The sequence below is a fragment of the Saimiri boliviensis genome, chromosome 6 (genome assembly GCF_048565385.1).
Source record: "Saimiri boliviensis isolate mSaiBol1 chromosome 6, mSaiBol1.pri, whole genome shotgun sequence".
NCBI classification, from domain to species: domain Eukaryota; kingdom Metazoa; phylum Chordata; class Mammalia; order Primates; family Cebidae; genus Saimiri; species Saimiri boliviensis.
The window spans coordinates 119933447-120002985 of record NC_133454.1 but is presented as its reverse complement, the minus strand read 5'-3'; the positions used below and the strand labels follow the sequence as shown (position 1 = coordinate 120002985).

General features: G+C 50.7%; 3 protein-coding genes across 4 annotated transcripts in view; all 3 read right to left on the bottom strand.

Annotated features, from left to right (window-relative positions):
- CCDC86 (coiled-coil domain containing 86) overlaps positions 1–824 on the bottom strand; it is a 9216-nt gene extending 8392 nt beyond the window's left edge. The window contains exon 1 of the mRNA XM_003920187.4: positions 1–824. This exon is cut by the window's left edge and continues 69 nt beyond it. Within this exon, the coding sequence (XP_003920236.1) occupies positions 1–686 (686 nt within the window). The 5' untranslated portion in view covers positions 687–824.
- Positions 825–24614: 23790 nt separating this feature from the next.
- MS4A10 (membrane spanning 4-domains A10) lies at positions 24615–42409 on the bottom strand. The gene is made up of 8 exons (XM_010335248.3): positions 42324–42409; positions 37791–37995; positions 37214–37333; positions 35989–36045; positions 34264–34395; positions 32708–32818; positions 28037–28161; positions 24615–26750 (listed from the first exon to the last, which is right to left on the bottom strand). Exons 2-8 carry the CDS (start codon positions 37971–37973, stop codon positions 26669–26671), a joined length of 810 nt encoding a protein of 269 aa, XP_010333550.2. The 5' UTR covers positions 37974–37995; positions 42324–42409; the 3' UTR covers positions 24615–26668.
- A 9195-nt stretch (positions 42410–51604) lies between these two features.
- On the bottom strand, positions 51605–65808 carry MS4A15 (membrane spanning 4-domains A15). Of its 2 annotated transcripts, XM_039471149.2 has the most exons (6): positions 65549–65788; positions 60442–60564; positions 56761–56817; positions 54694–54786; positions 54046–54159; positions 51605–52728 (listed from the first exon to the last, which is right to left on the bottom strand). In XM_039471149.2, the coding sequence occupies exons 1-6, from the start codon at positions 65771–65773 to the stop codon at positions 52612–52614; spliced, it is 729 nt and encodes a 242-aa protein (XP_039327083.1). In that variant the 5' UTR covers positions 65774–65788; the 3' UTR covers positions 51605–52611. The 2 variants fall into 2 exon arrangements, with proteins under 2 accessions (XP_039327083.1, XP_039327084.1); XM_039471150.2 differs by lacking the exon at positions 60442–60564 and having other exon boundaries at positions 65549–65808.
- Between the last annotated feature and the right edge of the window lie 3731 nt (positions 65809–69539).

Sequence of the window (69539 nt, the reverse complement as noted above, 5' to 3'; positions counted from 1 at the left end):
TCCTCCTTCAGCTTTTTGGACGCTGGGGCTTGGGATGAAGAACCTTTTCGCTTCTTTGCCCCGAAGACGCTTGTCACCGTCTCTACAGCTGGAGGTGGCTTGCTCGGCTCGTGCTGACCCCGAGGGGAGCCAGGTGTCTCGGGTGTCAGCTCCAGTAGTGGCTGCGAGGGCTCCGGACCTGGAGCTTGCTCACCAGGGTAAGGCTCTGGTGACCCTGGGCCCGGCGGTAGCTGATGCTGGGGGAACCCTGGGGTCAGCTCCTCCTTATTCTGGGCCAACTCCGAGGCCAGTACTCCCTGGCCTTGAGAACACTTCGGCGCTTCCTCACTTGGCTTCGGCTGACATCGTGGGGATTCAGGACTGGACTCCGGCTGTCTTTGAGGCGACTCTGGGTGTAGGTCTTGCTGACGCTGGGGGGAGCTTGGGTCTGGCTCTTGGTGCCCTTGGGGGGACTCCAAGCCTGCACCCTGCAGACTGGGTGATCTTGGGCTTGTCTCCGGCGGCCTTTCGGGGGAGCGCAGGCCAGCTTGCTGCACACTTGGAGGAGACCCGGGCTCCCTCGTTTCTTCTGGGTTCGACTCGAACTCCACAATGGCCCGTCTCGCCCGCGAAACTAAGGTGAGGCTCTCGGGGCATTCGGGCCGTAGGCCTTCCAGCCGTCGACTGCGCCTTAGCGGTGTGTCCATGGCTCAGACGGTAAGTTTCCAAACCCCTGTACACATGTAGCCCCCGCCGACAACCGGCGCCTTCCTATGACGTCACGAGTCGCTAAGTCCGTAACGCGCAGGTGGGGCTGTTACTGAGGCAGCCATGTTGGTGAAGGGTGGACGGGGCTGGGGGTGGGGTTTAGCATGCGCATGCGCAATGCGCACCAGTGCCATTAACACGTGATTGATGAGCCAGTCTTTTTCCTGAATTAGCGTTTGCTTTTCTTGCACAGTTTCCTGGGAAAGAAGAGCGAGCAAATAGAAAACGGAAAGTGGGAAGACCTATTTCCGGTAAAGAACGGGGTTGAAAAATGATCCGAAGAGCCCATAGGCAAGGCTCATGGAAGTTTCGTGGTGAACTTCCTGCAGTTGGTCAGGGTCCTGCCTTCCTTGGGCCTGTTTTCTCATCTGCAGTATGGGTCATTTTGCACTAGCTTCAGGCATCCAAAATGATCGGAGTGCTCCATCCAGCTGCCTGAAAGAATGCTATCTGGGGGTTCTGGAGGTGGAAGATGGGTCTTTTTTGTGTTAAACATTCACTCTTGCCTTTTCTGGGCCTGTGCTTCCGTATATAATCTATGGCTCAACCTTTTCAGCGTTTTCAATGTTTGTGAGTGAAGTTGAGGTACCAATAAGATGCACCCCCTTTGTCCTGTGGCTCACCTGGGCCCTCAGCGAGCTGCGTTCCCTCACGTGTCCCTCTTCTGCCCCAGTTCTAGAAACAGGTTGGGTCACCTCTGATCTTCCTTTCAGCTCAGACGGTGCTTTTTGCCCCTATGCGAACCTGCCTCCCATCCCTTCCCTTCCTATTCACCTGTAAATGTACTTTACTTACAAAGCACTTTGGGACCTCACCAGTGAGCAGGCTTTGCCTTCTGGACCTCCCAGGAGCTAGAGAAGACTCTGGGGACTGTGGGGTTGGGGAGTGCGGGGCTGTGGGGACCTTCGTGTGAGACCCAGGAGTGGAGTTTTGATTTACTTACAGAATGCTTCTTAGGAAGAACATCTTGGAAGTGGTCCAGTTGGGTTATTCTTGGAACTGCCTGGTATTGGCCCTTGAATATCCCAGGGCCCCTGTCCAACATTCTAGTAGTTTCTTTTAGAAACCATTATTTCTCCAGCTGGGGGCTTGTGGGAGGGCCTGGGAAATTATCCAATAATACAGGGGTCAGAGTGCCCTCATCTTCCTTATGTTCATGAGCCAAGGAGACCCCTGCAGAGGGGCTTTGCCTGCCTCACTGCCCCTCCCCTGCTGTGTAGCTGTCCAGAGCAGAAGCAGCTGGGATACTTCCTCGCCCAGTTCTTCACCTCCCAACTCTCAGAGGAGTGAGTTCCATTCACTTCTTTAAATTCCTTGCCCCTGCCGGGAGACCCCAATGATCCAACACTCAGAACCATGCCTGGCAGGCATTGCCAGGGTGCTGGAGGAGACTGTACGTCCCTCTGCCCTGCTCCAGCCTCCCTAGGCTTGCCCTGCCTCCTAAGCTCTTATCCCAGCTGGAGGGATCACTCTCCAATGCAGATTGCATTACATCCTAGCCTTGCCTGAAATACTTCAGAGGGTGATCTCAGGTTTTTACCAGAGGGGAGGGAGATGTTTTTCAGAGGAGGCCTTTGGGTTGCCCCCAAACATTTGGAGACACTTCGTCAACCTCAGCATCAGGTGGGTTCTGGCCCAGAACCCCCTACTCCCACCTGAGCCCAGTTTGTCGTTGTCTTTATACATCGTGTCCTGAATCCCCGAGGACACTCCTGAAATTTTCAGAAGAGCCTGGTGTGGGGGTCATTGTTGGGATCCTAACTCTTTACACTCCTTTGCTTTCTTTAAAATATTACTATACTTGAGACAGGGTCTTGCTCTGTTGCCCAGGCTGGAGTGCAGTGGCACAATCACTGTTTGCTGCAGCTTTGACCTCCCAGGCCCCAGGGATCCTCCCACCTCAGCCTCCTGAGTAGCTGGCACCACAGGCTCATGCCACCATGCCCGGCTATTTTTATTTTTTGTAGAGACAGGGTCTCCCTGTGTTGCTCAGGCTGGTCTTGAACTCCTGGGCTTAAGTGATCCTCCTGACTCAGCCTCCTGAGGTGTTGGGATTACAGGCGTGAGCCACTGTGCCTGGCTGCTCCATTGCTTTCTATTGCAGCTGTCTACATCCCAGTTTTCTTGCCTGCAGGTGGTAGGATACTAAGGGGCTTCTCTGCAGCCCCCAGAGGCCCCCAGCAGGATTGAACCCACATTGCCCACACAGGGAACCTGGTCATGCACCCTCTTTTGGCTTTATCCCTCTCTTACTTTCCCACTTTGTTATAGATGCTTGCTGGGGTCATTTTCAGAGCAGACAAATACTGTACTTAAATCCTCATTCAGAGTTGGCTTCTGGAGAAACCCAGCCTGAAACACTGGGGCAAGCAGTGATTGATCCAGGTGGTGTTTCAAGCACTCTGCAAGTACAATTCCATTTACTAATGCTGCTCCCAACAGTCCTGTGAGGCAGCTGCAGTTGTTACTACTGGGAGCACATGAGCACCCAGAAGAGGCCTGGCACATGGTAAGTGCTCAGTTAGCGCAGCCGGTGACCACCAGGGACCATTTCCCTGCCCTTCTCTGATCTTGGTGTTGAACAGAGGGCCATGGGGCCGCAGGTCCTTGACATCTGGGGGTTGTCAGACCCTCTCAACCGCAGCACCCCTTGGCTGACAGGGTCAGTGACTCAGAGGAGAACACCTGGCCCCTATCTTCCATCCATCTGCCAGTGCTTGGTTTCCGTCAGTCAGCAGATCTCAGGTTACATAAATAAGCTGGTATTGCTCATTCAGCACATTCTGCACGATGGTGCGTGCCAGGTGGTACCCAGCACACAGACCAGGATCAGTGTGAGGAACAGGCGAGCAAGGCCCACGTGGGGGCAGCTGCAGGACAGCTAAGTGTGCCAGCTCTGGAACCACAATCCTGGATTCCTGAACGTGTCGCCGTCTGATTTTGGGCAAGCACCTTAGCCTTTCCATGCTTGTTTCCTTGCCTGGGTAACAGGCAGATTTACTGTTAAGGGTTGTGGCTCTGGGGTCAGACAGTCTAGGTGTGGATCTTGCCTCCACCACTAACTTGCTCTGTGACCTTTACAAGTGTCTCAGCCTCTCTGTGCCTTAGTTTCTTGTCTTCTTTGCTTTTCTTCTTTCGGCAGAGTCTTGCTCTGTCACCCAGGCTGGAGTACAGTGGCATGATCTTGGGCTCACTGCAACCTGGACCTCCTGGGTTCAAGTAATTCTGCCTCAGTCTCCTGAGTAGCTGGGACTACAGGCGCCTGCTACAACGCCCAGCTAATTTTTGTATTTTTAGTAGAGATGGGATTTTACCATGTTGGCCAGACTGGTCTAGAATTCCTGGCCCCCAGCAATCTGCCTGTGTCAGCTTCTCAAAGTACTGGGATTACAGGTGTGAGCCATTGTGCCTGGCCAGGAGGTGATTTTCAGCAGGAGCATGGTGCTCAGTATGTGTTTCTTGAGTGACTGGATCCTTATTAGGACCTTACAGGGCTGGGGTGGTCATCCCCATTTTACTGATCAGGAAATCCCAGTCCCAGAGAGGCTGCGATTTGGGACCAGGGTGACAGAAGGAGAGGGCACAGGGTGAGGTCTAGAGCTCAGGGCTTCTTGACTCTAAGCCCTTAACCTCCACCTGCACCAGGCCTGGGACTGGGACATGGGACTGCCTCAGTCTGGGAATGTCATTGGCAACCAGGATGTTGCTGAGCATGGCAGGAGTGAAGGCAGAACCCAGATGGCAGAGGTGTGACTGGGCCTCAGCGAATCTTCACTGTGCAGCACGGATCCAGTGGCTCCGTCTTCTGCTTAAGAGCTCTATGGAGAATTTGAAGTCAGTTTTCTTGTACCTTTTCCAGAATTGTCTTTTATTCAGGTTAATCATGTCCTGTTCCTCCAGCTGTTCCTCCCATGGCATGATAACTCTTTGGGAAAGACACTAGTTCTCTACAGTGCTTCCAGAATGTGGGGTCCAAGGTTGACCGTCCCCATGGATGGCTGAGTAGATTGTCACCTTCCTACGTCATGATCCATATCAGTGTGGCCAAGATTGCATTCAAGCCATTCCATGGAATCTGATGGAAACCCTCAGTCCACTTCCCGTGGCTGTCATGCTTCCCTGCTCCCTGCACCCCCTTGCTCTGATCTTGGACATGAACTGTTGGCTTTTTTGGATGGTGCAGGACTTTTTCATGTGTCCCTGTTGCATTTTGTTTTTACCTTTCTGGGAGCCCAGCTCTCCTCCTTTGGTGTCTGCCCCCACTTTCTCTTTTGCACGTGTGAGGAGCTACTTCTGGGTACCTTGAATCAGGTGCCACTGAGAACATGGAAGAGGACCAGGGTAATCGTGTGAGTTCTTGTCATGCGTGCTTATCTCAGAGGCTCATCTTTGCTGTGTGCTCCCAGCAGCTCACTGTCAGTTTCAGATCCTTGAGAGGAGGGGTGAAGAGACCTCAGTAGAGGGGCCAAGGGCTGGGGGAGGATGGAATGGTACTTGGGACCCCGGCTTGAGACCTCCCAGCTGCCCCCACAGGGCATTGCCAGGGTGCAGAGAATCTCCTGCCCTGGGAAGGGTCCACTTTGCAGAGGTCTTGGGTGTTTTCCCCTGCTTAGGTCTGAGGAGGGCAGAGCTTATCTCCCGATCCTCTTACAGCATCTGCAGGTTCTGCTGAAACAGGAAGGGGCCAGACCTGCTACCCCAGGTCACTGTGGAGAAGGGGAGGAGGAGACAAGACCTCCTTTCCCTCCTCAGGCCCCTGCCAGCCTCCACAGCATTTCTCCTGGTCTACGGGAGGCCAAGGAAGGGGTGGGGTGGGGTGGGGTGGGTAATGAACACCTGAACAGGTGGGAAGTAGCTAACTCAGGAAGGGAGCATGGCATCTTATACCCCATCCCAGCCTCACCCAGTGTGTCGTGTCCAGCAGCAATGCTTTTCAAACTTCAGTGAGTGTCGGGATCATGGAGCGTGTTGTGTAAAAACACAGATTCCTGGGCTCTGACCCACTCCCCCCAACCAAATTAAGATTCATGAATTTGCATCTCTCTCTTTTTTTTTTTTTTGTTGAGATGGAGTCTTGCTCTGTCACCCAGGCTGGACTGCAGTGGTGTGATCTTGGCTCACTGCAGCCTTTGCCTCTCACATTCAATTCTCCTGCCTCAGCCTCCCAAGTAGCTGGAACTACAGGTGCATACCACCAGGCCTAGCTAATTTTTATATTTTTGGTAGAGACACGGTTTTACCCTGTTGGTCAGGCTGGGCTCAAATTCCTGACCCCAGGTGATCCACCCTCCTCGGCCTTCCAAAGTGCTGGGATTACAGCCATGAGCCAGCACACCTGGCCTGAATTTGCATTTCTTTTCTTTTTTTTTTTTTCTTTTTTTTTTTTTTGAGATGGAGTCTCACTCTGTTGCCCAGGCCGGAGTGCAGTGGCACAATCTTGGCTCACAGTAACCTCCACCTCCTGGGTTCAAGTGATTCTCCTGCCTCAGCCTCCCAAGTAGCTGGGACTACAGGCACTCACCACCACAACCAGTTAATTTTTTTTTTTTTTTTTTGTATTTTTAGTAGAGACTGGATTTTACCATGTTGGCCAGGTTGGTCTGGAACTCCTGACCTCAGGTGATCCTCCCACCTTGGGAGGATTTTGGGTCTCCCAAAATGCTGGGATTACAGGCATGAGCCACCGTGCCTGGCCTGCATTTCTAACAAGCAGGTGATGCTGCTGCTACTGGTGCACAGACCACACTTTACGGAGCAGCAGCTGGTGGGAAGGAATGAGCAGTGCAAGAAGAGCGTTCCTTCTTTGCCTTCTGTCTAGGGCAGGGGCTGAGTTCGTCATACCATTTTGTTTATTCACCAAGTCTTTTTTTTTTTTTTTTTTTTTTTTTTTGACGGAGTTTCGCTCTTGTTACCCAGGCTGGAGTGCAATGGCGCGATCTTGGCTCACCGCAACCTCCGCCTCCTGGGTTCGGGCAATTCTCCTGCCTCAGCCTCCTGAGAGGCTGGGATTACAGGCACGCGCCACCATGCCCAGCTAATTTTTTGTATTTTGAGTAGAGACGGGGTTTCACCATGTTGACCAGGATGGTCTCGATCTCTTGACCTCGTGATCCACCCGCCTCGGCCTCCCAAAGTGCTGGGATTACAGGCGTGAGCCACCGTGCCCGGCCTTCACCAAGTCTTTTTTGAATGTTTACTTCATGGCAGGCATCATGAAGAGATACAACAGGGAAGAGGGCGATCGTGGTCCCTGCCTTACTGGAACTTACAGCATCTTGGGGGCACAGATCATAAACACCTGAATCTGAAAATTTTCCTTTGGGGAAGGCTGAGCAAGAATTAATTCCCTATTTTACAGGTGAGGAGATGGCATCTCAGAGGGGCTACATGACTTGCTGAATGTTGCCCAAATGTTAAGTCACAGGACTTGAACTCAGGACTTCTCAACTCAGAATCTGGCCCCCATTCCCTGGCTATAATTCATCCCAGCTTCATGGAGCTGCATTGAGATGGGACAGCTACAGGCCTGGTGCCTGTGTTGCCCGTGGGTGAAAGCTGCGGGCTTCATCCCTGTGTATGGAAGAAGAGCTTAGACAGACGGACAGATGGGTAGGCACACATCCTTACGCCCCCGCACGTGGACTCTCAGTTCCTAAGACCTGGATAGGCATAGAGTTTCATAGTGAGTCACTTCCCCTCCTTTCTTCTCTGTTCACTTATTCCTATTCTCTCATTTCCGCTAATATTTGGCTTCCTCTCTGTTCACTTCTCCCTATTCTCTCATTTCCTCTAAAGCTTTGGCCCTTACACAGTGCGAGATCTGCTTAAGTGATGGTCATCCCTTCCAATCAATATGGTGGCTTCATCTCAATGGCAACCCCTGGAGACCTTGGTGACCAAGGAGGAGCGTACCAGGAGCAAGTTATGAGAGACCTTCGCTGAAGGATGATCAGCTTGGTTTCTGGCTTCTTGGTTCCTCTTGACCATGTGGTAGGGAAAATCTCTGCTTTCTCTGCCACTGAGTTTCTCTGACACTCTAGTGGTGACCAAAACCGTCCGCAAATCTGACTCAGCGGGTTCATACAATGCTAGGTTGGTGAGATAAGCCCTCCCCTGAGTCAGCAGTCTCTCTTCTCTGTTCTCATGGAGGAGACAGAACGTGAGCCTCCCCAGGAACGGAGCAGCTCCCGGACCCCACTGGATCAATAAGGCTCATTCTTCTGGATCTTAAACGCCATGGCGTGTTCTCCCAAAGGGCAATTGTAGAAACAAGCAGATCACTCCCCCAGAAAGGTCCATTCCCATGTTTACCAATTGAAAAGTACGTTACTTATGGTAAGTTTTCAGGACATGAGAATGGTCAGCAGTCTTGATTTTATTGCAGTGGATTAAACATCATAAAAATGGATCAGTTCCACTGGTGGTTTAAAAGATCGAGATTCTTTCCAGTGTAGCTACAAAAGTTTTGGCAGATATTACCCCCATTTAATTCTCACAGCAATAGTATTGCTGCTCTGTTTTTCAGAGGTGGAGAAATTTGCCCAGGGATAGGCAGCTGGTAAGTGCACAGTGAGGGTTTAAATCTAGCACTCTGCTTCCAAAGTGTGGACAGTTTCACCCACGCTGCTCTGCCTCTGTGTTTTAGGCACTTGATCTAAATCAAGAATGAGCCTCCTCTCTAGCCTAGGCCTAGTTTTTTACTCTTTGAAAATAAGCCAGAGGGCCGGGCGCGGTGGCTCACGCCTGTAATCCCAGCACTTTGGGAGGCTGAGGTGGGTGGATCACGAGGTCAAGAGATCGAGACCATCCTGGTCAACACGGTGAAACCCTGTCTCTACTAAAAATACAAAAAATTAGCTGGGCATGGTGGTGCATGCCTGTAATCCCAGCTACTCAGGAGGCTGAGGCAGGAGAATTGCCTGAACCCAGGAGGCGGAGGTTGTGGTGAGCTGAGATGTGCCATTGCTTTCCAGCCTGGGTAACAAGAGCGAAACTCCATCTCAAAAAAAAAAAAAAAAAAAAAGAAGCCAGAAATTTTCAGATCATTACAAATACCTTCCCTACAGGGCAGGGCTGATCAACTGAAGTGTTACTCCGCTGCTCTTTTATTCTCTGCTTTAAACCAAAGATTATACAACACCCAGATAATATCTTCTGCTTGAGTGGCTTTTGCTCTCTACTTTCAAGATGATGTGGGGTAGATCTAGATATCTCGCTTGTTTGGAAATTAGACACAGGTGGGGTAGGATGCTGCGCCTTCCCAAGTTGGCCTCAACTGTACCTCCTATCCATGTGCTCTTCTTACCATGTGACCTAGCTGCCCCCTTCCCTCCAGTAGAGGGGTCTACATCCCCCTCAACTTCAAACCTGCATGGATCTTTGTAATTGCCCTGGCCAAGTATGGCTGGACTGTTGCCATGTGACTTCTTCATTTTATTTTCAGAGACAGAGTCTTACTCTGTTGCTCAGCCCGGTGTTACCATAGCTCACTGTAGCCTCAAAGTCCTGGGCTCAAGCAATCCTCCTGCCTTAGCCTCCTGAGTAATTGGGACTACAGGAGTACACCACCAAATCTGGATAATTACAATTTTTTTATTTTTATTTTTACTTTTTGTTTTTTAAGACGAGGTTTCACCATGTTGGTCAGGCCGGTCTTGAACTCCTGACCTCAGGTGATCTGCCCGCCTTGGCCTCCAAAGTGCTTGGATTACAGGCATGAGCCACCACACCCAGCATTTTTTTTTTTTTTTTTTTTTTTTTTGCATAGCAGTCCTGCTATATTACCCAAGCTGGTCTTGAGCTCCTGGTCTCAAGCCATCCTCCTGCCTCAGCCTCCCAAAATGCCAAGATTGGCATGAGCCACTGCACACCCAGCCTGCCATGTGACATCTGAGGCTAGATCATAGAATGCTGTGAGCTTCCATCTGGCTTTCACAGGCAGGATGCTAGCTCTTGGAACTCAGCCGCCATGTTGTGAGGAAGTCCAAATCATCCCACATGGAGAGGCCTGTGAAGGTGCTGTAGCTCACAGCCCAGCTGAGGTCCTGGCTGAGAGCCTGTATCATCTGCCAGGCATGAGTGAAGATACTTCCAGATGATTCTAGCTCCCACTCATCAGATCACTCCCAACTTGGATTCTTCCCAGCAGAGGTTCCAGACCACAGGGCAGAGATTACCTTTCCCTGCTCTGCTTTGTCCAAGTTCTGGGCTATACAATCTCTGAGCATGATAATACTATTGTTTTACACCAGAAAGTTTTGGGGTGGTTTGTGACATAGCAACTGGTACAGAAATTATTTACTAACAAGCAGCTGTCTGTCTCAAGGGGGAAAGTCTTATGGTCATGTTGCACCCTTTTCTGGGGCAAATATGATTGGTAAGGACAGTGCCCATCATAGCACGATTGCTTCGTCAGAGGCAGTTTGGATGGATGAGCTTTTCCTTGTTCTTTAGTCACAATATGTTAATATAGCTTACTTGTCCATTTCCCGCTGACTAGAATGTCAGTTCCCCCATTTTGATAGGTTCCCCCTCATTTTGTTTGTTCCTGTATTTCCCAAACCCAAACCAGGATAGGTGTTCCTCAGCTTATGACGGGGTTACATCCCGATAAGGTTGAAAAGTCGCAAGCTGAACCAGCTCAAGTTGCGGACCATCTGTGCGTGGTAGTTGTTCAATAAATAATTGTCAGATGAATGGTCATGAAACAAACATCAAGTGGGCAAAAGTTTTGACAGAGATTCCTGGAGAGAATTCTGCTAACATTACCATATTCTAGTTGTTATGATAATGTAAAATTACTTTCTGGATGAGGACAAGTTCACATTGTGGTGGGAATTTCTGGAGAATCATAGTTAAGAGCCCCCCACTTTTTCTTGAAATAAAGAATGCAAAAGAATCAGTGGGCAAGGTATGATGAGTGTTAGGGGGACGTCAGGTCCATACTCAGGAGTTTGTTCAAGGAATGGCTTCCTGAGTACTCTCTAAGAGGATTTGGTATCAGTCAACAAGAATTGATTCAAGTAGACTTTCCTTTGTTGCCTGGTGTATGCTGGGTATAGGGACCACAAAAAAGTGTAAGATGCAGATGCTGTCCTCCAACTGTGTTGAGTCCCGCTGGAGAGGTAAGATTGAGTCTATATACAGATAGCCCAGTAAGGCAAGCTAGGTGCAGTGGTGAATCTGATAGGGGTTTGCCAGCTGAAACCCTATCAGCCCCATCTGCTCCCAAGGGTGAGAGAATGTCAAGGAGGACTTCCTGGAGGAGGTCAGTTAAAGGGGATTGATGAGTTGGCCAGGTGGGCAGTTTTCTGATACACTAATCAGAGGAACAACGAAACACCACATAAATTCATCAGAAATCTGCTGCATGTTAACTCAGGCTTCTACCTGCAGGTTCTCACATAGCTGGTGGAAATGAAATTGGTGTCCCTTTTGCCAAAATAGACAATACCCCTAAGTAGAAAGAAAAACTATTCCTCCTCCCCAGCACAAGCCTACCTCTGTGGGGGTATTTCTGCAATGTGCATTGCAAGTTGCTGCATCCACTGGCCAGCATGTGTCTGAGACCAGCCTGCTGGCAGCCCCTGCAGTGAGCATGGCTGGGCAGCCTGAATTCTGAAACCAATTAATGCACTGCAAAGGACTGTTTACCAAGAAGGCATTTGCAAGCCTTAAAAAATAGCTCCTAAAAAGTTGTCCACCTGTAGTCCCAGCTACTTGGGAGGCTGAGACTGGAGGATTACTTGAGTCCGGGAGTTTGGGGCTGTGGTGAGCTATGATCTCATCACTGCACACCAGCCTCAGCAGCCAAGTGAGACTCTGTCGCTGCAACCACAAACACCTGAAAACAAGTGATAGATAAGTCTAGAATGAGACTTGTTATTGCTTCTGTGGCAACTTCTGCTATTTACAAATGAGGGAGAGGGTGAGCAATGCTCCTCAGTTATGAGTGGGGGAAGAATCAGGAAAGACAATTCCAAATCGATTAAAGTCCTGTTGGTGTGTGTAATACATCTCCACTTTGAACACGAAGAAAGGGGGTTATGGCTGGGCCCGGTGGCTCATGCCTGTAATCCCAGCACTTTGGGAGGCCGAGGTGGGTGGATCACCTGAGGTTGGGAGTTCAAGACCAGCCTGACCAACATGGAGAAATCTCGTCTCTAGTAAAAATACAAAATTAGCCAGATGCGGTGGTGCATGCCTGTAATCCCAGCTACTCAGGAGGATGAGACAGAAGAATGGCCTGAATCCGAAAGGCAGAGGTTGTGGTGAGCTGAGACTGCTCCATTGCACTCCAGCCTGGGCAACAAGAGTGAAACTCCGTCTCCAAAAGGAAAAAAAAAAAAAAAAAAAAAAGGAAGAAGAAAGGGGGCTATGACTTTTATTAATGAGAAAATGGCGTCTTGCTATCCTCACTCAGTTGAAATTAGACATATTTGATTATCAATTTGGAAGGGGGCCAAATTTTCAGCCCTGCCCAGGCTCCCAACTGTTTCTGATCTGTCCTCCAAGCAGCACAGGCCACACAATCTTGTTGGTGATATAAGACTAAGCACTCGTGGAATAATCTCGAAATGCCCCAAAGGCCATGATTAGTGCCTGGAGTGAGGAGAGCTCAGGGTAACCACAAATGGAGGGGCAGATGTTGAGGGAAGCCCAAAGGTCCCAGCTTAGTGTCTCCAAACCCTGACGTTCCCGGCTGTTCCCTCCTTGACCAATTCTGTACCATGCTGCAAATAAATATCTTTCTGGATTTGGAGCTGACCCCAGTGGTACCAGCAGCCTCAGCAGGTGCCCGTAAATATCTGAGACTGGTATCTGCCTGGCCGGGCACTCCTGATTTCTTCGCCCAGAGCAGGTGCTCAAGTTCAGTGCTCGATGCCATGCCGCCACCTGGTGGCCTTGTGTCGCAAGTCTCTGGAGTTGCCTGTGTGTAGAGAGCGACTATCCCAGGGATTACAGGGATGTAATTTATCCTCCAAACAGGAACATCTGTCTAGATGGGACACTGGGTGTAAACCACGTCTATGCCACAGGGACATATGGTAACTCTTTTGGAGCCTCCCAGTTACTGAATCAGTGATATACTATCTGCTAATGTGAGACCTTGGGCAAGGGATTCAATAAGCTAGCTTTCTTGCTTTCTGTCCTACCCCCCCCCCCCCCCCCCCCCGTCTCGCCGGAATCTTGCTCTGTTGCCAGGCTGGAGTGCAGTGGGGTGATCTTGGCTTACTGCAACCTGATTCCCTAGTTCAAGCAATTCTCCTGTCCCAGCCTCCCGAGTAGCTGGGATTACAGGCACGTGCCACCACGCCTGGCTAATTTTTGTATTTTTAGTAGAGATGGGGTTTCACCATGTTGGCCAGGTTGGTCTCAATCTTCTGACCTTGTGATCCATCTGCCTCAGTCTCCCAAAGTGCTGAGATTGCAGGTATGAGCCACTGCGCCTGGCAAGAAGGGAAGCTTTCTAGAAGGGGAGTGACCTGCCATCTATTGGGGACCTGTTATGTGCTGATTAGCCCCATTTCCCAGAAAATGAAACCGAGTTTCAGAAAAATAGGTACTTGTCCAAAGCCACACACTTGGTAAGTTAAAGCTGGGATTCAGACCCGTCCAATTCTAAGCCCCATGTGGTCAACCATTCAGACAGACATACAGCAGCAAAAAAGTACAGAAGGGTCAAGTAAGAAAATACATGGAAAAGCGTGTAGTGTATTTGGCAGTAAGCTACTGGCGGCTGCCCTGAGAGGGCTTGAGGTCTGTGGAGATGGGAGGGGAGGAGATAGAGTCCATATAGAAGATTTGTCGCTGTGCAAGGTAAGAGAGGGGAGCCCACAGTCAGAAAGGGACACGGGGTCTCTGGGACTTGAGTTTCTGGATCCAGAGGAGAGGGAGAGGTGTGGATGGAGAAGGTGAACACAGTGGAGGAGGGTCACGGCAGTCTGAGAGGAATGATTTGTCCTCTACCCATAAGGAAATCTTGGAGAGGCGCTGTGTGAAGGTCAGTTATAGGTGAGGTCATGGGCAGGAAGTTGAGTCTTGGGGCCGTTCAGGGACCCCAGGCTACAGGGACAGGTTGGGGATTCTGGGCAGCCAGGTCACTGAAGTGGTCAAGGTGGGGGCAGCCATGGGCAGTGTGTCTCTTGCCCCTGCATGGTGGGTCGGACCCAACTGAAGGCAGTGTTTCTCCTTTCCTCTCTTTCCCTAGGATATGAGCAGAGGAAACTCCTCCCTCAGTATTCCCAGTCCCATTTTTGCCACAACCGGGTCCCTGGTAGCAACCTCATGACATAATCACATGTCTTTGAAAAGATCTGACCTCAATGGCCCCAGCCAGAAGGCAAGATTCACTGATAAGTCTTAGGTATCTTCATGTTGGCTGTCTTCCTAATGTCCCCTTGACCTATATTCTCTTGGAGAGGAACATCCTTGGTAGGAGGCAAGCAGCTGGAATATCTTACTCCATACAAATTATAATTTTTTTTTTTAGAGACAGAGGCTCACTCTGTTGCCCAGGCTGGAGTGCAGTGGTGTGATCATAGCGCACTTCAGCCTTGAACTCATGGGCTCAAGCCATCCTCCCACTTCAGCCTCTCAAGTAGCTGGGACTACAGGCGTGCACCACCAGGCCCAGCTAATTTTTTTAAAAACATTTTTTCGTTGAGATTGGGCCTCATCAGGTTTCCTGGGCTGGTCTCAAACTCCTGGGTTCAAGTGATCCTCCTATCTTGGCGTCCTAAAGAGTCCCCACATCAGAATGAATACGGGAAAAGCTAGTCGAGTGGCAAGTACTTGGGGCCGTTAGATCCTGGTGGGGTTCTGCCTTGGGCTTCTGGAGCTAATTGCTAAAGCACTTAAACCCTGCTCCCCAAATCTGGGTGTCATGGCACCTGCCTGGAGTCCCAGTCACTCAGGAGGCTGAGGCAGGAGGATTGCTGGAGCCCAGGAGTTTGAGGACAGCATGAGCAACTTAGTGAGGCTCTATCTGTTAAAAAGAAAAAAAAAAATTGGCCAAGTGCGGTGGCTCATGCCTGTAATTCCAACACTTTGGGAGGCCAAATCAGATGGATCACAAAGTCAGGAGATGGAGACCAGCCTGACTAACATGGTGAAACCCCGTTTCTACTAAAAGTACAAAAAATTAGCTGAGTGTGGTGGCATGCGTTTGTACTCTCAGCTACTCAGGAAGCTGAGGCAGAAGAATCACTTAAACTGGGAGGTGGAGGTTGCAGTGAGCAGAGGTCATGCCACTGCACTCCAGCCTGGGTGACAGAGCGAGACTCCATCTAAAAAACAAAATCCCACTCCCCATTTTCACTTTGGTAATAGAGAATAAGAAGACATCTCTTGGTGGTGGTTTCTTGGATCAAATGGTGCCCAGAGTGGATGCTGGTTCTCTGGGTCTGAGACACTCACTTGGGAATAGGTGCTGCTGGCAGCAGCTCAGCCATGAAGGCACACACCCCGAGGCTAGCCCACAGCGAGGTGACCAGGTTCAGCCCTATGCCGACCTTCATCTGCCAAGGAGACCAGAGCCCGTGTTACTACCCAGCTGGAAGAGGAGGGTGCCGGCTCACATGCCCTCTGTGTCTCCGGCTTCCTTCGCAGGCTTTTGATCCCAGAGGAACCAGGGACCTACCCTAGGAGCCAGGAACCAGTGGCCAAGGTGAGAGCATCTCTGCTCCACCTGCGGGAGCCCATGGGCCACGGAGGCTATGACGTCAGCCTTAATAGCCAGAAGATGAATTTGTTGCAGGGCATAGCCAGAAACACATGTGACCACTTCTTCCTGCCGAGCCCATGGCAAACAACATCCGTCAGTCCTCAGAACCCACCAGGGTCACATCATAAAAACTACTTGCCATCTTTTGTGGATTGAATTGTATCTCCCTAAAAGATATGTTGAAGTTTTAACCCTGGTACCTGTGAATGGGATCTATTTGGAAATACGGCCTTTGCAGATGTGATCGAGTTAAGGTGAGGTCATCTTATGGATTATGACTGGCGTCTTTAGACGAAGGGAAGGGAGACAGGGAGAACAGCCCCTGATGACAGAGGCGGACACTGGCAGGATGTGTCTATGAGCCAAGGAACACCAAGAGTTGCGGCAACCCCTGGAAGCTGGGAAGAGGCTGGAAAGGATTCTCCCCTAGAGCCTTCAGGGAGAACTCCATCCTGCCAGCACCTTGACCTTGGGCTTCCAGCCTCCAGAATATGATTCCGTTTTTTTTTTTTTTTTTCTTTTTTCTTTTCTTGATATGGAGTCTCACTCTGTTGCCCAGGCTGGAGTGCAGTGGCACCATCTAAGCTCACTGCAACCTCTGCCTCCTGGGGTCAAGTGATTCTCCTGCCTCAGTCTCCCAAGTACCTGGGATTACAGGCACCCCCCACCATGCCCCGCCAATTTTTGTATTTTTAGTAAAGATGCGGTTTCACCATGTTGGCCAGGCTGGTCTTGAACTCCTGACCTCAAGTGATCCACCAGCCTCGGCCTCCCAAAGTGCTGGGATTACAGGCATGATCTACCAGGCTCGCACGTTTCTGTTGTTTTAAGCTACCTGGTATGTGGTAATTTGTTACAGCAGCGCTAGGATTCTAGTTCCCCAAGTTTAAAACAGAAGGCTGTAGTGGGGATGGGGCCCCCTTTCTGGAGGTCTAACCAGAAGGTCTGGCAAGTTTAACGCTATTTGGGTCTGTAACCCAGGAGGCAGAGGTTGCGGTGAGCCGAGATCGCACCATTGCACTCCAGCCTGGGTAACAAGAGCGAAACTCCGTCTCAAAAAAAGAAAAAAAAAATTTTTTTTCTTTTTTTTTTTTTGAGTTGGAGTCCCCCTCTGTCACCCAGGTTGGAGTACGATGGCATGATCTCGGCTCACTCCAACCTCTGCCTCTTAGGTTCAAACAATTCTTCTGCCTCAGCCTCCCAAGTAGCTGGGATTACAGATGCCCACTACCATACCTGGCTACTTTCTCTATTTTTAGTAGAGATGGGGTTTCACCATGTTGGCCAGGCTGGTCTCGAACTCCTGACCTTGTGATCCACCTGCCTCGGCTTCCCAAAGTGCTGGGATTGCAGGCATGAGTCACCGTGCCTGGCCTTTTCTCTTCTTTTTAAGATCTTGTTGCATATCAACATTTTTTATTTTTAGTATTGATAAGGTTGTGCTATGCTGCCCGGGTGGTCTCGAACTCCTGGCTTCAAAAGATCCTCCCCTCAGCCTCCTAAAAAGCTCTGGAATTGCAGGCATGAGCCACTGGACTTGGCCTGCCAGGTGGTGCCAAAGATGCTGGTCCCTGGCCCATGCTTGGAGGTGGGAGGGACCAGTCTCTGACTTTGAAGATAGAGAAACTAAGGCTGAGAGGAGATGGAAGCAACTGCCTAAGTCACAGGGCTGCTGAGTGATAGACCTGGGTCTAGAAATCAAGTCCTGGGGGCTTTTGTTTCATTGTAGTGGCTGAGCGCCTTGACTGGAGTGTTACCCTCTGGGGAAGCCCCCAGGGACACCACCTTTCTCCTTCCTCAGCTGCATAGATTGGGGCGGGGGCCCTTTGCCAAAACTTCCCCCACCAGATGCTGTGGAGCAGCTTCCGCTCTTCAGCTGGCTGCCTCAACAGCCCAGTGCCTCCCTTGGGCCATCCAACCCTGTGTGGGCACGGGTAGAGGGTGGGCCTGGAGCCTCCCCTCGAGCTCAGAACAGTCCCACAGCCTGCAGCTTCACTCCCACTTTGCAGACTCAAACTCCCTCCCCAAGGGTGCAGGGAGGATTTGCAGTCCTGGTCTTTGTAGCCCTCCTTGTCCCTGGGCCACCCAGGTGGGACCTCCAGGGTCCTCAGGAACACTTCTCCTGCCAGCAGGTACAAGTAAGTGGTGGGGAACTCGGTGGAGCTCCAGGAATCGGCCAGGATGTCCCCGCAGCTGAGATGAAGCAAGCTGATAATGGTCTGCAGGGCCTGGGGGTGGAGGTGGGAGGGGGCAGAGCTAAAGCCTTGGCCTTCAGGGGTGGGGCTGTGTCTCCCAGGGACCTCAGTGGCTGGGCAGACCTCTGTGCAGGGGTCTCTGCTGAAAAGGATCTTAGACAAACTCCCCATCCACCTCCTTCTTTGGCAGCCAAGAAAACAGAGGCCTGGAGAGAATGAACCTTGCCAGCTTCCCCCGCCGGTGAGGGGCCATCCCCTACTTGATTTTTATCTTATCCACCGGCTTGGGATGCTAACCTCTGTGTAATGGGGGTTTCCTGTGTTTGGAGGCCACACTTGCCCCCTGCTTCTCTCATCCCATGCCTTTGCCCAAGCTTGCCCTGTGCCTGGAATATCATTCTTCCCCTTGGGACTCAGCTCAGGCATCTCATCCTCCTATAGCATGGCCCTGGCTGCACCAGCCCAGGCTGAATGTGGCTTGCCCCTCTATTCCTATGTGCCTGTTCCTATGACACCTGGTCCCCGGGCCTCCTCATTTCGCTGCATTGTTTTGTGTTGATTTTTTTTCACTCCCTGGAGCCACCCAGCAGAAGGGGTTTTTCACTTCTATTTTAGAGACAGAAGAGCCTGGACGTTGTCGTCCATCAGATGAAGGCTTGAGTCCTGTTTCTGCCACCGTGAGAAGCTGCATTAAGCAGCCTCTCTAGGCCTCCATGTCTTTACCTGGAAAATAGAGACAATCACAGCCCATTCCTCAGAAGATCCCTGAGGATGGCCGGGCGCGGTGGCTCATGCCTATAATCCCAGCACTTTGGGAAGCTGAGGTGGGTGGATCACTTGAGGTCAGGAGTTCGAGACTAGTCTGGCCAGCATGGTGAAACCCTGTTTCTACTAAAAATACATAAATTAGCTGGGAGTGGTGGTGTGTGCCTGTAATCTCAGCTACTGGGATGCTGAGGCAGGAGAATTGCTTGAACCTGGGAGCGGAGGTTGTAGTGAGCTGAGATCACACCACTGCCCTCTAGCCTTGGCAACAGAGCAAGACTTTTTTCAAAAACAAAAACAAAAAAGATCCCTGAGGATGAAGAGGTGCTGACAAACTGCTCAGCCTCTTCCGGCACAAATAAGGTGACAAATGGAGACAGCACTGCCGAGCAGTCACGAGTCACGGGTTCAGGCTCTGACATCCAATGGAGTGTGATTCCTGGTTCTACCATTTTCTTGCTATGTGACTTTCAGGAAACCACTTAACCACTCTGTGCCTGAGTCTCCTAATCCATAAACTGCTTTTTATGAGGACTTCTTGCAAAGGTGTTTAGAATGGTGTCTAGCATGGAGTAAGCATTCAATAAATGTTAGCTACTGGAGTGGAATAAAATTTAACGTGGGGATGTTTGACAATCACCAGCCTCCAGCCTGCCCAAGATAATTCTGTGATTGCCAGTCCTGTCCACCCTGTTCTCCAACTTTTCTTGCCTCTGTGTGTCTGTGATGATCTTTGGATGTGTCAATTTGTCTCAGCTACAGTCCCCAGTGATTCAATCAAGCATTAATCTAGGTGTTAATACCTGTGAAAGTAGGCCGGGAATGGTGGCTCATGCCTGTAATCCCAGAACTTTGGGAGGTTGAGGCAGGTAGATCACAAGGTTAGGAGTTCAAGACCAGCCTGACCAACATGGTGAAACCCTGTCTGTACTAAAAATACAAAAAATTAGCCAGGTGTGATGGTGAGTGCCTGTAATCTCAGCTATTCAGGAGGCTGAGGCAGAATTGCTTGAACCCAGAAGGCAGAGATTGCCGGCAGCCGAGATCTTGCCATGGCACTCGTTTGGGTGACATAGCAAGACTCCGTCTCAAACAAAACAAAACAAAAAAACAAAACCTGGAAAGTATCTTGTAGGTGTGATTGAATCTATAATCTGTTGACAGTAAGGGAGATTTTCCTAGATAATCTGGGTGGGCCTGATTCTGCTGAAAAGCTTACAGAATAGCACTGAGGTTTCCCTGATGAAGTCATTCCTCTGTGGGCAGCAGCTGCAGCCCTGCCTTCCCGAGCACCTCCTCTGCTGATTGTACACTTGCTCCTGCAGCCCCCGCAATCGTATACACCAATTCCTTTCCATGAATCTTAGTCTCTGTCTCCCACTGATTCTGTTTCTCTGGGGGAACCCTAACTGATAAGAGTGTCCAGCACCTGGCAGGGGCCTGACACATGGAGGGGACGATCTGCTACCAAACGGATGCAAGGCAATAGGACTGTCTGGAAGGACGTGGGGAGGCGGGGAGGAAGTGACCACAGCCATCAGGGGTGGTGAGGGGTGGGCTAAGGGTTTTGGCCTGGGAAGAGCGAAGTCTCTGTGCAGAAGAAATAGCAGGGCCAGGACAGCTTAGACACCTGCAGGCCATCTCTCACACAACGTCTCCTTCTGGGCATACCCCGTATTCTAGATTAGGTCACCATCACGCTCTTTCTTTCTTTTTTTTTTTTTTTTTGAGACAGAGTCTCACTCTGTTGCCAGGCGCCAGGCTGTAGTGCAATGGCACAATCTTGGCTCACTGCAACCTCCGCCTCCTGGGTTCAAGCAATTCTGCTGCCTCAGCCTCCCAAGTAGCTGGGACTACGGGCGCACACCACCATGCCCAGCTAATTTTTGTATTTTTAGTAGAGACGGGGTTTCACCATGTTGGCCAGGATGGTCTCGATCTCTTGACTTCATGATCCGCCCGCCTCAGCCTCCCAAAGTGCTGGGATTACAGGCTTGAGCCACCGCGCCAGGCCCGTCACATTCTTTCATAATGCCTCTCAGTTCCCATTTATAGTAGTTATATGTTCACAGTTGTGATCGTTGGGTTAGTGCCTGTCTCCCCTGCCGGATTCTGAGCTCTGAGAGGCTGGAGTTTGTTCATGGCGGTTTGCCCCTAGACATAGCACTGTAGGGCCTCAGTCTTTACTTGTGGAATGAATGAAGGAATAAACGAGTGCGATGCCATCCTGCCTCTGTGAGAGGCAGGAGACAGAAGGTCATGGAGACAGAAGGAAGAGGGAGTGTGGCTTTGAGGTTTCTTTAAGGCTTCAGGGGTGGGGTTGGGGCTAGAGTTTGCAGAATTATCTCATAGCCTAGGGGAGATGATACATTTAGGAGCCAGGAACTCAAGGTGCTAGACGCAGATAGGAGTTGTCCTTTTTCCTGCTTTCAGGCTCCTAGGAAAGCAGGTGAGGCAGGCTGGGTAAGAATGTCATGGGCAGTGCAGTGATAGCTCAAGACCTGGGTCCTAGCCCCATCTCCCATCAGAGGTCTGCTGGGTAACTTCAGTAAGCGCCATCTGGGCTCAGTTTCTCCAACTGTCTCATGACAGGCTAGGCTAGATGATCCACAAAGATTCTTCCAACCCGGGAGTTTAATGAGATTAGGATGTAGAATTCTAGGTTCAAGGGTCACAGTAAACTTTTAATCTCAACTGCAGAGTGCAAACCCTTGCACTTCCCTTATGCAAACAGAGTGGAGTGAAGAGGTCTGCTTTGCTTGTTTTTCAGACTTCAGTCCTTCAAAGCTCTAACTTCATGAGCCTTTTTCTGCTTTCTTTTTTTTTTTTTTTTTTTTTAATTGAGATGGAGTTTTGCTCTTGTTGCCCAGGCTGGAGTACAATATCCAAGATCTCAGCTCACTGCAACCTCCGCCTCCTGGGTTAAATTGGTTCTCCTGCCTAAGCCTCCTGAGTAGCTGGGATTACAGGTGACCGCCACCACACCTAGCTAATTATTTTGTATTTTTAGTAGAGACAGGGCTTCATCATGTTGGCCAGGCTGATCTCGAACTCCTAACCTCAGATGATCCACCTGCCTTGGTCTCCCGAAGTGCTGGGATTACAGGTGTAAGCCACTGCGCCTGGCCTAATTTCATGACTCTTAAATGTTTGTGTTTTGTGTCATTATTTGTTTATTATGTTTCCTTAAATGGCCTCTTTTTAAAATCGATGATTTTTATTAGTATAGGCAGACTTATGTAAGACTTGTTGCAAAATTCTGCAAGATAACTGGTCTCAAGAGTCCATTATAATTAATATTAGAACATTTTCATCACTCCTTCAGAAAACCCCATATCCACAATCACTGTTTTAACTTATATATGTGGATTATAAAAGAGCCCTTGATACCACTACCATAAACAGAAGTTCAGTTTCACTTGCCATAAATGGAAGATACTTATGAAAGTAAACCCAATGGGAACAGAACAGTCTTGTGGGATTCTGGCTCTATACCATTGCCCTCTGCACCCTGGGCTTGCTGTCTTGGCCAAAAGAAGAAGTGTTAGGTGTTAAAGATACAGCTGTCCTAAACCAAGACTTTCTCCTTAAAGAAATCTAAGAGATTGAAAATGAAGTAATCCCTAAGAGGCTTCCCCTCAGCGTCTCACCATTTGGGGAGCTGTGTGTGGGAGACCCCGCAAGAGCTGAGGCAAGGGTCTGAAGCCTCAGCCTGTTCCCATGTAAATACAGAAGTAGAAAAGAATGAGAGAGATAGTTACATAGTTCTTCCCACACATAATCCTAAATAATCACATAGCTATTCATATGTAATCATAGATATATATAATAAGATCTTTAATTTTACTAATAAGTCTCAGGTCATGAAGTATGGGACTGAAGTGGCATTGGGGAAGAGGTGACCCTAAGGCAAGATGCTCTAAGTCGTCTGTCACGCCCGCACAAGGGCTGCTGGAGGGCGCCTTGGCTGTGTGACAGTGTCAGCGCTCTGAAAGTGCCTGCTGTTTAGCCAGCTAGGGAAGGAAATGTCTAAGATGGCCGAGACGTCTCCTTCCTCGGGGGAGTGAGGAGAAAACGCCACTCTCGCAAGTGGAGTAAGCCTGACGGCTCTTGTGGTAAGCTTGACGGCCGTCAGGGAAACCCACAGACATCTGGGGACTTAATAGTCTCTGTGCGGTGCTGTGCTTCAGCGGTCACGTTCCATGTCTGCTTTCAAGTTCTGCTTCTGCACCTGGTTCCTCTTTTTCTTAGAAGATAAGAATTAGTAACATAAATCTTAGTGACCTTATTCTTTCTTGACAAGTATGAGAAAAGTGCTGACGCCTTAGGTTTTCTCCTTGCCTTGGCTTCTTCAGAGTCTTGGGCCCCTGTCTCCAAGACATGTGATTTCCTTGACCCTGTCACTGGCCACCATTACCTTATCCTACCTAGCATGCCCCCTGCTTTGTACTCAATAAAAGTCAGGGCGTCCAGGCACTCGGGGCCACTGCTGGTCTCTGTGATTTGGTAGCAGTAGACCCCTGGGCCCAAACTCTCTTTTCTCTATCTCTGTGTCTTGTGTCTTTTATTTCCACAGTTTCTCATCTCCAAACCTGCAGAGAGGGACTCACGGGACCCTGCAGGGCTGGACCCTACAGGGAGCACCAAGGTGGGGTTTTCATCTCCATAGTCTCTTCTGAGCCTCACTGTAACTCTGTGAGGGAGGGATTATCATTCCCATTTTACAGATGAGAAAACTGAGGATTGGGGGTGTCAGCTGTCTTACCTGCATCCTGCAGTATGTGGTTGAGGAAGTTCTTAGTCCCAGGTGCTCTTTCTACTCCCTGAGAGCTGCTGCCCCCGACTCCTGTCCTAGGCAGGGTACACACAGCCTATCCCTCCCCAGGCTTAGGGATACTGTGGCAGTTTTGACTAGGGAATGAAAGGATCTGCCTATGGGGACCCAAGACCCTGAGCCTTCTGGTTTATTTGCCTCAAGGACATTGAACTGACATCTCTAAGCTAGAGTACCCTGAGGCCAGGTGTTGGCAGTGACAGTGTCCTTTTGTCTCATGGTAGAAACTTCCAGTGCTAGAGCTGGCCAGGAACAACACCATCATCGGGTCCAGCATCCCCTAAACTTTATCCAGACTCATGAAGTCCCTGGACATTGTGAGGGGCTTCATAATTGTGTGACTCCTTCAGAAACATTTCCAATGACTGCATTTTGCATGGCCTAGGTGAAAAAAAGACGCTAAGTAAAAAGAAAAAAAAAATTGAGCTCAAGTCATTGGTTTTAATATAGTACCATAAAGCTAGGGTTTAATACATGTGAAAGTTTTCTGTAGTATATGTTCAGGTATTACAGCAAGACACATATCCACATTTTCCTATTTGACAAGTGATGCGATCTAGTTCGTTTTCTGTGAAGAAACCGTGTAGGAGAAGGAAGAAATAAATGAAGCTAGCGGTGGAGAGACCATGACAGTTCCCTGGTCCAGCCGCCAATCGAAGGGTGAGCTGGCCCCTAGTACCCGGGGGTGGGGGGTGCAGGGTGAAGGCCACAGTACCACCTCTGGAGTATTCTCCCCACTTGCGCTTACCCTGCATGGAACCAAGCTTTGAGGGTCTTCTAGGTGTGACTGGTAGGCTACAGGAAAGAGGGAGGGTGGAGGAGCAGGGAAAGACACCATGAAGAAACCATCAACGTTCTGCAAGACAACTGGTCTCAAAAGTCTGTGTCACGAGAAAGGTGAGAGGGCTTTTCTAGATTAAAAGAAAATAAAGTGATGGAACAATCAAATCGAATGTGGGAACGTGGCTAGATCCAGGTTAAAAAAGTCGTGATAAAGACATTTTCGGCCCAGCGGGGAGACATTTGAATATGGACAGGGTATTAGTTAGGATTATAGAATTATTCTTAATTTTCCTAGCGTGATAATAGCATTATGATTACATAGGAGCATGTACTTATTCTTAGGACATAGTGCAGGTAGAAGAATTTAGAGAGGGAAGGTCATGATGCCTGCAACTTTTGGACGGTATATATACAAATGTATATGTATATCTATGCATACCAAATACCTGCTATATATGCACACACGTACATACACATGTAAAGAGACAGATATATGTGGAGAAGGAGGGAAAGAAATACCTGCTATATATGCACACACGTACATACACATGTAAAGAGACAGATATATGTGGAGAAGGAGGGAAAGAAAATATGCAAAATGTTAACACTCTAATCTCAGTGGAGCTATAAGGGTGTTAATTGGACTATTAACTTTTCTGTGTGTTTGAATGTTTTCATAATGAGTAAAAACGGTATTAGACTTAGTTTAGGGCTGAATCCATTTCAGAATCAGCTGTGTGTGGCGGCTCACACTTGTAATTGCAGCACTTTGGGAGGCCGAAGCTAGAGGATTGCTTGAGACCAGGAGTTTGAGGGACCAGCCTGGGCAATGTATCAAGAGCTCTGCTGAAAGTAAAGAAAATTAGCTGGCTGTGGTGACGCAGACCTGTGGTCTCAGCTGCTCAGGAGGCTGAGATGGGAGGATTGCTTGGGCCCAGGAGTTCAAGCTGGCGCAGCATACGACTGTGCCTGTGCACTCCAGCCTGGGTGACAGAGCAAAACCCTGTCTCAAAAAATTGAAAAAAAAAAATCAAAATACAGACTAAAATTTAATCACAGCGCTAACTAGCCAAAGATTGCTCTCTGTTTCTAGCCTGGTGTTAGAAATTCTGCATACCGTGTAGAAGACACCATTCATTCTAGAGGTCTCGGTATTGATGAGCCTCGGGAACAGGGCTGTGGCCATGCTCCCCCAGGACCTACTAACTGCCTCAGCTTCCCCCAGCCGGGCTTCCACCACGCACCTGCAGAGGCAGTGCCCTTTCAAAGGGAATATTGGCAAGTCTTCCATTTACTGACTTAAAAAAAATATGTAAGTCTAGGCTGGGCATGGCAGCTCACGCCTGTAATCCCAGCTACTCGGGATAGGTAGGCAGGCCAAGGTGGGCAGATCGCGAGGTCAGGAGTTCGAAACCAACCTGACCAACATGGTGAAACCCCATCTCTACTAAAAATACAAAAATTAGCCGGGCATGGTGGCAGGTGCCTGTAACCCCCAGCTACTCAGGAGGCTGAGGCAGGAGAATTGCTTGAACCTGGGAGGCAGAGGTTGCAGTGAGCCGAGATCACACCACTCCAGCCTGGGTGACAGAGAGAGACTCTGACTCCAAAAAAAGTCGAACCAGAAGCCATTTCTTCCTTTATGGACGCAAACGACCAGTCTAGCACAATTGCCTGTTTTACAAGTGGAGAAAAGTGACTGGCAGAGCTAGCGTTGGCACGCAGGTCTTCAGACATCCAAGCTGAGGTTTCCTCTGTCACTTCCTTTCATCTTTGGAAAGATTGGGTTTGTCCTAAACCTTTGCATGGCTCTCTCTGCCACTCTCTCAGAACCTAATGACTCACACTTTACAATCTATTTTAAAGCCAGCTGGAATCTATAGAAGATTAGAAGCAGCGAGTGAAGAGAAGAGGTGTTAGGGCTGAGCTAGTGATCACAGCCAGAAAGGCCATGAAGGAGCTGGAAAAGCAGGAGAATTCAAAGAACCTCAAACCCCGGGGACATTCTGTGCAAGGGCAAATGATACTGGCAGCATCCCTCCACGCAGGGATTTTGTAAGACAGTGGAGTGCAGACTGCTATCTCAGACAGCTTAAAAACCTGGGCCGGGAGTGGTGGCTCATGCCTGTAGTCCCAACACTTTGGGAGGCCGAGGTGGGTGGACCACCTGAGGTCAGGAGTTTGAGACCAGCCTGACCAATATGGTGAAACCCCGTCTCTACTAAAAATATAAACGTTAGCTGGGTGTGCTGGCATGTGCCTGTAGTCCCAGCTAGTCGGGAGGCTGAGACAGGAGAATTGCTTGAAACTGGGAGGCAGAGGTTGCAGTGAGCCCAGATCGCACCATTGCACTCCAGCCGGGGCAATAGAGCAAGACCCTGTCTCAAAAAAACAAAATGAAACAACCTGGGCTACCACGTGTGTCGAGCGCTCAACTGTGTAAGAAATGGTTTATCCAAGAGGACAGGGTTCCCAGGAGCTGTGAGGGCTGACTTTGCTGTGTAGACCATCAAGCTAGGCTTTTGTGTGTTCAAATCTTATCTTCCCAGTGAAAGTGCAACTTCAGGAGAGCAGGGCGTGTGCCCCAACCACGTTTGAGCGTTGTCAGGCGGTGGCTCTTCAATTTGCAGTCTGGATCCAGGTCCGAGCTCCGTCACTGAATATCCACGTGCCTTGGGCAACTTGATTAACTTCTCTGAGCCTGCATGAAATGGAGATAGTAACAGCTGCTAGGTCACGGATTGATTGATGGGAGGATTAAATGACACTGAGATTAAATGACATTTACTTGGGTCGGAGTCAGTGGCCCAGTAAAGATTCAAAGAGTGGGCTTTGCAAATACTTAGGGGAAAACAGTCCAGGTGGAGGGAGGGCAAGGCGATGACTCAGAGGCAGGGCTATCCCTGGGGGTGTCTGCGGAACCTCAAGGAAGCCATGGTGGCTGGGGAAGAGCTAGCAGGAGGAAGGGAAGCAGTGAGTGAGGCCACGGGTTGCAGGGCGGAGTCGTGTTTTATTGCACATGTTTATTTTTGGGGTTTGCTTCTATTTACGGAAAGATACTGATTTCCCATTTTTTGCTGCTACAAAGTGCCCTTTAAAATAATACAGAAAAAGGAATTAGTGTGGAAGCAGAATACACTGCAGCCCACAAACAAGCAAAATGCGTGAAGACTATCCTCAGATGACCGCAATTTGCAAAATGAGGAAGGCAGGTCCCTCTCTCTTAAATTATTTGCTTAGCAAAAGTAGGTTTGGAATTTCAATGCTGAAGTTTCGCTGGCAACCTCGATGTCACCACTAGAACCTTGAATTCCAAGCCTGATCTCAGAGCTTTCCAGCTGGGAGACTCCTGGATCATGTCATCCTCCCACTCCCGCTTTACAGATGGAGAAACTGAGACCCAGGGAGGCAAACACATTCAGAGGGTCTGGTTCAGAGGGAAGAACTGTACACAGTTTCTATGGGACTCAACTCCCCAGCTGGCCCCCACCCCAAATCCAAGGATTCAGACACACAGGCTCCCCCAGAGACCCTTTAGTAGGTTGAGGCAAGGGAAGCCTCTGGCTGTGTTGCTTTGGAGACTTTCCTTTCTGCGGTCCCCTTTATATCCTCCTGTGCACCCACCATGGATCAGAGAAGGCAGGCAAGGGAGGGCAGAAGGCATGGGGCCACCTGGGGGCTGCTGGCCCAGGAGTTTGCTCTGGAGGGTGGTGAATCCTGGTTGCACCCAGGTTCAACCAAGGCAGGTCCGGTCAACCAAGTCAGGTGTTGAGATGTTCCCAGGGGGCCCTGGGAGTTCCTTTAGTGCCTGAGGGGACAGGACCATCGTTGCCCCGGCTACCACTCCCAGGCCAGGCAGTTCTGAGTGCGGCACTGTCAGCCGCTTTCCGGTCACAGCTCCTTCAGGAACTGGTTCCTATCCATGCCAGGGAGAAGGGGCCGCAGTGGGTTCTGAAGGTCTGGGGATCTGGGGCCAAACCTCTTTACCTCTGATGTTGCTTGTACTGGGCAGGCGTGACCTTGAACACACTCTGGTAGGATGGTGGGGGCTCCACCGGCAGGCCTTTGAGATGCAGTGGTGGGTTTGGAACAAGGCATGCATCATCATTGTTCTGCAAAAGAAAACCCACCGCCCCGCTGCTCACATCTGTGGAGCGACTGGCTGTTTCTGAAGCATTTCCCTACTAGTTCACTTCTGAAGACTCAAGTTCTCCATGACTACGGGGAAATTGAGGTGAGGCTTGAGAGATGAAGTGATTTCCATAGACCAGCGTGTGACTCCCTCCACCCTCCCTGTTCTTGGAAAGAGAGTAGGGGGAGGCCCACGTGGGACTCAGTGGATGGGGTCCTGGTTCCCATCCTGCTACCAGTGCTCTGGTGACCAGGGGCAAGTCACCCTTCAAGACACTCTAGGGCAGGTCTAATGCCAACAATGTCCCCCAGTGATTGCTACCACACCTCCATTCCTGATTATGATGAGGGTGGCACCAACTCAGGGCTGCAGAGCCCGTCCCTGGCATCATCCTTTCTGATGGGAGGGCACAGGGCCCACTGGGAGACCCAGCACAGCCGCTTACTGGCCGTGAGATCATGGGAAGTCACTCTTTTAAGCCTCATCTTTTCCTCTTTAAACGAAAAAGCAGAACCTGTCTCCCAGAATGGCTGTGAGATTCAAAGAGGTCTCAGCTAGTGCACTAGGCAGAAGCCCAGCCCTCAGAAGACTTCCATGTGCTAATCTCTGGTCACGTGGCAGAGAGGAATAAAGGTTGAAGATGGAATTAAGATTTCCAATCACCCTTGAGATGGGGAGATTCTCCTGGATTATCTGTCTGGTCCCAGTGTGATGACAAGGGTCTTTAAAGGTAGAAGAGGGAGACTGGGTTATTGGAAGATGTCGTGATGCTGGCTTTGAAGGTGGAAGAAGGGGCCACAAGCCAAGGAATGCAGGCAGCCTCTAGAATCTGGGAAAGGCAGGGAAAGAGATGCTTTTCAATGCCCCCTGAAGGGATGCCGTCCCGGTGACACAGCTTGATTTGAGCCCTTGAGACTCACTTCAAACTGCCGACCTCCAGAACTGTAGAATAATACAGGTGTCATTTTAAGCCACCAAATTTGTGATAATTTATTACAATAGCAATAGAAAATGAATTCAGCCATGTGCAGCACTAGCACAGTGCCTGGAACACAGCAAAGGTCAATAAATAGTGTGGGCAACCCCCCATATAGGCACCGAGAAAGGAGAGCCAAGCAGAATTCTGGCACAATTAAGATCTGAAGAATATCTCAGTTTATAGTGTTACTACTCAGTTATTTCCTTTTATACAATCCTCTCTATATAATCATATATTAGTTCTTAGAATGAGTGCCGAAAGAATATCTTACCACTCAGTTATTTCCATATATATATATAACTATATCTTAGTTCATAATTAGAGGAATGCCTAGAGTGGACACAGTACAGAGCATGAATTAAGGAATAAGCAGCTTATAGCCGGAGGAATGTCTGGAGCAGATACAGTGCAGAGCATGATTTAAGGAAAAAACAGTTATACCAGGACAAGAATCCATAGCCCAGGCAGCAGCATTCAGTGTCTTAAAGATACCCGCTGTATGGCAGGCTTGGGGCAAGAGCCACTCCTCCTGATAAGGAGTTGCAGGACCTTGCTCCACTTCTTGTAGAGGGCTGCCCTCAGACTGGCAATCCCTCCAGCATCCAAGGGCTCAAAGCCCCTCTGGATAATTGTGCCTTGGTGACTGTGAACTTTATCAGCTCTAGTTACTGTGCTGCTTGAAAAGCATCTAACTATAGAACTCTTTGGAAGCTGCCAGCAGGTGGCGTAGACCCTGACAGCTCTGTCACTGCTGTGCGACTTAAAGCATCCTCCTATAAGTCTTCTTAGTAGCTTGCTCATAGATAGAGGTATTGCACACTGCACCCTCTTCACTGTGCACGGCCCACCTCCATGCCTTGGTGACCTAATGGGGTGGACCCCTTACCGCACACGACCCTTGCCTCGATGACCTAATGGGAATGGACTCCTTGATGTGCACTGTCCACCTCTGGCCTAGGTGACCTGATGGGGGTGGACCCCTTGTTTTATTGCTCATGACCCTATCACTATTCTTAAAGATGACTTCACTCACTGCCCTGCCCCCAACCTATACACAATAAATACTGACGCTTCTGGACATTCGGGGCCTCGCCTGACTCCGCTTATAGGTGGCATGGTCCCCCGAGCCCAGCGGCATTTTCCTTGTACTTCCGTGTCCTGTTTCTTTATTTCACAGATCCTGCGCCTCAGCACAGCATAAGGGATACCCCACAACCCTGTGGGGCCCTTAGCCCTACAAAATAGGAACAATGATTGCTCATACCTGAAGCTAGGTATGGGGCCTCAGTTTCCCCCATCCTTAAAAGTGGGGTTGGCCTCAGTGACTCAAGGCCCCCATCTGGTTCTCTGATGTCTTAATGAGAAGACTTTCTACCAGGCAGCCAGGCATGAACTAAGACAACTTCTCTGCTTGATGTTAAATGAAACTCAGAGGCTATCAACTTATATATGCATTAAGTGAACACTCGGTGTGTGATGAGGTCACTAACATGAAAATCAGTGCCAAACTTGCAGAATTGTGGGGGATTTGGCACCTTTTTTTTTTTTTTTGAGATGGAGTTTGGCTCTTGTTGCCCAGGCTGGAGTGTCATGGTGCAACCTCAGCTCACCCAGCCTCTGGCCCCAGGTTCAAGAGATTCTCCTGCCTCAGAGTCCCAAGTAGCTGGGATTACAGGCATGTGCCACTACACCCAGCTAATTTTGTATTTTTAGTAGAAACAGGTTTCTCTACGTTAGTCAAGCTGGTCTTGAACTCCGGACCTCAGGCAATCCGCCTGCCTCTGACTCTCAAAGTGCTGGGATTAGAGGTGTGAGCCACCGTGCCTGGCTGACACATTTTTTTTTTTTTTTACAGTTTTCTAAAGTTGAAATTGTAATATGAATTTTCTTTCTTTTTTTTTTTTTTTTAAAGAAATGAGACTTGGAAATCACTTCTGGTCAGGTTCTTCCTTTTTTATTCATTAATTTTTAAAATAAAACATCCTTATCCTGAACTACTCAGGATCTTTGTGGTAGGGAGAGACTTGCCTTCTCTTTTAAAATATATCTAGCCCAGTCTGCCACTCTGCCAACCCCACGAGTAGACAAGGGCAAGGCTGTGGGTTAGACGTAGCTCAGGCTGAGTTCTGGATCTTCTTACTGGCTGCTTTGCCTTAGGAAGTGATGTGACCTCTCTGAACCTCAGCTTACTAGTCTGTAGTATGGGAATTTAAGTACCTCAATGGGTTTTTGAGGGCTGGGCCCGGTGGCTCATGCCTGTAATCCCAGCATTTTGGGAGGCCAAGGCCGGCAGATCGCTTGAGGTCGAGAGTTTGAGATCAGCCTGACCAAGAGGGCAAAACCTCGTCTCTACTTAAAAAAATACAAAAATTAGCCAGGTGTGGTGGCACATGCCTGTAGTCCCAGTTACTTGAGAGGCTGAGGTGAGAGAATTGCTTGAACTCAGGAAGTGGAGATTGCAGTGAGCAGAGATCATGCCACTGTACTCTAGCCTGGGTGACAGAGTGAGACTCAGTCTTAAAAAAAGGGTTGTTGAGAAGATGAAGTTAAATACAGCTATATTTATCTATATTATCTGTGTATCTATATCCATTCATCCATCATCCATCCTTCCATCCATCCATCCATCTATCCACCCACCCACCCGTCCATTCACCCATCCATCCATCCACCCATTCCATCCATCCACCCATTCCATCCATCCACCCACCCATTCATCCACCCATCCACCCATCCACCCATTCTGTCCATCCACCCACCCATCCATCCACCCATCCATCCATCCATTGATCCACCCATCCATCCATCCACCCACCCATCCATCCACCCACCCATACATCCACCCATCCATCCATCCATCTACCCATTCTGTCCATCCACCCACCCATCCATCCATCCATCCACCCATTCTGTCCATCCACCCACCCATCCATCCATCCACCCATTCCGTCCATCCGCGCACCCATCCATCCGCCCATCTGTCCACCCATTCCATCCACCGGTTCCATCCATCCAGCCATCGATGGATTCATTGATGGATTCAACAGAGTCCCTGGAATGCCTGAAGTGCCCAATCTTTGATGACTCCTTCTCTCACTTGTTTCTACCACAGCCAAACTCCACACACACTGCAGCTTCCCCAGGCCTTCCCTATCCTGTCTCCAAGCCAGTGCTCCTGCTGTTGCTCTGCTGAAAGTCCCCCTTCCATCGGTGCCTGCGGGGCCGAATCCTGCCCAGTCACCACGGCCTCCCTGATGCAATTTCCCCGGGGCTTTCAGAGCTGGCAGCACAGTCGCCTGTTGTTCTGGGCACCCATGGAATTTCCCCTCTGGCAGCCTCACCCTTTTCTCCTTGGACCGGCCTCCTCTCTCGCCCTCATGCCTTGGCCCCTCTCCTGGACTGTGGGCCGCCACTCAGGGAATCCTCAGCAACGTGAGGAGTGAAGGAAACACGCTCCTCTTCTAATCCCAATGTCTTTCCTTTCTGAGCCCTCTGCTGCCTCGTGCCCCCATTTTTTGAGGGCTTGTCTTCCCAGGAAGGGTCTTACCTTTGCAGATGTGCGGTCCCCTTTCCAGGCTGTGAGAGCCGTGGGCACCGGCAGGAAGAGCTCTAGGACAGTGAAGCAGAGCAATGCCAGCTCTAGCCTCTGGATGTGGACCTGAAAGGGGAAAGGGAGGGAAGGCAGGGCGAGGCCTCGCTGGGTGTCTGCACACAGTATGTGGGCTTAGCCAGCTAGGATCAGATCCACATTGGAGAACAGTAGGGGCTTCTGCTCCCAGGTGTGCGTGGGGAGGGCAGGGTGGATCTCTGTGGGATGGGGACTGGGTCTGTCTTGGTCACTGCTCTACACTCATCGCCTGGCACATATACATGTTTGGTGAGTGTTGGCCCAACGTTTGAGGGCTGGAGAATCTCATGCGTCCCTGGGAAGACTGAAGGTAGCCTTAGGGTCATCTGATCTAAGCCTACTTGACAGATGGGGATACCTAGTCCCAGAGTGAGGGAATATGCTTTACAGTTGGTGGGGGAAGAGCTATGAGACGATGGCTGTGCAGCTGGGAGACATCTCATAGTATCACATGCATTTGGTGGGGAAGCATATGTATGTGTGAGCACATGTGTGTGTCCACGCATGCTCGCACATGCATGTGGTATGCTCTGCATGCGTGTGTGTGTATGTGCTGGGAGGAGACAAGGAATAGCAAACCACTACGGTCAGAATCCTTGTGGGCACGGTGGCTCATGCCTGTAATCCTAGCACTTTGGAAGGCCGAGGTGGGCAGATCACAAGGTCAGGAGTTCGATACCAGCCTCGCCAACATGGTGAAACCCTGTCTCTACTAAAAATACAAAAATTAGCAGGGTGTGATGGCAGGTGCCTGTAATCCCAGCTCCGTGGGGGGCTTAGGCAGGAGAATTGCTTGAATCTGGGTGGTGGAAGTTACAGTGAGCCCTGATCATGCCACTACACTCCAGCGTGGGTAACAAGAATGAGACTCTATCCCCGCCCCCACCAAAAAAAAAAAAAAAAAATTCTTAGAGCCTGGCCCAGAGGCATCCAGCCTGTAGTATAGTGGCTGGTCCACCTTCTGCTTCAGAGGCAGCGGTGGTGTGGTGAAAAGGGCACCAGGCTTGGAGTCAAGGACCCACTGATGTAGCCTGTCTGGACCTCAGTGTTTACTCCCAGAGGATGAGGGTAACAAGGTGGACTTGGCCAGCTTTGCGAGGCTCCTGGATCACACCCCTGTGTGATCACACCCCAGGGACTCATGCTTTGAGCCCTGGCCGGGAAATCTGCAGTTCTAGGCTGTGGTCCTGGATTTGCAGCCCCGTTGCTGCTTGACCTCAGGCAGGCTCCTCCCCATCTCTGGCCCCATTTCCCCATCTGTGAAAGTGGACTTGGACTCCATGATGCTGACCAGTGGGCAGCCTGGTAACCCCCCTTTCCACCACACCTTGGGAGGGACAGGAACAGGTTGGCCAAGGGCTGAGCGGCCACACCTGGGCTCCAGGAGAGGTTTTCCGTGACCTGGAAACCTGTTGGCTAAGCCTGAGGCAGCAGCTTCATTGAAGTCAGAGGTCCCTCCGGGCCTGGGCACTCACCGTGGAGTTGGGGTACATTCTCCAAATGGGGGACTCAAATGGGCTTTCCAGAAAGAGATCCTTGGCAATGACAAAGAGGCCGGACAGCACGCAAAGGAGGCTGATGAGGTTCGTCACCAGGCACAACCTCTTCTGCAGGTGAAAAATAAAGGTAACGGCTCTTCAAAGGGTGGATATCTGGGCCTAGGTCCCCGCCATGCTTGCAGGAGCTTCCCCTGTAGCCTCAGGAGAGACTGCCTGTCACTGGACCCGAGGCCCCCGCCCTCACGCAGGAGCTGAGCCACTGAGCGCTGAGGAGGGCCCAGCTGGCCCTCACCTTCTATGGTACAAATTAGGAGAACCCAAGAGCTGCCTTCGGATCAAAGAGCTTTGCAGTAAAGACACCCCACTGCCATCTCCCCCTCAAAGCCAGCCCTGACCATCCCACATCAGATATGCCAAGTGTCAGGGACTTGACACACAAATGACCCCTCACCCAGCCGCTTCCCCACCAGAAAGGGCAGGAGGAGCTCTGAAAGTGACCTATCCCCACACATTCTAGTGCCAGCCCTATTTTCTCCGCCCACCCGCGATGGTCCCTGAAATGGCTGTGTTCATCGTCCCCTCTGGCTAAGCATCATTGCAAGAGTCCTTTGCCAAGTGCAAACCCACGTAGTGAGGAAAATATGCATACGTGGAATCTGCTGCCATTTACACTGCAGTGGGTTTCTTTGCAGTGAGAGTGTCCCTGTGTTCAGGTACGCAACGCAGGAGGCCTATGGTTCTAAAAGGGGCTCAGCCCAGGAGGGCGAAGTCTGGGGAATGGGCAGATCTTTGCCAAGGGTCTCCTGCCTCTGCTGGGTAAACTGTACAACCATCCTTCTATTCTCTCTGCCCTCCGAGAATGCAGGGAGCAACCACAGCCTACCCAGGCCGAGGGACACAGAGATGGAAGGACCTGGCTTGGGCTTTGGGGGCAGAGGGAGGGGAGGTGGGAAGGCCTGGGTGTGGGGTGTGATTTGCAAGGATGCTCCTTCCATCATTCACCCACCTCCACCCATCCAGCCTTGTGTTAGGTGTCTACTCTGTGCCTACTTGGGCCTCCTTGGGCTACCAAGATGCTCAGACACATTCTACCCACACAGAACTTAGCGTATGCTATAGACAGGTAAGTCCACAGAGTTGTGGGAGCACAGGAAGCAGCCATGGAGGTCAGGGAAGGCCTCCGGGAGGAAAAGACATACAGGTTGTCTTGAGTGGTCAGGAGTGAGTCAAAGATGAGAGGCTCATGTGCAGGAGAGAGGGCAAGGTGTTCGGGCAGCGGCCAGCACGGGCAGAACAGGGAGGATCACCGTTCCAGCTGCCTCGTGCTCAGAGAGGAGCAGTAGATGCAAACCCAGCTGGAGGCTGGGGCTTTCAGGCTGTGTAGTGATCCGATGAAAACTCAGTAGATTTGAGAGGAAGCCAAGTTGTGTTCTAGAAGAATGGGTCAAGTATCCTGGGAGCCATTTCCTTCTCTGCCTCACTGCACTGGAAAGAGAGATGCTTCAGATGGGGCTTCCTTTCCTCCCACAGCCAAATCTGCCAGCCTGTCTGCATCTGGACATCCTCTGCTGTCCTGAGGCATGAGCCTGCTCCTAGCAAGTCCTGGAGAAGTGTTCTTAGGATCACCTCTACACATAGATGCTTTTAACAAAGTTACCCTGTGCTCGGATGGAAGGGAATGACCTCTGTGCACCCACTCACCAGGTAAGCTTTAGAAAAGGTCTCCATTGTTATCGCCAAGATCCCTGAAATGAGAAACTGCAGGCCGGATTTGAAAGTCACAGGAGAGAAGTTGAGATTCCTCGAAACCCACAAATTCCCACTCCACCCCTATTCTCCAAGAAAACCAACCCTTGGCGGCCAGTGGGGCAGAGAATGCTATTCCTCCAGCAAAGTGGGCTCCTCTTGCCTGCCATGTGGCCCATCCCAGGCGCTGCCCCACCTCACAGCTTCCCACGTGCACAAACCTCCATACTTCCTCTCATCTCTACCCTTGGACCAAGCTGTGCCCTGTGCTTACAACTCCCTCCTGGCCCCTTTTGCTTCCCTCATTTTACAAACCCAGAACATCCCTCTGGTGTCAGTGGCACTATTTTCTCTACCCCGACCCTTTCTCTTTTCCTGAGCCCTGCAGTTGGGAGGACATGAGCTCTTTTGCCCAAGGTCTCTGGGAATACCTCTGCAATCATTCTTTCCAATGTTCACTGAGCACTTACTATGTGCTAGTCCCCGGAAGCACAGGGTGAATAAACACTGCATGGTGGAAAGTTCTATCACTGTGCAATGAAAGCCTGACCCCGTGCGGGGTGGGCACAGAGGACTGATGTGAAAAGGGGATTGGGATACTTGCCCGGGACAGTGCTGTGGAGCTGGGATTTAGTGCATAGGCAGGACTGCACCAGAGAGTCAGGAATGGGATGGGCTCCCTGGAGGCCAGAAGGAATGTAGGGCTTCTGGGAATGAGGCATATACTGGTCCAGTGTCATCTCCCATCCTGGCTGATGGCCTTGGGAGGATGGGAACCACGCCTTACGCCCTGGGTGTTTTCATGGCTTAACCCTAACAGGGCACCTGCCGCTGGATCCAGAGGCAGCCTGGCTGCTCCGAAGGCCAGGGAAGAAGGAAGCTGTCCCTGGGTCATGCTCACCCCCATCTTTGCCAAATGCACACATGCAAGTATGGGAGAGTAGATAGTCTGCGAGTGCTCTCCTGGGACTCAGAATTGACAGGGGCTCCCTGGAAGGAGCTATTTCCAGGGTGACTACAAGAAAAGAAGGAGAGATGGGAACACTGGAGAAAGGGCCTGGCTTCCACCACACCCTGTTAGCTCTCTCTATCCCAGCCTGCATCCTGTCCCAAACACCAGGGCCTCCCAGGCCTGCCCTGCAGACTCCCATACCCGGTCTGTGTTTTGCCTTCTACTCACAGAGGCAGCCCCCCAGAATGGATACCAAGACTTCAGCACCACCAGGTGGAGGCTCTTGACTCTAGAGGCCAGGTAGCCCCCAAAGGCCACGTGCAGCAGAGCGATGGCGATGTGGAAGGCCTGGGTGGGGAACAGAGAGTGGCTGGGGTAAAGGCATTGGTGACCGGCTCTAGAGGAGGCCACAGGTACCCTGGACCTACTGGCTGCGCTGACTCCGTCCGTCCTCTTAGGGATCCCGGAGGGAGAGCAGGATCTCTAGGAAGAGACCGCTCCCCAGGATTTGCTGCAGGGAGAGCTAAGGCTGCCCCAGGAGTAGGAGCTGTCTATGCTGGAGCTGGCAGCCCTTTCCTGCCATTCTCCCCAGGACGGGGCCCTGTCTGAACCTCACAAGGCAGTAGGTGTGGGCAGATTCTCTCCAATGCTCAGGGCCTTTTCCAGTTCAGATGAATGTTAAGCAAGAAAGCTGGAGTCTTTTTCATTTCCCTTTCTCCACTTAGGGCCCCCAGCATCCTCCCAATACCTGTATCTCGCTTTCCTCTTCCTCCCATCGCCGGGACCCTGGGAAGTGGATGCTCACCCCCAGCTCCTTGAGAAGGCCGCTCCTCTGCTGGGACTCCTTGTGCTGGCGTGCAGCCAGGATCCTGGGCTGGGTCATGTTCTGGGATAGATTTGTCTCCCAGGGCTGGGCTGAGCTGAGGACTTGCCAGGATGGGAGCCCCCAAGCACCGGAGCTGGGGGTAACTGTGGCTTCTGCCTTCATTGATGCTGGTTGGGGGCCCTGGCTGCCAGATGGGGAGAAAGGCCATCAGAACACATCTCATTTCTGAGGCTTGTGCCTGGGTGAGCCTCTGCCGATCACCTCTGTTCACAAGACTGGATCTTTCCAGAACCATGGTTGCCCTGTCCAGCAGCCCCTGGCCTTGATATGACCTGGAATAATCTGGCCCCTGGGAATGGGGAGTAACTGCTGTCACAGCCTTTCTGGGATTACAAAGACACAGCTCCTTTTGAGGCAGAAAAATGAGGACCAGACACAGTTCACAATCAGCGCAAGACAGAGCTCATCCAACGGGCCAGAGAGTTGGGAGGTGCAGGAGGCCTGGGGCGGTGGAGGGGCCTCGGAAACAGTCTCCATCCACTGGTCCAAGATGAGTGACTGAAGGCAGGTGGGAAATAATTGTCCTACCTCCTGTGGTGTGCCCATGCTTCCTGGAGGGAAGAGAGAAAACGTCTTCCAACAAGGACTTCTTATGAGCCAACACTGAGTCAGGAGTCTGTGTTTAACAATGCTGACATTTACAAACACTTTCTCTGCTCCAGGCACTGAGATAAATAAGCTACATGCATTATCTGTTTTGTCCTCATTCCAACTCTATGAGGTAAATACTGTCCTCACTCTCATTTTGCATGTGAGGCTCAGAAAGGTTAAGCCACCTGCCCATGGTCACACAGCCAATAGGTGACTTGGACTTGAAGGATGGCAGGCTGGCTCCAGAGCCTGGGGCTTAAACCCTTAATGCACTGTTGGCTCAACAAATGGAAATGAATGTTCTGAATGTTCTCACGGGCACAAAAATGAGTTGGGAAAAAATTTAGAAGGGAGCTGAACAGACAACCTGCAGACAGGGTCAGGATCATAGTGTATACGGATGCCGTGGAGGCACCTGGGCTTGGGGGCTGCCTGGGGACTTGGTGAGGAAATCCATTTGAGCCTTTCTGTCCCAGAAAGTGGAGAGCTGGGCGGGGAAGAAAGGGGGCTGGCTTGCGGGGGTTGAGGTCAGAGATGGTTTCGCCATGGGGCTGGGGCTAACGAGAAAATCCTTGAGAGAGTGCAGGCTGCTCAGACTGTCCTGGAAGGACGAAAAGGGATGGGCATTCCTCTCACTTTTAAATCTGACTTGTGGACCCAAGCAGTGCTCTCCGAGCATTCACATTTTTTACAGGGGTGCAGGGATTTCTTTCCACAAAAGGAAAAGAATCTTGGGATGTTTGGAGGGTCAAATAGTCCAGGTGGCTACGTCCTGGACTGGGGGGCAAAGGAAGGGACATTATCAAGAGCCAAAGAGCCAGATGGGGCCTCACGGTTGGGTGAGGACTGTGTGTTAGGCACTGTGCCAGGAGGCAGTTTTGCCTGGCAACCTCCCTTAATCCTCAGGAAGTCAGCACCCTTGCGTAGAAGAGGAAACCGAGGTTCAGAGAGGTTGCCTGCCTTGGCCAAGGTCACACAGTGAGGAAGTGCCTGGAATTGGAACCATGCTGATCTTACTCCATTGCCAGTGCTCTGGGCCTGGGCTGCTAGGTGGGACCTCCTGATCGATATCTCCATTGGCCTGCAGTGACAACCCCTGATTAAGTGGGGACAGTGGGCAGAGGGTCTCCCTCTTTCCTGAGCTCAGACACTGTAATGCATGACTCTCTTCCGTGACTCTGCCTGGCTATGCTTGGGAATTCTCCCTCCCTCAGTCCCCAAGCCTTCAGGAGTCCTTCTGACACAGCTAGCTGGACTGAGGGGTGTATTTGGAGGCCTGAACCAGATTAGTCACTGGCTTTAACGAAGCTCTGCACACCTGCGAGGACAATACCTGGACCCAGGCCTGAACTCCCCTGCAAAGAACTGAAGAGGGACTGCTTAGCAGAGCTGTCTCGGATGGAGCTGGTTGTCCACAGGGACAGCGAGTGCCTGGGCTCTGGAGCTGTGTCTCCACCTACACATTCACTTATGAGAGCTGTGGCAGCAGGAATGGCTCAAATACCCAACAGGGAGTTGGATTCCAGAATCCAGAGAAACCCTTCTCAAAGTACATTTCATGAAACATTGGTCCTGATGGATCCGCACTAAAAGGGTTTCACGATCAAAGAAGCTGTGGAAACCATGGCTATCCTCCTCTCCCTTTTTCTCATATTAAAGGCTCTGAGATTTTCTACAAATGGTGCACTCTGGTTTCGTATTAAAGGCATTTCTCAAACTTAATTGGCCATAGAATCTTTTTTCTATGCAATTGGTATTCTATGGGGTCTGCTTTTGGGCAAAGGGACCTGGAAGGTTTCAGTTTCTGGTTCTGGGCTCTGGTTTTTGGCCTTTTCTCTGTGACATGAGCTTTCGGTTTGCTCCTGTCACAGTGGGAACGGAAATTGGATGATGCTCTCCAGGGTCCCTTCCAACTTTAAATATAAAACTTCTCTCACGGGATAGAGAGCTGCTGTGAGGAATTTTATACAACCAGGAGAGGAAGGAGGTGCAGAGGGCAGACCTCAGACTTAGACTTCATGGGGAAAAGTCTGTTACGAAGTCTCGTCCGCCTTTCCGGGACAAAGAGCATGAACTCTGATTCCTTAGAAGCTTAATCCTTGCTGTCCTGGTCCACTTCCAGGACCTGTGCAGGGCTGCTAGGAGGTGATAGCGTGCTGATAGAGGGGGGCAGGCAGCAGGCTGTTTGGGGCATGGGAGGAACTTTTTTAGCCTTGCTCCCCCCGAATCCCCTCAGCCAGCTCAGGACCACAGACCCAGCCAGCTTGGTATCCCACGGGAAACCCACTGTCACCAGGGCCTTGGCGCTCTGCACAGGGCCGCGTGATGCCTGGGTCCCGTACGTATTCTCGTTGTTCCTTCAGTTCTGGGAGGGGAGGGAGGACAGGGATAGAGCTGGGAAGGACCCTCCAGAAGCCCCCAGCAGTGCAGCAGAGTGGGCCAGGCCGTGAGCACTGGAAGCTGTCAGCCAGAATGGGTGCCCCATGCACAGTCCTGGCTCCGCTTCCTGGAGCTGCGACCTTGAGCAAGCTGTGTACATCTCAGCATCTGAGTCTCCCTTCGCCTTCTCAGGGGAGCCACTGCCTGTCCTTGGGGCTGGGTGATGAGGAGTAGCTGAAACTATGTCTGCAACAGACAGGGCCTGGCATATAGCAGTAATGGCAGCCACAGTCATCACCAGCCTGTTGCATGTCTAGAATCCTACCAGCGAGGCTCCCCCTTGTCCTTATCTGGTTCTCGGTGAAGACCTGATACATCCCGCCCCTGTCATCTGGAGTGGAGAGTTTGCTCCCTCCATCTCCATCCTGCTTACAGGGGGAGAGGGCCGTGAGGGCTCTGGGCCCCTGGGGTGGGGGCAGGGTGTTGTGAAGGCAGAAAGGCACTGAGTGTATTGAGCTAGTGATCTGAGATCCGACACTGCCATTTGTGGATTTGTTTGTGGAGTTCTGCATTGGACACTGCGGGTACCGAGACAGGAGGGAGTAAGATGTGTCCATGGGAGGTCTGTGTCCGAGCAGGCAGAGGAGACGTGGCACCAGCAATGTGGCCCTCATCAGACGGTGCAGTGGAGCCCTGGAGGACAGAGAGAGCTTCTCAGGTGTGTGTGTGAATGCACCTGTGTGTGTGTTCATGCATATGTGTGGGTGCATATCAAGGACAGAAAGGCAAGAATTGAGAGGTGCTGAGTGACAGAGTGTCACATCATGTGACAGGCAGGCTGGCGCTGTGGCAGGGGTTCCCCAGAAGATCAGCGTTTCAGTGAATGCCAGTTAGAAAACAACCCGTGACTGTACTGAACCGGTCCCTTCCCGGCACTTCCAGACACAGTGTCTGGTGTAAAGACAGCTCACCTGCAAGGAGCAAGAGCCTGCAGGAAACAGAGGTGTCCGTCCGAGGAGGGAGTCAAGAATCTGGATTCTAGTCCTGGCCTCTCGTGGCTCTTGACAAATCCCTTCTTGCTGGGCCTCTGTTTTCTCATCTATTTGTGTGTATGCATTTTCAGACCGGACGGGGAGTGGCTGGGGCTCCCCCAGCTCTCATGGTCAGTGACTGGCAGCAGGATGGGGGCCCCTGGGGGAGAGGCCGATGGTGCTCCCTACTTTCCAGATCCCCTCTACTGGGTGGGGTACCCATTCTCCAGCTGCTGTATTTGTTGCTTGCTAAAGGCTCACATCTGCTCCCTGCTGGGAGTTTAAGCTACACCGCCCCAACCCTATAGCCAACAACTGACCAGCTAGGGGTATAAAAGGCCACCTCCCTGACTTCAAGGTGGGACAGGTCCGTACTCCTGAGCAACCCTCCAACTCTACATGGAAACACAACATCACTCCCCTCTGTTCCCGCTGTGGGGGGACCACTCACCCCAGAACCTGGGACCGCAGCTCCAAGCTTCCAGATGTGCTTTGCCCTCTGGCGCTGCCTGAGCTCCCCAGAGACAGCGCTGGGAAATCAGCACATCTTTACAGCATTAGACTTTGGATCTTCTCCCTCCCGGACTCACCCCCTGCTTCGTGCCCCAGCAGCACGGAAGCTGTCAATATCTTTCTCACCCCCCTGCCCCCCACCAATCCCGGCAGGTGAAAATCTTAGCAGCCTTCTGTTTTTTGGAATCTTGCCCTGTTGCCCAGGTTGGAGTCCAGCGGCCTGATCTCGGCTTACTGCAACCTCTGCCTCCCAGGTTCAAGTGATTCTCCTGCCTTAGCCTCCCTGGTAGCTGAGACTACAGGTGTGTGCCACCATGGCTGGCTAATTTTTGTATTTCTTTTCTTTTTTTTCTTTTTTTTTTTCTTTTTTTTTTTTTTTTTTTAGTATAGATGGGGTTCCACCGTATTGATCAGGCTGGTCTTGAACTCCTGACTTTGTGATCCGCCCTCTTCAGCCTCTCAAAGTTCTTAGTGCCTTCTTTATGTCTCTCCTTGACAGTTGCAAATTTCCTTTGGCAAGGGAAATGTTGATCATTTAGCCTGTTTTCAGAGCAGGACTGATGGAGTGAAGGTGGTTGTGATCTCCTTAGATTCTAGGAGTAAAGTAAGAAGTTGAACCTTTTGAAAGAATCCTTTTAATTTAGGAAAATTTCAAGCACTTACAAAAGTAGAGAGAATAGCTCCATGACCCCTCCGTACCCATCCCCGAGCTAGAACCACCATCAGCAGCTCCTGGCCAATCTTACTCTCCCCCAAAAGTAAGCAAAACTCAGACATCTTCCCATTTTATTTATAAGCAGTTTCATATTTAACTTTAAAAGATATGGACTCTTTTAAAAAAGCATGACCACATGAGAACACAACAAAAATATTAAAACTGAGTCCTGGTGCTTGCTGAGGTATATTTACGCTCAGGGTATAACCCTGCTGCTCCACCGAGCTCTGCTGTATGTTTGGAAACTCCTCTTTTAAAGGGCTGGGCAGTGGCTCATGCCTACAATCCCAGCTCTTCGGGAGACTGAAGTGAGAGGATCACTTGAGCCCAGATCACAAAACCAGCCTGGGCAACATAGCAAGATGTCATCTCTACAAAAATTAAAAAATGAGCTGTCTTGGTGCACGTCTGTAGTCCCAGCTACTCAGGAGGCTGAGGTGGGAGCATCACGTGAGTCCAGTGAGCTATGATCACACCCCTGCACCTCCATCTGGGCAACACAGTGTGATCCTGTCTCAAAAAAAAAAAAAAAAAAGAAAAGAAAAAGAAAAAAAGAAACTACTTTTGTAGAGCAGTTGTCCCCAATATTTTTGGCACCAGGGACCAGTTTCACGGAAGACAATCTTTCCATGGGCCAGGGTGGGGGTTTTGGGATGAAACTAGCCCACCTCGGATCATCAGGCCTTCGATTCTCATAAGGATGCACCACCTAGCTCCCTCGCATGTGCAGTTCACAGTAGGGTTCGCTCTGCTCTGACATGTATTGCGGTGGCTGATCTGCCGGGAGGCGGAGCTCAGGCGGTAGGTCACGCTGCCACGCTGCCCCTCACCTTCTGCAGTGAAGCCCGGCTCCTAACAGGCCATAGACTGCAATAGGTCCAGGGCCTGGGGCTTGGGGACTCCTGCCGCGGGGGCACAAGTCTAACCCTAGGAGTCAGAAAAACCTGTTCTTACTTAGTTTTTGGTACTTACTGGGTATCAAATAACTAGTCAGAGCTCCAATTTCTGAGTGTCTCACAAATGTCTTGTTACTTCTGATTTGTTCAGATCAGGATCCGGGATCCAGGCATGGCCCACAAATTGCACTGGGCTGAAGCAGTTCCAGCATCCTGTGCCTGATCTTGCGATGAGCACGGTGCCGCTCTCTGGGAAGTGTGCAGGTCTTCCACGAGGCTCTTCCGGTGGAGGAGGTATGGGGTGGGCTCCAGTGACCCCTAGATTCAGTGAACCCCAGATCCAGCAACCCCAATGACCTTCAGATCCAGCGACTCCAGTGACCCCCAGATTCGGTGACCCCTAAATCCAGTGACCTCAATGCTCCCCGATCCTGCAATCTCCAGATCCAGTGACCCCAGCCATCCCCAGATTCAGTGACCCCCAGATCTAGTGACCCCCAGTGACCCCAGATCCAGTGACCCCAGTGACCCCCAGATTCAGTGACCCCCAGATCCAGTGACCTCAGTGACCCGAGAACCAGTGACCCCAGCAACCCCCAGATTTAGTGACCCCCAGATGGAGCAACTCCTAGATCCAGGGACCCCAGTGACCCCTAGATCCAGCGATCCCCAGATCAAGTGACTCCCCAGATCCAGGGACCCCTGTGATCTCCAGATCCAGGGACCCCTGTGATCTCCAGATCCAGTGACCCCCAGATCCAGGACCCCGGTGACCCCTAGATCCAGCAACCCCCGATCTAGTAATCCCCAGATCCTGTGACCCCATAGACTCCCAGATCCAGTGACCCCCAGATTCCACCACCTCCAAATCCAGCAACCCCCAGATCCAGTGACCCTCAGATCTTGCCTTGGGCTCTTCCTTTTCCATCTGGCTTCTCTCTCCACATTGCTATGCCGAGTGTGGACAGGGAAGCCAGAGGCAGAGCCCAGAAGCTGTACAGATCGTCCCTGATGGGGGACGGACTGACTTTGACCTGCTGAGCTTTGTTTAACACTTCGGAGCTGACTCTGCCTCTGGGATGCCTGAGTTCAAATCTTGATTCTATTGCCTACTAGTTATGTGACCTTGGGCAAGTTATTTGACCTCAGCGGGCCTCAGTTTTCCCCTCTGTAAAGTGGGGATAATAGCACCCATAAAGTTGCTGGAGGGTTAAATGAGTTAGAACACGTAAGACACTTAAAAGCAGTGCCTCCCATGGATAAGTGGCCATGCCTAATTATTTTAGTTGCTGAGTGCTTTCAGGGTTGCTGGTGCTCAGCTGTCATACATGTTCAGTGTGGTGTACACTTCAAGGTCACACCCACAATCAGGCGAAAAGCCACTCACCCCTCTCAGGCCTGTTGGACTGCGCAGGCTTCCCTTGAGGGGTGAGGGGCTAGGCTAAGCAGCTGGTAGCTTTGAGAGAGGCCCATTTCTTCTGAAGGCACTCGCTTGCCCACTGTCATCTTGAGACACGCGAGGCCGATAATCACTGTCATCGGTTGCCTTGCACTCATTCATCACCCACGACTTTAGCTCCTCAAACATGGGGTGTTTTTTTTTGTTGTTGTTGTTGAGTAAGAAGACAATCCCATTCCCTGACACCCTTGTTCATTAACTGACCCATTCATTGATAAAACAGCTAATGAGCATTCACTCACAGGGTCAGGCACTATGCTACATGCTGGGGATGCAGGAGTGACAAGAGGCTTTATTTGGGGCACCTGTTGAGGACGGGAGGAGCCTGGTATTTGTGGTAGTCAGAGCAATGGCTCTTCAACAACGTCCACATCCCTAGAATCTGTGTGTCACCTTATGCAGCAAAAAGGCTTTGCAGATGTGCTTAGGTCAAAGTGGTTGGTAGGGAGATCATCCAGTGGGCCCAGTGTGATCCCAAGGGGGAGGTGAGAGGGCCACAGTTAGTGGAAAAGCTTGGCAGGTGGAGGGCGAGGCCACAGGCCGAGGAAGGCAGATGGCCTCTAGAAGCTGGAAAAGGCAAGGAAATGGGATCTCCCCGGAGCCTCCGGAAGGAACTGAGCCCTGCGACACCTGGATTTTAGGACCTCCGACCTCAGAACCGTCTAATAATAAGTCTGTGTTACGTTAAGCCACTAAGTTCATGATGATTTGTCACAGCAGCGATAGGGAATGAACACAAAGTCCATTGACTAAGGTAAACAGGGAGACAGGTAACTGCTGCGGACGGGTGATGTGATACTGAGGTGTGGGTGTGGTGAGATTCTGGAAGAGGTCCCCTGATCTAAAGGGTTGGGTGGGGATGAGGCCAGATAAGGCTTCCTGGAGGAAGTGGTATCTAAATGAAGATCGAAGCGGGTGGGAGTTAAGCAGGACAAATAGGAGGGTGGGAAGCTGGCAGAGAGCAGCCTTCCCAGGCAGATGGAGCTCACAGAGGCTCAGGATGGCTCTGGGGCAGGTGTAAGAGGAAGGTGAGGAAGGTTGGGGCCGGAGAGTTGAGCAGCTACCTCTCCAGGGCTTCGCAGATCAAAAGCCTTCCTAGAGCATTCGAACTTTAGCCCAAGGGAAAAGGAAAGCCAGAATACCTTTAGGCAGAACAGTAACGTGATAACTTTGTACTTTAGAAAAATCCCTCTGGCTGTCGTCTAGTCAGGAGATGCCTGGGGCAAGCTCAGAGCTGGGGACGAGGTTAGGAGCCTAGGAGGCTGATGCCTGATGCGGGTGAAGGGGGATGTGGTTCAAAGCAGGAGGATGAGGAGAGTAGACCCAGCTGAGAAATCAGAGCAAGGAGAATCAGTGCGGGGTGATTCTGCGTGGCTTAGAGAGAGGGGACACCAAGAATGATGCTGGGGTTCAGGCCTGGGTGGCCCAAGGTCTACAGGAACGTGAGTTGACATCAGGAACACAGGAGGGGAAATGGTCTGAGTTGGAAGGGAAGACGTAAATTCCTTTTTGGTGACACGTGAAAGTAGATGCTGAGGCTGTCTCAGCAAAAGAAGTCTGGGTAGAAGGCGTGATAGATGGCTAATGTGAGCTCCGTAAGAACAGGGTTCTTGGCTGGCGTCTGGTGTCTCCAGAGCCTACTCATACACCAGGTACCCAGTCAGTACTTGCTGAATAACAGATTAAATGAACCTGGAGTGGTGGATGAGATCACATAGAGAGTCCATAGTGTACCGAGAGGAAAGTCTAAGGGTGGGCAATCTTTAGGAAATGGAGGGAGCTATTACTAAAACAAGAATTTTAAAAAGCCCATTGATTTTGGTGACAAGGTCCATGCAATGATTTCAGTGGGGTGAATGGGAGTGAGGAAAGTTAAGGCGAGGAGGAAAATTAACCTACAGTTGAAGGGATTCAGGGGGTAAAGATAGGGCTTTTTAAACTGGGAATTAAATACCTCGAATTTGCATTTCACGATTACAAATTTAAATGAGCAGAACTGTAACTGAGGCAGACAAATTCTAAGGTGGTCCCAATAACCCTTCCCTTTGAGTGTGGTTAGCACCTGTGACTGGCTTCTAACCAACAGCCTATTGCAAAGGTGATGGGATGGCACTTCTGCAATTATGTTGTTATTTAAGTCTTCATCCTGCTGGCCAGCTTGCTGTAGGGCTCTCTCCCCAGCTGGTTTCAAAGAAGTAAATGTCCAAGTTATGAGGCTCCCATGGCAAGGAGCTTAGAACAGCCTCTAGGGACTGAGAGTAATGACGGTCAGAAAGAAGCTATGGCCCCCAGTCCCAGAGTTTCAAAGAAATAAATTCTGCCATCAACCTGAGTGAGCTTGGAAGTGGATTCTTCCCCAGTTGAGTCTCCAGATAAGAGTGCAGCCCAGCTGCCATCTTGAGTACAGCTTTATAAAGCCCTAAGCAGAGGACCCAACCAAGATGCACCTGGATATGACCACAGAAACTGTGAGGTAATATATATGTGTGCAGCTTTAAGCCATTAAGTTTGTGGTCATTTGCTGTGCAGAAATAGACAGCTAATACAGTAACTTTTTATTTTTATTTTTTTATCACTTAAAAAAAAGCAGAGGCAATAACAGACAGTAAAGTGCATAGGTGTGTCCAATTTGGTTAATTTTTATCTATGTCTACACCCATGCAGCCATAACTCAGATCAAGATATGGAGATTTGCACTGCCCTGGAGACTATGTTACGCTCCCCTCCCCTGCTGCTCCCAAGGGCCAACACTGTGCTGACGTCTACCAGCATTAGTTTATGTAAGCTGTTCTCGAAATTCCTATCAGTGGAATAACGCAGGATGTGCCCTTTAGTGTCTGTCTTCTTTCACATAGAGACCCATCCATGTGTTAGATGTATCAGTAGTTTGTTCTTTTTATTTATTCCTTTTTAATGAACATAGAACAGTTTATTTACCTCTATGGTTGATGGACATTTGAGTTGTTTCAAGTTTTTGCCTATTATGAATAAAGCGTCATCCAAATCTCTTGTATAAGTCTTCTAGTGAAAATGTCCTCATTTCTGTTGGGTCTATATCCAGGAATAAAATTGTTGGGTGATATTGAATGTGTATGTTTAGCTTTAGTAGATATTGCCAAACATTTATTTCCAAGGTGATTGTATCAATTTTTACTCCCACCAGCAATGTGTAAGATTAGCTTCCCAGCCTAATCAACACTTCTCTAAGTCAGTTTTTAAAAAATTTTTAGCCATTCTGGTGTGTCGTGGTAACTCATTGTAGTTTTAATTTGTATTTCTCTAAGGACTAATGATGTTGAATGCATTTACTGGCCATTTATATATCTTCTTTTGTGAAATCTCTGCTCAAGTTCTTTGCCCATTTTAAATTGAGCTCTATTTTATTTTATTTATTTAGAGACAGAGTCTCACTCTGTTGCCCAGGCAGTGACATAATCTCGGTTCACTACAACCTCTGCCTCCCAGGTTCAAGTGATTTTCTTGCCCCAACTTCCCAAGTAGCTGGGATTATAGGCGTATGCCACCAGGCTCAGCTAATTTTTGTATTTTTAGTAGAGACAAGGTTTCACCATGTTGGCCAGGCTGGTCTTGAACTCCTGACTCAGGCAATCCGGCTGGCTTGGCCTCCTAAAGTGCTGGGATTACAGGCACGAGCCACTGTGCCTGGCTTATTTATTTTTAGTAGTTATTTGTATGTTCTGCACATGAGATCCATGTCAGATATGATGTATTTCAAAATTCTTCCCAGTATGTTTTGCATTTTGACACTTACGATGTGATTTTTGATAAACAGGGATCTTAATTTTTAAGAAACTCTAATTTATTAGTATTGTCTTTTATTGTTAGTGTGTTTTGCATTTCTAGTTGAGTAAATCTTTGCTTATCTCCAAATAATATTTTCCTATGTTTTCTTTCAGAAGCTTGTTTTGTTATAAAATTTAGGTCTGTGACTCATGCTGAATTAATTTTTATGTATGGTGTGGGGTAGGAATTACAGTCCTTTTTCTTCAATGTCAATATATAATTGCTTCAGGACCGTTGATGAAAAAGAATGTCATTTATCCACTTAATTGTGGGTGCCTTTGTCATCGATCAAGGGACTATACGTGAGGGTCTGTTTCTGAGCTCTCTATTTCATTCCATGGGTCTTTTTGTCTGTTTTTGCACTAAAATGATGTCTAAATTATTGCTTTGTAGTAAATCTTGAAATCAGGTAGTTTAAATCCTCCAACTTTAAGTGCTCTTCTATTTTTTCCATTTCCTTTGAATTTCCATATAAATTTTAGAATTAGCTTAGTTCTCCAAAATAAACTCCTAAAATTTTGAATGGAATCATATTGAATTTACAGCTAAATTTTGGAGATCAATGGCATTTAAAAAAACTTGAGCTTCTCAATTCATGAACACAGGATATCATTTCACTGACTTAGAGCTTTGTTAATTTCTCTTAGATCTTTGTTGATTTCTCCTTGCAACGTTTTGTGGTTCTCAGCGTTCTTCCTCACAGAAATTATCTCTCTACCTCCCATTTACTCTCAGTGTTGGCAGAAAACGTAATTTTGCCAATTCAGGATAACTCAGTCACTTCCAATGACTTCCAGTCCATGAGCCCTCGTCTGTTCTTGCTAGCCTCTGCTGAGGTGTGGTTTGTTCTTGCTGGTCTCTCAGTGGTGGCCACTGTCCCCTTCTTATTTGCTGCTCATATTTCTTATAAAGTCTCACACAATCCACATTACACATCTGGCCACTCGCTCAGGAAACAGGAAGCTTTCTCATGCTTGGACTCATTTACTACATGGGAGTGTGGGACGCTGTGTCGCCAGGCACAGTCCCCAGACGTATCTATGTTGTGGCTCCATGCTGTCTGGACATGGGACATCTCTGGGCACCTGTGGTCTTTAATTCCTCTTAATGGATCTGTGGTTTTTGGCCTACACACTTCCCGAGGGATTTGGTCAGCTGAGGACAGAGGGCAGCAATCTCAGCTTGGGGTTAAGCACTCTCTCTTTTTCTCTCTCTCCTCCAGCTTCTCCCCTCAGTTCTGAAATGTCTCTAGTCTCCTTTATGTGGCAAGAAAACCGGTCCTAAATCCTCAAGTACATTTCCTCCAGCTCTATGCTTAATGATCTTAAACTCTAAGCTCCAAATCCCCGAGTCTCCTTTCTTGATGGTGAAAGCCAAACCCTGTGGTACCCCTTACCCCAACTCTGAACTGACGTGACCCTGAGCGTGAATGTTCCCTTGGATGGCACCTCCTTTGCCCCACCCTCATTCCAGTGTTGTGGTCATGGCACCTAGCCACCTAGTGGACCACCCCTCCTTTGGGAAGACGGCACAGAAGGGGCAGCATTTATTAGGGTCTTAATGGAGGGCTAGGAGTTTGTTGGGTGAAGAAGAAGTGAGTGTGCTGAGGAGTGCAGCCCGTCTTAGCTTTTGGGGTGAAGAAACAGAAGGAATGAGGAGAAGGGGTTGGTGGGAGGCACTCTGGTTTGTACTAAGGGAAGACCAGATGGTGAGAACACGGACTCTGACGTCACATGGAACTAGGTGCAGATCTCAGGTTTTATTTTTTTTTTGTTGTTTGAGACGGAGTTTTGCTGTCACCCAGGCTGGAGTGCTGGAGTGCAGCGGTGCGATCTCAGCTCACTGCAACTCCACTTCTCAGGTTCAAGCGATTCGCCGGCGTCAGCCTCCCCAGTAGCTGGGACTACAGGCACATACCACCATGCCTGGCTAATTTTTTATATTTTTAGTAGAGACAGGGTTTCACTGTGTTAGCCAGGCTGGTCTTGATTTCCTGACCTCGTGGTCTGCCCGCCTCAGCCTCCCAAAGTGCTGGGATTACAGGTGTGAGCCACGGTGCCCAGCCCAGATCCCAGCTTTGCTCCTTAATAGCTTGGTGGCCTTGGGCATATAATTTAACCTCTTCAAGCTTCAGTGTTCTTCGTTGCGGAGGGGGGATATGAATGCATGTTTCTTTGAACTGAGATGGGGACAGAAGTGTAAGGATTACACCACACAGAGTGTGGCACCCAGAGGTGCCCTTTTGCTGTGACAGTGGGACAGTTACCCACATCCTCTGATAAATGTGGGATGACCCTCGGAAGCCCCTGAGGTTAAAGAGAAAAAGTTATTGCAATGAGACCAGCTCAAAACTTAAGCCACATGGTTTATTTCCTTCTGTGATGTGGATGAGACAAGCCATCTGATTTACAAGGGCCGGTGGACACCAGGCTGACAGTGTCTCCTCGTGGCCTGGAGACAAAGCCTAGGTCCCGTGGTAACCTTCTGTGGTAGCCTTGTCTTTGAGCTATGGAGGTGGGCAAGGGAGTGCTGAAAGGCACAGGGAAGTCCCTAACTGCCACTGCTGTGCCCCTGTCGATGCTGACTGTGGTGGGCCTCAGGAGGGGGCTGGCATCAGCCATCTGCTGCAACCTCCCCCACCTTGGGAGATGGTGGTGGGGGGCGGGGCCAATGCTGACTCCATAGCCAGATAAGGAAAAAGAGGGTTTCCAGGGAATAGGGAGATGATGCCTGGCTTAGATCCAGGACTTCAGGGAGCTTGGGGAGCTGGAAGAGCCTGATGAACCTTATCTGGTTCAACACTCGAGTTTCCAAATGGGAAACCTGAGGTCCACGGATGTAGCAACAGATGACAAAGGGCAGAGTTGATCTTGGGGCCAGGAGACCTGGGGTCAGGCCACTGCCCTGCTGTGTGGCCTCAGGCTGGCATCTGCACTTCTGTGGACTGCCAGAGTCAGACTCTTTCATTCTGGAGGATTCCCAGCTCTCTGAGCTTAATTACCTGCCTGAGGCCTGAGGGTCAGGGCAGGCCTCGAACCTGAGTCTTCAGTGAGGCTAGGATTTCCCTTATGAGCAGAGAAATGCACAGGGGGTGTCCCTGGAAGGATGATGGGACTTGGGGAGCTGAAGGACACACACCCCTAATGTCAGCCTGGTGTCTTTTAGAAAGAAGCCACTGGGGAAAGTGTGGGAGGGATGTCCCTGGGCACACCTCACTCAGTGCCACCATGTGTGTGGACGTGGTGGGGGAGGGTGGCCGAGGTGGGGCTGGCCCCTGATGAACAAGGTGGGGGTGGGGAGAGGCTGGGCCCAGAGGGGAAAGGCTGGACTCCACCTGCAGCTGCCACATCTGCTACTCAGACATCTCCTTGGGCATATATGCCACATTGTCATAGGCAGGGGGTGGAGAGGCTGCCGGGCTGGGGATGTTGAAGTCTGCGCTGAAGGCGCTTGGCAGGAAGATCACGGGCTGCAGAGAAAACAGCACTGAGCTCTTGGAGGACGCTGGAGCTTCAGGCTAGTGTCACAATAGTGCTCCCTTGTGGGTCATCTGAGAACAGCTCCCTGATACTGAATTCTGCAAGTGTGAATTGAACCCTTAGGGCTCTGCATGCAACCAGTATTTCAAACAACACGTACTGGGGCCAACTATGATCCAGGCACTGGGAGTACGGCAGTGAACAGAACAGACAAAAGCCCCACTTCACCAGGCGCTAACGTTCTGATGTTCCTTCTCTCCCAGCTGCCCTGGCCTGGTTCAGGACTCTGCGCTCTCTTGCCGGCACCGTGGCGTTGGCCTCGAACCCCGGCCTGTCCACCTCTTCACCTCCCGGCGCTGGACAGATCCTCTGGACTGATTTCCCTGAGCCAGCTCACTCCCCTGCTCAGACCTTCAGTCCCCCGACCCTCAATGCACCCCACCATGCACCTGCCAAGAACACCCCACCCTGTGGCCTGCACGTGCCTGCCTGAGACAGTCTTTGCTCCAACTGGTTCCCCTGCCTTGAACACTCTCTCTTGCCCCTTTCCATCATTACTATACTCCATTTTTTTTTTTTTTTTGGAAATTAAAGCTTAATTTCCATCTCTGTCATGCTGCCCTCCCTGATGCCCCTGTCTTCCCTGTGGCCTGGGAACCCCAAACAGTCCCACTCCTCTGAGAGCAGAGGAGTGGTGCCCCACACCCCGAGCCCAGGCCTTCCATCTGCAGGGCTCCCTGCAGGGCTGCACACAGCAGTGGCTCCGTGGGTGCTGGTACCATCCCGTGCCTCGAGGAGAACAGTCCTGTCTTCGCTGAACTGCGAAGACGTCTTTGGTTTTGCTTTGGTTTTAGAGACAGCCTTGCTCTGTCACCCAGGCTGAAGGGCAGTGGTGTGATTGTAGCTCACTGCAGCCTCAACCTCCTGGGCTCAAGCGATCCTCCTGCCTCAGCCTCCCAACTAGCGAGGACTACAGGGGTGTACCACCACACTTGGCTAATTAAAAACTTTTTTTTTTTTTTTGCAGTGATAGGAACTCTTTATGTTGCCCAGGCTCGTAAGAGATCTCCTGGGAGCAACAGATCCTCCTGTCTTTTTTCCTAAAGTGCTGGGATCACAGGTATGAGTCACCACACTCAGCCCAAAGACTTCTTTGGCCCCCCTGACATGGATGGGACATCCCTCCTAGTGCTGTCTCTCCGTATTCCTTCCCAGAGGGAAGAGGGAGGGAGCTGGAGGCAGAGCATGCGCCCAGCCAACTGCCTTCCAGAGGCTCAGGTTTAGTGGATGTGGGTGGGGGCACTCACTGCGTTGGCCTGGGCACGAGTGGCTTGGCACCCGAAGTGGGTGGCAGTGACTGTGATGAAGAACTCCAGGATGGTGAAGATAGTCAGCACGGCCAGATAGCCCCTGCCCACATCCTGGGGGCCAAAACCCACAGAAAGGTGAGCCCAGAGTTCTAGAGTAAGGGGGTCCCCTGCATGAGAATCACTTGCCCAAGGTCCCACAGCTCGCTGGTGGCAGAGCTGTGCCTGGAGCCAGTCCCCCTGCCGCCCGTCCTGCACCCTCCCCTTCACGCTACAGGTTGCCTCCTTGTTCCTTCTGGTGCCCATCTTGGGGAAGACTCAGAGGGTCCATGGATTCTTGAGGTCTATAGCAGGCGTCCCCAAACTTTTTACACAGGGGGCCAATTCACTGTCCCTCAGACCGTTGGAGGGCCGCCACATACTGTGCTCCTCTCACTGACCACCAATGAAAGAGGTGCCCCTTCCTGAAGTGCGGCGGGGGGCCGGATCAATGGCCTCAGGGGGCCGCATGTGGCCCGCGGGCTGTAGTTTGGGGATGCCTGGTCTATAGGGACTGGCAGGCCCTGGCCAAGTCCTGGTGCTGCAGACGCTCACCCCTTGCCCTCCTGGACACAGCTTTCCCACCCCTGGGGCCATCTGACAACGCACCCAGTTAGTTACACCAAAATCCATGAGCAGGATGGCCGTCCCAGCAAAGGCCACCATGGCGCTGAGGATGTTGGTGCCCAGGCTGCTCCTCACCTGCAGAGGCCGAGAGACAAGAGCAGGGGGAAGAGGGGAAGAGATGGAGAAATGGCAGGGGCCATGGCTCAGCTGCCCAGCCCCCAGCATGTTCCCTCCCACAGCCAAGGAGGCAGCCGCCATGCCACCCCAAGCGCAGCCACGTTCTCATCGACCACGCTCCTTTTCTCCTCCCCTGGGACCTCGGGAGGAGGCTTTGCTGTCTCTCTTTCCTTCTCTTGTCTTCTTGGAAGCTTCTAGGGAGACAGGCACCACCTCCTTTACAGCCTCTCTGGGTGGCGTTCGCAGCCTCCAGCCTACCCCTTACTGTGGCTCCCTCGCCCCCGAGCCCAGCACCCTGCAAGGGCAGCTGCAGCCGAGGGCTGCTCAGGGGCATGGGTTGGGGAGGCCCTTTGCTGTGGATACTGAGGCCTGGTGAGGAGAGGGGCTGAGGTTATTTCCAGGAGGTCCCAGGAAGCGGCTGGCAGAGTGAGGCACTGCAGACCCTGGTGGGACACCAGGCAGAGACAGGAGGAGCAGGAGCCCATGGCCTGAAGGCTGGGTGGGCTGAGAGGCCTCAGACCTGAGGCTCTGAAGAGCGTGCAGGGCAAGTGACTCCTGGGGTGGTCCAGGCAGCCACCCAGGGGTCACCATCCCCGTGCAGCCAGAACCTGATGATCTCATGACCCACAGCTGGAGCCTTCTGGTTAATCTGCCCCAGGCTTAAAGGGGGAGCCACTCATGGGTGGGCTGGGGACTCTAAGACCTCCTCAGGTTTAAAGATGCCTGATTCTTCTTCTTTTTAAATAGAAACCAGGAGCTCATTGAGATCAGAACAGCCTCACAAGAAATCCATTAACTGATTCATTAAGTCAAAAGCTTTCATTGAGCACCTGCTGCATGCCAGGCACTCTGCAAGGTGCTGGGTCCAGGAGAGAGCAGGTCAGGTCTTGTCCTCCTGGAGCTTATGGGCTGGGGGATGCTGGATTCGGTCGTGAGAGTCTTGTCTTCTGGTCCTGCCCTTCCACTAGCCATTCTCTGCCCAACCCCTGGGATACCTTGCAAGTATGGAAATAGGTCAAGGAATCACCTGCTGAAGCCTCTGTGGTCTCTCATTGCCCTTAAAATAAACCTGAACTTGGCATTTAGGCTCTGAGTCACCTCCCCAGCCTCTCCCTCTTGGCCTGGCCCTTGTGTGTGGTGATCCGGGACCCCGGTCCCCTGTCCACAGCCTATGGCATTTCCCGGCCGGGCTCTTCCATGGCTGTCGCCCTCTGAACTGTGAGGACTCGGTTCACTGACCCCAGCTCAGGGACCCCAGTTGAGCTTAGAATCACTCACATTATCCTGCTGGCTTCCTTTCGGCACTTAAAGTTTGCTTTATGGGTGTCTTACCAGGCACCAGAAGGTAAGTGCCGTGACCCTCACTGCCATGGCCTCAGCCTGACATAAAGCACACAGCCCCCTGCTCAAAGCCTCTGTCGCCTCTGCGTGCCTGCAGAAGGCACCAAGCCTCCCGAGATTGTGATCCAGCCCCATTGCGGGATTAAATCTCTCCGTCTAATGTCTTTTCACTTTCCTTCCCCTGCCTTCGCCCTCGTTGGACGGAGCCATTCGTGGTTTCAGTGGTGACCCGGCCCACACCCATCTGTGCATTCTCAAGCTTTCCCCGTGGAGTTTCTACGTCCTCTCTGCTTACCGAGGCCCAGCAGGGCTCTGCTCTGCCAGGACGTCTTTTAGGATCTTTCCTTTCTTGGAATGACTGTGAGCATTTTATCTGTGGACCTCACATTCCACCCTGGCTTATGTATTGAGAGGTCATCCCTGTCTTCTCCTGTATGTGCACAGTCTGTGTCTGGTCTGCCTGGATGGTGGCCCGCCCTGACACTTAGCAAGTCCCTCAGAAGTGCTGGGGAATGAGCTGAAGGAGTGAGTGGATGGGAGGGGCAGGGCCGTGGCCTCATCCCTGCCCCTGGGTCCCCCGTTCAGACTCACCAGGCAGCTGGTGTGGTTCTTCTCCGCTGCCACTGAGAGAGATCCGGAGATGATGAACTGTATGGGGAGAGGGGACCCAGTGAGGCCCAATGAGGGACCCAGCCAGGACCCTGGGAAGGGCACACCCTGCTTGGGCTTTGTAGAGAGGTGCGAGGGAGAGAGAGTAGCCTTCTGATGCCACTTTCCCTGCCAGGAAGGCACCTTGGGGTCTCTCAGCAAGGGTGTCCTCTGTCCAGGGAACTAGGGCTGTGGCTGACAAGGTGAGAGGTTTCATTGACATCACATCATCAGGGCCTCATGGGGAAGACATCGTTCCTTCAAGCATTCACTTATCAGACATCTACTGAGTGAGGCTGAATGTGGTGGCTCATGCCTGTAATCCCAGCATGAGGATTGGGAGGCCGAGGCGGGAGGATCACTTGAAATCAGTAGTTCGAGACCAGCCTGGCCAACATGGTAAAACTCCAGTTGCTACTAAAAATACGAAATGAGCTGAGCATGGTGGCACGCACCTGTAATCCCAGTGATTTGGGAGGCTGAGGAGCAAGAATCACTTGAACCCGGGAGGAGGAGGTTGCAGTGAGCCAAGATAGCACCACTGCACTCTAGCCTGGGGGACAGAGCGAGACTGTCTCAAAAAACAGAAAAACCAAGACATTTTCTGAGTGGCAGTTATGTGTCAGGAATATAACAGAGTTGAATAAGGCAACCGGATCCCTGCCCTCTTGAGCTCATATTCTGATTGGGGAAGACTGACGCTTAGTGAACAGTGAAGAAAAGTACAGATAGTGGTGCTAAGAGCTGTGATGAAGTCACAGGGGCCACAGGGGCTCCTTGAGGCTGGGTCAGGGGTCAGGCTTGTCTCTGTGAGCTGGGATGACAACCGTGGAGCATGAGGCTGCCTATGAGGATGGCCCAGAGACCTGCATCTTGGCACCTATGTACTTGGCAGTGCCTGACACGCTGAGGTGGGGCTGGCCCTGCACCTGCTGAGCTGAGAGGATGGAGCTGAGCAGTGCTGTGTCCCTCTGAGCCTGCAATTTGCAGGTGGCACTCAGCTGCCATGCTGGGAAGACTGCAGGTTCAGTGGCAGGTGGAGGAGGCCCTGGGGTGACACGGAGACAGAGGACCAGGAAGGAGTCACCACAGGTGTCCAGCGGGTGCAGATCAGCATGGGCGTGACAGGTGTGGGAAGCAGTGGACACACTCAGGCTGTGCACTGCAGGGCAGGCCGCCAGGACCTGCTGCTGTGGAGCAGAGAAAGACCAGACTCCAGGACGATTCTTGGAATGTGTTTAGCGTTGGCAGTTGGGTGGCTGGAGGTGCCATTCGCTGAGATGAGAAGACAGGAGGAAGAGGGTTGGAGGAAGCCTACAGCAGGCATCCAGGGCTTCCTTTTGATATGCTGAGTTGCCTCTTCAACATTGAGTGGTGTTGTCAAGAGGGCGGCTGGATTTGGAATCCGGCTCTCTGGGCTGGAGACAGACATGATGCCTTATTGATGAGAAAGTCAAGCCCCAGAGACAGTGACTTGCCCAGGTTCATACAGAGGAGGCCTGGCTGCCCCCGCATCCCCGCTGACTGCCTCTTTCCTTCTATACCATCCTGGAATTCTGAGAATTTTCTTTTTTCTTGTCCTTTCTTTTTTCTTTTTTGAGACAGAGTCTTGCTGTGTCACCCAGGCTGGAGTGCAGTGGCACCACCTCGGCTCACTGCAACCTCTACCTCCCTGGTTCAAGAAATTCCCCTGCCTCAACCTCCTGAGTAGCTGGGATTACAGGCACATGCCATCATGCCCGGCTAATTTTTTTTTTGTATTTTTAGTAGAGGTGGGGTTTCACCATGTTGGCCAAGCTGGTCTTGAACTCCTGACCTCAGGCAATCCGCACACCTCGGCCTCCCAAAGTGCTGGGATTACAGGCATGAGCCACCATGCCCTGTCTAATTCTGGGCATTTTCAACTGAGGACTCCTTTGAGCCTCCAAGAAAAGCGATGAGTCCGCTTTCTAGAAAAATGCACATAATACCTCTCTATTTTCAGGGGTCCCCAGAGGTTAGCAATGTGAAGCGCCAACAGAATGACTGGAAGTTGGAGCTCACACGTGTTCTGCCAGGATCTCCTGACTCTGATGTCTCCTGAGTCCGAAAAGCAAGTTTTTGCTTTTGTTCCTTCTCCCAGTTTTGAAGCTTTGCTGGGCATATTTGTGATAAAGCCCACAGGAGGGGGCTCAGAGGGGAAAGTGACCCCTTTGTTTCTTCCTGTTGTGATTTCTCCCTGTGAGCTCTCCCGATTGCAAAATTTTCCTCCAACTTTGGATCACTATGGACCATTCAAAGGGCCAGAGCTTGTCCTCAAGCACAGCCAGGTGACTGTCCTGATCTGGTTGTGATGTGTCAGCCACTTTGTCCTCCTGGAGCTCCATCTAGGGGGTTTTGTGCTTTTGCTGGAGGCAGCCTGGCCAGAGGAAGAAAGTCACCGTGCCTCGGTTCTGGAACCTACACTCACACAATGGAGACCCTTTTTATGCAAATCTCTGGGTTTCTCTCCAAAAAGGGAATTGCTCCGCGGTCACTATTTGGTGCAGAATTTTAGGGTTAGTAATCCACTCACCATGCACATTATCTGTTGATTTCCTTTGCAAACTATGGGGCAGGCAGGGCCAGATCCATGAGCCCAAGTTTTAGAGGAGGAAGTTGAGGCTTGAGGTTCAGTGACATGCCCAAGGGACTCTGCCTTAGCGTGCGGTGGAGCTGGGATTCAGACCCTGTTGACCTGACTCTGAAGCCTGTGCTTCCTTGGGGTGGCTGGAGGCTCTGGTGATGTGTTGATGAGGGTGCAACAACAGGGTTCACTGAAGTGCCCCCTAATGTTGGTGATGACAAGGACTCACTTGTTCGTTCTTCCGAAGGGGTGAGTGGCCAGTTTGGCTCGGGGGAGGTGACAGGCATGGGCTCAGGGCCTTCAGAGCTGGTCCAACTGCCAGGGGACAGGGCTCTTGGAGGGCTGGGACCCAAATCAGGGAGATGGGGGGGTTTCTGTAGGAGGGGTTTGGATGCGGGGTGAGGCCCGGGATCTGGGTGATGCAGGTGGTTTGGACCCAGCCCTGATACCCTCCATCCCATTTTTTTTTTTTTTTTTTTTTTTTTTGAGACGGAGTCTTGCTTTGCTACCCAGGCTGGAGTGCAGTGGTGAGATCTCAGCTCATTGCAACCTCCACCTCCCGGGTTAAAACGATTCTCTTGCCTTAGTCTCTGGAGTAGCTGGGTTTACAAGCTTGCGCCACCATGCCCGGCTAATTTTTGTAGTTTTAGTAGAGACGGGTTTTACTATGTTAGTCAGATTGGTCTTGAGCTCCTCACTTCAAGATCTGCCCGCCTCGGCCTCCCAAAGTGCTGGGATTACAAGTGTGAGCCACCGTGCCCGGCCTTTCCCGTCCTTTCTGGCAGTGTCTCTGGCTGTTTGCTGGGAGCTTTCCATCCGTAGGAGCGGTGTCAGGTTCAGGTTTATGGAGAGGGTTTGGGGGAAGGAGTTAGACTTAGACTCCAGTTCTTCTAGGAAGCGTCTCCAGGCCCCCACCTAGGACAGGCTGTGCCCAGGAGGATGGGGGGTGGACGCACGGGGAAGAGGTGAGCCTGGGCAGCATCCCCCCTACCCTCCCTCTCCATGGCCCCGGCACTTACGCAGGCTCCTCCCCAGAAGGGGACGCCGCCGTCGATGAAGAACATCCCCACGTGGCCGCGGCGAACCATGAGCAGCACGCTGCCAAAGCCCAGGTGGATGAGGCCGATGAGGATCTGGACCGTCTGCGGGAAGCCAGAGATCAGCGCCGCGGGGCCTGCTCCACACCGCCCCCTGCCGGCCCGGAGACAGCGTGGCCGGCCCCGCCCCCCTCCAGGTGGGCCACTGGGAAAGAAACCCAAATTCTGTTCTTTGGAGGCGACATTATCACAGCAACCAAGAGAGACACTTTTAAGGAGAAAGGCAGGTCCCCGCAGCCTGCAGGGCCCACAGAGCAAGGCTCTCAGCCGGCCTGCCTCCTGCTCTCTGCTTTGATCCGCTGTGTCGCTGCCTGGCTTGCTTGCTTTCTTTTTTTTTTATTTTGAGACGGAGTTTCACTCCTGTTACCTAGGCTGGAGTGCAACGGCGCGATTTCGGCTCACCGCAACCTCCGCCTCCTGGGTTCAGGCAATTCTTCTGCTTCAACCTCCTGAGTAGCTGGGAATACAGGCACACACCACCATGCCCAGCTAACGCGCCACCATGCCCAGCTAATGTTTTGTATTTTTTTTTAGTATAGAGACGGGGTTTCACCATGTTGACCAGGATGGTCTCAATATCTTGACCTCGTGATCCACCCGCCTTGGCCTCCCAAAGTGCTGGGATTACAGGCTTGAGCCACCGCGCCTGGCTGCCTGGCTTTTGTAGGACTCCGTTCCGTGACCCAATGTTCCCTGCACCGCGGGCCTTCCTCATCCCCCAACACCCCCTCAGCCTGCCCCCAGCGCCTTCTCCTGGAGCATCTTTTTATTTCAGCGTCCATCACTGATCGTCCCACCTCTGGGCAGCAGCGGCCTCAGCCTGTTGAAATCTCCAGTGGGATTTTTTCCCCCTCTTTCTAAGAGTTGGTTTACCAGCACCCTACTAGTCTATGCCCAGAAGTGGAATGGTTTTCCCAAGTGTGAGCCTCTAGTAAGGTCTGCCACATAGGCCGGGTGCAGTGGCTCACGCCTGTAATCCCAGCACTTTGTTGGGAGGCCGAGGCAGGTGGCTCATGAGGTCAGGAGTTTAAGACCAGCCTGACCAACATGGTGAAACCCCTGTCTTTACTAAAAATATAAAAAATTGGCTGGGTATGGTGGCAGGAGCCTATAATCCCTGCTACTCAGGAGGCTGGGGCAGGAGAATCGATTGAACCTAGGAGGCGGAGGTTGCCGGGAGCCGAGATTGCACCACTGCACTCCAGCCCCGGTGAGACTCTGTCTCAAAAAAAAAAAAAAGGTCTACCACAGAGCAGAAACATTGCAGTGTTTTGGGTAATACTGAATTCTGGAACTGAGTGGAAAGAGATATTGAAGACCCCTGGAATCCAGCCCTGGGAGCCCAGCAGCCCCTTCCAGCTCCATGACTTCCACAGGGACTCCAGTTACCAGCACTCACCACTACCCAAACCAGCCCCGTCCTTGTGTGGGCAGTTCTGACTGGGAACAACTAGAATTGTCGTCTCAGCGTCACGTGGAATATATATTTCTTTCTAACAGGAGTGCCAAGAATTTGGATATCCATGGGCACGAATCCCTGAATCTTCAGTGTCTTCCTCTCTTCAGCTGCGTGCCTTTCACCTTTTCACTGTCCTCACAGGGCACAGCATGGCACGGTGTCCAAGATGCCAGTGTTGCTCCCCTTCCTTGCAGATCCTTCCCCTGCTGGTAGACCACCACAGCCACCAGGATTATGCCTTGGGAAACACCAGCTGCCGTTTATTAAATGCCTGTCTGCGCTAAGCACTGTACCGGGGTTTACAGGTGTGGCCTCATTTAATCCTAATGAGAAGAGGTAGGTTATTATTATTATTATTATTATTATTATTATTATTGAGACGGAATTTCACTCTTGTCGCCCAGACTGGAGTGCAATGGTGCGATCTCGGCTCACCGAAACCTCCATCTCCCGGGTTCAAGTGATTCTCCTGCCTCAGCCTACCTAGCAGATGGGATTGCAGGTGCTCACCACCATGCCCAGCTAATTTTTGTATTTTTAGTAGAGATGGGGTTTCACCATGTTGGCCAGGCTGGTCTCAAACTCCTGACCTCAGTGATTCGTCTGCCTTGACCTCCCAAAGTGTTGGGTTTGCAGGCGTGGGCCACTGCACTCGGCCAGAGGTAGGTTATTATTATCCTAATTTTGGAGATGAGGAAACTGAGGCTCAGAGATGTTCAGTAACTTGCCTGAAGCGTCCCAGCTATGAGGCGGCAGGCCAGCTAAGGCTACAGTGGTATTCTTCTCAATGGGTGGGATTCCACAACTCTTAATTCTTAATTTTCCACTTTTTGTGCTGTTCAGCGGTTTGTCTGTCTCGTCAAATTTGTTTTCTTTTTGGAGGGGGAGAGTGTTGGTTCCCGGGGTCTGCTCTGGGGTTTCGGAGTCCCAGCAGTTGTTGCCCTCTCTTTGCTCACTGCCTCCATGGGCCACAAGTCAGGTGGCCGTGCGGCCCTTGGTGTCTGTGCCCCAGTCCAGTCCCCTCCTGCACCAGTGGGTGTGGTGCAGCTGTTAGGGTAGAATTCCAGCATGCTTGAGCCAGAGGTCCTGGACGCCACAGAGTAGAGGGGCTCAAAGTAGAACTTTAGGGTCAGCCATTTCTAGTTTATAGGATGCCACTTACCAGCAAATGACTTGGCCTTGACAAACTTCAGTTTTCTAATCTGCCCAATAGGAGCTATGATCCCCTTCTTTTTTGTTTGAGACAGAGTTTCACTTTTGTTATCCAGGCTGGAGTGCGGGGTGTGATCTCGGCTCACTGCAACCTCCACCTCCCAGGTTCAGGCGATTCTCTTGCCTCAGTCTCTTGAGTAGCTGGGACTACAGGCATGTGCCACCACACCCAGCTAATTTGTGTGTGTGTGTGTGTGTGTGTGTGTGTGTGTGTGTGTGTGTGTGTGTTTTAGTAGACACAGGTTTCACCATGTTGGCTAGGCTGGCCTCGAACTCCTGACCTCAGATGATCTGCATGCCTCAGCCTCCCAAAGTGCTGGGATTACAGGAGTGAGCCACCACACCTGCCTGTGATCCCCTTCTTACCAGGTGGTGCTGAAAATCTAGTAAGACAATGCGTGATAAGTCCCCCGCACAGTATGTGCAGCAGTCAGAGATGCTTAATAAGCAAGAGCTGTCATAATCTTCACCTTCATCATCATTGCTATGCTCAGTCTGTGCTTTCTTCTTTCACCTGGAGAAACGGAGGCCAAGGAACAGACTGAAGAATCTACATATGTGTGTGTATAATTAAAACAGCAGGAGGCCATTAGCCTGTCTCCGTAATTTGAGTTCCTACATAACAAACTGCAACCTAACTCAGTAAACACACCAAAACCTATTTTAGGAGTATATTTTTGTAACCGGTAGCTGGGTTTCAGCTAAGGACAAACAGCTGAGCTCCAGCCAATGGATCAGACCATGCCCAAATGAGGCAAACGTCTCATGACATCATGCCCAAATAAGGCAGACACCTAGCTGCAGCCGATCGGGGCATTTCTCTGCTTCACTTCTGTGTTTGGCCTCTGAGAGCTTGCTCTTCACACAGCTGGATGGAGCTCTCTGAACCTCTTCTGGTACTGAGTGCTGCCAGATTCATGAATTATTCTTAGCTCACATAAATTCTGTTAAATTTAATTTGTTTAAAGCTTTCCTTCCTTCCTTCCTTCCTTCCTTCCTTCCTTCCTTCCTTCCTTCTTTCTTTCTTTCTTTTCTTTCTTTCTTCTTTCTGTCTTTCTTTTTTTCTTTTTCTTTCTTTTTTTCACTCTGCCTCCCAGGCTGGAGTACAGTGGTGTGATCTTGGCTTACTGCAAAGTCTGCCTCCAGGGTTCAAGTGATTTTCCTGCCTCAGCCTCCCAAGCTGGGATTACAGGTGTGCGCCACCACGCCTAGCTAATTTTGCAGTTTTAGTAGATATGGTGTTTCACCATGTTGGCCAGGCTGGTCTTGAACGCTTGACTTCAGATGATCCACCTGCCTCGGCCTTCCAGAGTGCTGGGATTATAAGCATGAGCCACTGCACCTGGCCTAAAGCTTTTTTTTTTTTTTTTTCTTTAACACTATGTGTATACACTTATACATGCAAATGAGTGTATATATCTTTCTATCTCTAGCTAATATTTTATGCCTTCAATATTTTATTGAGACCAATAGCTCAAGGCCATCTGAGACTGACAAATAGCTTAGAAGCTATTCTTCATGCACTGACAGCTCTACCGCGGCTGACTTCCATCTACCACTCCCACTTCCTCTCATCTCCCCTTTTCCTTTGCTCATTATGTTCCAGCTATGTCAAGCTTCCATCTTGTCCTGTAATAGCCACACCCATTCCCAACGCCTTTGCAATTGCTGTTCCCTCTGCCTGGCGGACCTTCTTCTCCAGCCCTTCCACCAGCAGTTCCCTTGGCTGGCTTCAATCTGACAGCCGGGTTTTAGCTGAAATGTCAGCTCCGCAGAGAGAACTTTCCGTCTACCCTTGCTATTATTCCTCTTAGCCCCAGTCATAGTTTTCAACCTTATTTTTCTCTTTGGAGGTTTCTGAGTCATTTGTTTACTGGTTTATTCTCTGTGAGCTCTATGCGGGAAGGATGCTTGCCTACTAGGTGCATGGCTGAATCTTTCAGTCATTACTAAGTTTTTTTTTTTTTTGAGACAGGGTCTTGTTCTGTTGCCCAGGCTGGAGCACAGTGGTGCGATCTTGGCTCACTGCAACCTCCGACTCCGGGTTCAAGCCGTTTTCCTGCCTCAGCTTCCCAAGTAGCTGGGTCTACAGGCTTGTGCCATTGTGCCCAGCTAATTTTTGTATTTTTAGTAGAGATGGGGTTTTCACCATGTTGGCCAGGATGGTCTCGATTTCCTGACGTTATGATCCGCCCGCCTCAGCCCCCCCAAGTGCTGGGATTACGGGGGTGAGCCACGGTGCCCGGCCATTACTAAGTATTTATTAACTGCCTTCTTCGCTCTCCAAAATGTGCATGAATGCGCCCGTGCTGGAGCACTCACTACCTGCCTCAGGTCATGCAGAGAGGCTGTTCTTACCCCTAAAGCTTTGGGCTCTCCTGTCAGGAATGTCTCCACGGGCCGCCAGTCAGGTGGCTGTGTGGTCCTTGGTGTCTGTGCCCCCAGCGGTGGCTCCTCAAACTGCATAATCCCTGGAGGCTGGCACACAGAGGTGGGCAGAATGGCTGGAGGTGGGCGGAGGCCACTGGCATTGCTCGGCGGGATGACAACAAACACCCCATTGCTGGTGGGAGCTGCAGACATCGTGCTCAGAGAGCCTGGAGAACAAAGGCTTGGGAGAGAACAATGGTAATCATCGTTACACATGTGCACAAAGCTTTTTAGTTGATAAGCAACATGCCTACTTGCCCTTGCTTACTGCAGGCTTGTGAGGATGGCCCCAAACGCTCTTAGCAAAGCTGGGAAGCTGAGACCCAGAGAAGTGAAGGATGTCTGAGGTCAAGGACCTCTAGGTGAGGTAAGGCTGAAACTTGAATTCGTCTCTTGGGTCCAGAGGCCCTCCTCTTAATCTCTGTGCTATATTATATGGAAAGCTTCTTTTGGAGGAGTGTGTATTTAAATGCCCTTCTTTTCCCAGAAAGGGCATGTGACTTACCTAAGGACACACAGCTAGTGGAAGGTAGAGCTTGGCTAGAGCATCTGTTTCTTCACTGCTAGACCAGGACTCGCTGCCACTTCCTGCCTCTCAGCTCATGGCTTTGAGCTAGTGCCAATAATTTCCCTGGGTGTGGGAACTTCCCACCTGCTATGGGAAGATTTCCATTTGGCCACCCAAGCAATGACCATTTATGTAGCCAAGACATGTGTAGATATGGGAACTTTAGGTGTGACTGGGCAAACCCTTTGGGAAAAAAAACCCATTATCCAGGTGTCAGGAGATAAGTTTCCAAGGAAACAGCAGAGTGATGAATCTGCCAGATTATACAATGAAATCGAAAACAGGCATCCTTCTTGTTGGCATTGGTGGGTGGGAGTTTAGCAGTAGTGTAAGGGTCTGAGATAGAAGCCAGGGTTTGAATTCTGGCTCCTCTGGTTACTGTGAGGCATGAAAGCAAGATGGTCCCCCCTTCTGCCTCAGTTTCCTTACCTGTGAAATGGGGATAATACCACTGGTACCAATCTCACAGGGTTTGGTGTGAACTAGACTGAAAGAACACACACCAACTTGATAAAATCCATCCCTTACAGCGTGACTTGCTATAACAAGTCACGCTGTAAGGGATGAGCTGTTTTGTTAACTAGAACAGAGCTAAGCCAGCGACTGACAGTGGACGTGGATGTGCATTGCTTCCCAGGGCTCTGGGAGCTACTGTGCGTGCACCTCAGGACTGACCCAGCTTGCAGATCATGCAGCAGCTTCTCTGCAAGGACTCTTGGCTGACAAGAGCTCAGCCTCACTGTTCTTGGCTGACAGTGCTCGAAGTATGCGTGTCTTCTGGGAAGACTCTGTGCCATTTATTTTGTGATAGGTCTCGCCTATATTGGTGGACAAAGTGGGCAAGAGACAGCGTTGGACTCAGTGCAGAGAAACAGAGGGAAAAGTGCACATAGGCTCTTGAGCAAGGTTTTCAGTGACTGGAGGCACCTCCAAAAAAATGGTTGAGGAAATACAGGATAAAAATCTGCTGGCATTAAAGGTGAGGGAAGTCACTTGACATTTTTTTTTTTTTTTTTTTTTTTTAGGTGGAGTCTCGCTCTGTCTGCTGAGGCTGGAGTGCAATGGCACCATCTCAGCTCACTGCAACCTCCACCTCCCAGGTTCAAGCAATTCCCCTGCCTCAGTCTCCAGAGTAGCTGGGATTATGGGTGCCCACCACCACACCCGGCTAATTGTTTTGTATTTTTAGTAGAGACAGGGTTTCACCATATTGGCCACACTGGTCTCGAACTCCTGACCTCAGGCAATTCGCCTCCTTGGCCTCTCAAAGTGCTGGGATAACAGGTGTGAGCCACTGCATCTGACTGATTTGATATTTTTAAGGGATTACTAACATGGCTCCCTTCAGCCTGGGAGGTGTGACCAACACGTGATGCTCACAGTGGATCTCCAGAGAGATTGTGCTGTGGCTTCCCAAACAGTACCGCCTCCACTGGGGCTCTCATTTCCAGGATCTGACACTAACCTAATTATTAGTAGACACGAGATCTACTCAGACTTTTTCTGTCAAGAATCAGTAAATATTTTGGGTTTTGGGGAGCCGTATAACTTTTGTTGCACCCACGTGACCTTCCATTGTAGTGCAAAGCAGACAGGCAATATACACCCAAACGGGTGTGGCTGTGTTCCAATAAAACTTTATTTATGGCTGGGTGCAGCAGCTCATGCCTGTGATCCCAGCACTTTGGCAGGCTGAGATGGGCAGATTGCTTGAGCTCCGGAGCTTGAGACCAGCCTGGGCAACATGCTGGAACCTCATCCCTGCCAAAAAAAAAAAAAAAAAAAAGAGCCAGCTGTGGTGGTGCATGCATGTAGTCCCAGCTACTTGGGAGGCTGAGGTGGGAGCATCACTTGAGGCCCAACTGAAATTGTGCCCCTGCACTCCAACCTGAGTGACAGAGTGAGACCTTGTCTCAAAACAAAACCAAACGTATTTGCAGAAACAGACGGCAAGCCAGGTGCAATCTGTGGGCTATAGCTCGCCAAGCCCATTCTTAGAACACTGCCTGGCACATTGTAAATGCCCAGTAAATTTTAGCTATTGTTTCAACTTGTGTCTCAGCCTCCAGAACAGTGAGGCACACATTTCTGTTCTTTATAAATTACCCAGTCTCAGGTATTCTGTGATAGCAGCACAAAATGTACATATTTGGAAAGACTATATGGTTTCTGAGGACATTGCTAAAGATTGCCTAGCCCAGTTGTTTATTTTGATTATTTGCTGTGATTAGGGCAAAATGTGAAATGGCACTGAGCTACTCTACATTTCCATAAAATAAGGATCTTGAAGGCTGCTCACTGTGCCTCAGTTTATTGTGAGGGTCAAAAATGGATAAGAAAGTTCTTGGAAATTGGTGAGGTGCTGTGGATGTATTGGGGTTCACTTTTGGGTAGGGTTTCAAGATGATATTGCTAATGATCCTATTTCATCACTTACTTCTTTGGAATGTTCTTTTTTTTTTTTTTATTTTGAGATGGAGTCTTGCACTGTCACCCAGGCTGGAGTGCAGTGGCGTGATCTCGGCTCACTGCAACCTTCACCTCCCAGGTTCAAGCGATTCTCCTGCCTTAGCCTCCCAAGTAGCTGGGATTACCGGTGTGTGCCACCATGCCTGGCTACTATTTTGTATTTTTAGTAGAGATGGGGTTTCATCATATTAGCCACAATGGTCTCGATCTCCTGACCTTATGATCCACCCGCCTTGGCCTCCCAAAGTACTGGGATTACAGGCGTGAGCCACTGCACCCTTTCTTTCTTTCTTTATTTTTTTTTGAGATGGAGTCTCGCTCTGCCACCCAGACTGGAGTGCAGCAGTGGCGTGATTTTGGCTCACTGCAACCACCACCTCTCAGGTTCAAGTGATTCTCCCGCCTTAGCTTCCCAAGTAACTGGGATTACAGATATGCACCACTACGCCTAGCTGATTTTTATATTTTTAGTAGAGTTGGTGTTTCGCCATGTTGGCCAGGCTGACCTCAGGTGATCCGCCTACCTCAGCCTCCCAAAGTGCTGGGATTACAGGTGTAAGCCACGGTGCCCAGCCCTCTCTGGAACTTTCTACACCAATTCACAGTGGTAGAACCCCACAATGTTTCTATATTGGTGCTAGGTAAATAAGAGCTTATCATAAACATTTTTCGAGACCTTACTCTTTTCTAGGCACTTCAAATATGTTATTTCTTAGCCTGACACTGGTCCTTTGATCATTCCTCAAAGTTCATTTTACAAATGTGATAATGTAGGTTCCAGGCAGTGAAAGGACTTGCTCAAGGTGACATGGCCATGAAATGGCTGGGCTGGGATTCAAGTCCAAGTTTGGTCATCTCCAAAGTCTGCATCTGTGCCCCTCA

What these genes read in the sequence shown, in the direction of transcription:
- MS4A10 (XM_010335248.3), bottom strand. Translation starts at nt 37,973, where the DNA reads ATGAAGGCAGAAGCCACAGTTACCCCCAGCTCCGGTGCTTGGGGGCTC. An exon ending in GCCTTCTCAAGGAGCTGGGG is followed by an intron (nt 37,334 to 37,790) that starts GTGAGCATCCAC and finishes TTCCCCACCCAG; the next exon opens with GCCTTCCACATCGCCATCGC. An exon ending in GGGACCGCACATCTGCAAAG is followed by an intron (nt 28,162 to 32,707) that starts GTAAGACCCTTC and finishes TTTCTTTTGCAG; the next exon opens with AACAATGATGATGCATGCCT.
- MS4A15 (XM_039471149.2), bottom strand. Translation starts at nt 65,773, where the DNA reads ATGTCTGCAGCTCCCACCAGCAATGGGGTGTTTGTTGTCATCCCGCCG. An exon ending in AGAACCACACCAGCTGCCTG is followed by an intron (nt 54,787 to 56,760) that starts GTGAGTCTGAAC and finishes CGGCCTCTGCAG; the next exon opens with GTGAGGAGCAGCCTGGGCAC. An exon ending in ATTTTGGTGTAACTAACTGG is followed by an intron (nt 54,160 to 54,693) that starts GTGCGTTGTCAG and finishes TTTGGCCCCCAG; the next exon opens with GATGTGGGCAGGGGCTATCT.